The sequence below is a fragment of the Mytilus galloprovincialis genome, chromosome 9 (assembly GCF_965363235.1).
Source record: "Mytilus galloprovincialis chromosome 9, xbMytGall1.hap1.1, whole genome shotgun sequence".
Classification (NCBI taxonomy): Eukaryota; Metazoa; Mollusca; class Bivalvia; order Mytilida; family Mytilidae; genus Mytilus; species Mytilus galloprovincialis.
The window spans coordinates 83,297,080-83,359,763 of NC_134846.1; the positions used below are offsets into that span (position 1 = coordinate 83,297,080).

General features: G+C 32.4%; 2 protein-coding genes and 1 pseudogene across 5 annotated transcripts; 2 read left to right on the forward strand and 1 right to left on the reverse strand.

Moving 5' to 3' along the window:
- The first annotated feature begins 225 nt into the window (after positions 1–225).
- Positions 226–9,498, forward strand: LOC143046861 (L-threonine ammonia-lyase-like; annotated as a pseudogene).
- A 3,135-nt stretch (positions 9,499–12,633) lies between these two features.
- Positions 12,634–46,842, reverse strand: LOC143046165 (L-threonine ammonia-lyase-like). 3 transcript variants are annotated; one of them, XM_076219193.1, is made up of 4 exons: positions 46,507–46,842; positions 14,739–14,858; positions 14,031–14,379; positions 12,634–13,459 (listed from the first exon to the last, which is right to left on the reverse strand). In XM_076219193.1, the coding sequence occupies exons 1-4, from the start codon at positions 46,573–46,575 to the stop codon at positions 12,960–12,962; spliced, it is 1,038 nt and encodes a 345-aa protein (XP_076075308.1). In that variant the 5' UTR covers positions 46,576–46,842; the 3' UTR covers positions 12,634–12,959. The 3 variants fall into 3 exon arrangements, with proteins under 3 accessions (XP_076075308.1, XP_076075311.1, XP_076075309.1); XM_076219196.1 differs by lacking the exon at positions 46,507–46,842 and adding an exon at positions 18,142–18,212; XM_076219194.1 differs by lacking the exon at positions 46,507–46,842 and adding an exon at positions 17,957–18,112.
- LOC143046169 (uncharacterized) lies at positions 42,306–54,753 on the forward strand. Of its 2 annotated transcripts, none has more exons than XM_076219210.1 (4): positions 42,306–42,434; positions 50,791–51,408; positions 53,305–53,413; positions 54,681–54,753. In XM_076219210.1, exons 2-4 carry the CDS (start codon positions 50,791–50,793, stop codon positions 54,737–54,739), a joined length of 786 nt encoding a protein of 261 aa, XP_076075325.1. In that variant the 5' UTR covers positions 42,306–42,434; the 3' UTR covers positions 54,740–54,753. The 2 variants fall into 2 exon arrangements, with proteins under 2 accessions (XP_076075325.1, XP_076075323.1); XM_076219208.1 differs by lacking the exon at positions 42,306–42,434 and adding an exon at positions 45,601–45,693.
- The last annotated feature ends 7,931 nt before the right edge of the window (positions 54,754–62,684 follow it).

The following is a 62,684-nucleotide window of genomic DNA, read 5'->3' on the forward strand; positions in this document are numbered from 1 at the left end:
ATCTTTAGTACTGGACACGATAAAACTCTACTCAAGCCATTTTTTTTATTTGAAACAAAGACAAATTATGCTCATTTTTTGAAAAAGTACAAATTTAACAAAGACTAATATGGAAAGATCAATGAAAGAACACCTATAGATACAATTCCTTGTTCATTTATGTTGCTTATTGAATGTTGTACATTTGATGTTTCTATTTCCTTTTTCAACACAGTTTTTCCCACTATGAATAATGTTGTTAGACCTGTCCGGTTGTCTGACATACAGGAAGCCAGTGAGTACATGAAAGGAAACTTCAACCAACACCGTTAGTCGGACTTTGGGAACATAAAAGTGTAAGTTTTGTACTGCCCTGATAAGGACCCCAAATCAGAAAGCTCCCCTCCCATAACACTGGTTTCAGTATTGAATACAACAGGTGGCAAGAAACCGATATATATACATGATACAATAACATATTTGGTACTACTATAAAATTTAAAATTAATGCCAGCAAACCTATTCTAGAAGTCGTTTTTTAACTTAAATATTAATGTTGGTGTCTGCTTGTGTATAATTCCTCATTGTGATTTTTCGTTGAAGAACAACAAATACATTTTTGCGTCCTTGCTTCCCCCCCCCCCCCATGTGTTATGGAAGGATTTTGAAAATACACTAATGCACAAGTATCTTTTCTTTTTTAATACTATATAGTAGCATCATTTATTATCAGATCTTTTTAAAGTTAGAAAATTTACAACCATGTGGTTCATTTCAACTACGAGGTGCATTAAATGCTACTAGAAAGATACCAATAAAAACTTTAGAACTTGGTGTTTACACTGCTAGTACTGGTAATTTTGCTCAAAGTTTGACTTGGATTACAAATAATATGGATATGCGATGGACTGTTCTAGAACCAAGTCACAGTCCAATGAACCAATTATTATCAATTAAGGAACTTGGAGTAATGATAACAAAAGTAGGGCTCTATGAATGGTGGGAGTCAATTGAGACGCATAGCTGTGAAGGAATGCAGGGAACATTTGTGCATGCTGTCTGTGAACCAGATGTTGTAGCAGGTATAAAAATTTGATGTTTAATCTTCGCTAATATCTGGCGCTGCTTACCCTTCCGGAGTCCCTGAGATCACCCCTAGTTTTTGGTTGGGTTCGTGTTGCTTATTCTTTAGTTTTCTATGTTGTGTCATGTGTATTATTGTTTGTCTGTTTGTCTTTTTCATTTTTAGCCATGGCGTTGTCAGTTTATTTTCGATTTATGAGTTTGACTGTCGCTCTGGTATCTTTCGTCCCTATTTTACATTAATACAATATAGTTTTTCGGTGGTCATGCCTTATGTTCGACTTCTTGCACATAACACCCGAAAAATCATGTATATTAATAATGCGATGTTACAACTCAACTTTCATGATTGACAAGGAAGGCGATATATGCAATTTTACATACACAAGATATAAAGATTCAAAAAAGAAAAAAGAAACCAATATAAAAAAAAAAGTTTTTACTTAAAGAATAAATGTACACGTGTGCTCTAAAAACAACACCAGGATGTTGTATCGTCAGTTCATGCAGTTTCCGAAGTTACAGTGGAACTAAATATGATGATGTCCGTTATACATTTAAAACCGGTTGTTCAATGGAATTACGGTGACTTATAGTTGTTATATTTCTGTGTCATTTTGGTCTCTTGTGAAGAGTTGTCTCATTGGCAATCATATCACATCTACTTTTTTATATAAATATTCCACAAAACATCAGTAAATGCTTCGTATAAAAAGATATACTAATACCATCTTATAACTGTCCATGTTTTCTGTGCTGGTCTAAAACAGACCAATTGGCAAATTATTTCATGTTGCTTGTTAATTTTGGTTATATTTAGTTAATGAAATGAACTTCTACAAAATACTCTCGGATAAAAAAGGTTAAAAAAGCCAAAGAACGTATGAAGTTTAAGAACCTTAAGAATGGTTTCAATAGTTCTAGCTGTTTGTAAACTGTATTATTGGAACTTGAAAGTGTCTCCACTTTAAAAAAAAAAAAAACGTTTTTCTATGTTAAGTGTCACCAGGAAGGCTTAAATCCCAGTAGTCTGCACTTGTGTGTTGACTTGAGTTATCATTGATATGTTCATAATTATAAATTAACTGTTAACACAGCTTTGAATTTTTGAAAAACTAAGGCTTCTCTACCTCAGGAATAGATTACCTGAGCTGTATTTGGCAAAACTTTTAGAAATTTTTGGTCCTCAATGCTCTTCAACTTCGTACTTTATTTGGCCTTTTATAAGATGTTTGAATCTAGAGTCACTGATGAGTCTTTTGTATCGGATATGTTCCTTACGTCGTAACTACAGTCCCCTTCTCTTCATAAATGTGACCTACCGAATTAGACTATTTACCGGATTTGTTATCACATAAGCAACACGACGGGTGCCACATGTGGAGCAGTTTCTGCTTACCCTTCGGAGCACCTGAGATCACCCCTAGTTTTTGGTGGGGTTCATGTTGTTTATTCTTTAGTTTTCTATGTTGTGTTATGAGTACTATTGTTTGTCTGTTTGTCCTTTTCATTTTTAGCCGTGGCGTTGTCAGTTTATTGTCGATTTATGAGTTTGACTGTCCCTCTGGTATCTTTCGACCCTCTTTTGTAGACGAAACGCACGTCTGACGTAAATATTAAAAGTTGACATTGGTAAATATTTTTATGAGGTATACTCGATCAGTGGTGTCAGTCAGATATGGATTACTAGTACAAAATATATAGATGTACTAAGTACTCAAAAATCTTTTATATTTTTTTTTTTTTTTTGCAGCTATATCAAAATGTTTGGTGTTTCTTAAGACCATCCATTTCCTGTCATTTTTCCTTGAATTTCAAAGAAGATTAGTGCTCACAAGGAAAGTTTACAAGTGGTGTATTGAAGTCATCTTTTCACAAATTTTACGGACACCATAACGAGGTTGGGGACCGTTATGAAATGTATGTTTCACAAATGACGAAAGATAAGTTCTAATTGTCGTGACCACAATCCTCAAATGGAACAAAACCGCATTCGCTCTGACTTAAACATGAGCAACATAACGGGTACAACATGTAAAGCAGGACCTGCATACATTTGAATGGCATGAAAACACCTCAAGTCTCTAAAAGTTACTATTTACCTATATGTTTGTGGTTACACTATTTAACTTATTTGTCTTTTTTGTGTTTATTTATTATATCGCGTCACGTGACCATTTTTATCGTTTGATGTCATCTTGGTTGATTAGGTAGTGTATGGTCCGATAAAAAAAAAACCAACACGAATGCTGGTTCTTTATAACGTTTTGATGCATTATATATTGAAGTCTTTGGAATTTCTGTAATTCGGGTCAATATCATTGCATGTTATAAATTAAACATAAGACGGCCAACACTACGAATATTTAGAATGTTATAGAGTACGTTTCGGATGTGTTGCATTTTGTCGGGTTATGTAATATATTTCGGTTGTTTCCTGTAATTAGTTAATACTTCAGTTTTATCATGTTCATCTTTTGTATAGTCATTTTATAAAATTTACTGTTTGCAAAAGTATAAATTATTCTAAATAATAGGGATGTTCTGGTACCTAACAGAAAACCCTGGCCGTTTTCGGCACAACTTCTTTGAACTTTTGGTCCTCGATGCTGTTCAACTTTGAACTTGTTTTGGTTTTCAAACTTTTGTATCTGAGCGTCACTAGTAAGTCTTGTCTGGACAAAATGCACTTCTGGCGTATTAAAATTTTTTAAACTTGTTGCCTTTTGTTAGCTATTATTCGTGTGTTTCTTTGTCAATTGTGTTCTCCTATTTATTCATATTGTAGTCCTGTAATGTTGCGTGACATTTTAATGTTACATTTCACATGGCCATAAAAGAGGGAGGTTTGACATGCCACAAAACCAGGTTCAACCTACCATTTTTTCCATTAAAAATGTCCTGTACCAAGTTAGGAATATGGTCATTGTTATATTATAGTTCGTTTCTGTGTGTGTTACATTTAAACGTTGTGTTTCCGTTGTGTCGTTTGTTTTCTCTTATTTTTGAGTGTTAATTCACATCACTATAAGACGTGTCACGGTACTTATCTATCCCAAATTCATGTATTTGGTTTTGATGTTATATTTGTTATTCTCATAGGATTTTGTCTCATGCTTAGTCCGTGTCTGTGTGTGTGTGTGTGTGTTACATTTTAATGTTGTGTCGTTGTTCTCCTCTTATATTTAAAGCTCAGTTTTCAGTTAATTTTCCCTCAGTTTTAGTTTGTTACCCCGATTTTTTTCCCCATGGATTTATGAAATTTGAACAGCGGTATACTACTGTTGCCTTTTTTTCCCCTCAACTTGGTGTTAACTTAATGAATTTGTCAGTTAATGATCCTTTACCGGCAGACAATATTCTGGTTGAATTATCACGGTCTATTATTGAAGTACGTTCCCTTACTTAAAAAAAAAATTGACTTTCAAAAGTTTTTACGTCTACATTCTAAAAGAACAGTCGTGATATGCTTTCTGTTATTATATACATTGTTGCTACATCTTATTTTAACAATTTCAAACAAAGTTTAGCAAAATTAATCCGTTATTGAAGAGTTTTTGTAAAAATTGAACACTACGAATATTTAGCATGTAATAGAGTACGTGTCAATTCATTTTCATCATTTATTTGTACGCAAAATGTAAATAATCAACATTCATATGATTTTTCAAACCTTTATTAAACAACAATATCAAGTTCATTTATCAGAGAAGCTTTATTTGGACTTGTGCATTGAAACTAAATATACACTACAAAATCGAAGATACAGGTTTTCCTACGGCAATTCGACTTGTACAAAAAGATTGAAAAAAGTAAAATCACAAAAATACTCAACTCAGAGGAAAATCAATTCGGAAAGTCCATAATCACATGGCAAAATCAAATAACAAAACGCATCAAAAACGAATCGACAAGAACTGTCATATTCCTGACTTGGTACAGGCATTTTCAAATGTAGAAAATGGTGGATTGAACCTGGTTTTATAGCTAGCTAAACATCTCACTTGTATGACAGTCGTATCACATTCCATTATATTGTCACCGATGCTTGAACAAAACAAACAGACACAATAGTTAAAAATGTCAAAAATAGGGGTACAGCAGTCAACATTGTGTTATCATATTAATCACTATAAAAACAACAAATGTAACGAAGAAGCACACATCAAATTAACATCCTCATTTTGATTATATTATACGATTTTATTTGTCTATGTAAAATGCACCCATCAAGCAAGGAGGGTTTTGAGTACTAGTGTAAAATTGCGCGTTTGAAATTCACACAGGTAGACATGAAATAATTTTGTCGTTCAAAAGTATGACGGGATGCATAAATACAGTCACGCAAAATAGATATAACAAAAACTGACTAAACAGTATAAAGTAATAATAAATAAAATAATAGTGTGGTTCAAAGTATGACGGGATACATAAGTACAGAGTCACGTCAAATGTATCACAAAAAAGTGGGTTAACAGTAAAAGTACTATTAATAAATAAAATAATTTTGTCATTCAAAGTATGACAAGATACATCCGATACTATTATTTTTATCTATAAATGATATTTCGTATCACAACGATTTTTCATTGCTAAAATTTGTTCAATTCGATATAATTTGTTTGTTCATGTTTCCATTTCGTGTTGGTCATCGTGTTTTTTTAAGGTATTTCTTATTTTCATATGTGTATTTGACATGTTTTTTTTTCTTTTTATATATTTCATAAATTAAGAACCAAATCTGTAATTATATGGAACATGTTTGAATTAGAATGTTCTTTAAAAGCTTTTCATCTTTTATATAAGCTTTGGATTTCAAATATTCTGGCCACGAGCATCACTGAAGAGACATGTATTGTCGAAATGCGCATCTGGTGCAGGAAAATTGGTACCTTTAATGTTATTACGATAAGGTCCTAGCTATTCAAAAAGGCCAAACATGTGTTTTAATTTTGAAAAGTGTATCGTTTGCCAGAGAAGAAGTACTGAATCAGTCACTTATTTTACTGTTAAGAGTAAACGTTGCTTCCTTAGTTCAGTTGAAATACGTAATGATGGAATCTGCCAGCCATTTGTTGAAGAGTATGGGTCGTTTGTTGAAATTCCTGATCTGGTGAAGCAATTAGATTCTGAAGTATCTTATGCACTTTCCCTACCTTCCTTTTGCCCATCACTCACATCTTACATCAGTCTGAGAGAAGGTATTGATGGTAACAAAAAAGTAAAACATTCGGTGACCTTGCAGCTGACTATTATAAAAATATGACCCAATGCTTTTCTCTAGCGAACACAATAGCAGTCGTTTTTTACCGCTACGACATAAAAATTCACTAAAGTCGTCTGCTGAAAAGGAACGCTACACAAAGACTACAGCTTTCACCAAAGTGTATCAGATTATTGAAGGGAGATGGATTCCTGACTGATAGAAGTTCCTTTCTGTTAAAGAAAACCAACAGGGTCTCCCTAATTTCCTTGGTAGTTTTTTTTTGTTCAAAACTAAGACTCCTCTACGATTTCACCTTATAGTGAGCTTTACTTAGCCGGAACGTTTGTAAATCCCGAAATTTTCAAACTTATTTCAGGCAATAATGTTAATGACTGTCGTAACTTGTTTAGCACTCAACAAGGTCAAATACTTGTATGATAATTAATGCCTTATACTTTGACAAGAAGTTTAGAGAAATGGGAAAGAGCGGCAGAACAATCATACGGGCCTCTGATACAGGTGTGATTGTTCTGTGTGTTCACTTCTACAAACAGGTGACAAATACAAGCGAGATGTGGGTGCAGATGGGGAACATTAGCAGTTTATAGAATGGGCGAGAATTTTTACCCATTCACCAACTATGTTCTTGCTTTTCCCTTACAATTTGTAAACAGCTGCCTGCTGTACACACTCTTACGGGATGCGACACAACTTCGTCTCTGTTTGGAGTAGGTAAGAAAACAGTCTACAAGACTTTGAAAGACACGCACGACTATTTTAGTTGCTGAGCTTCGGAAGTTCTGACAAAGATGAAGCCCTTCTTTGTGCAATAAAGTTAGTTTCAAAGATGTGTGATCTGAAGAATCTATTTTTATCATTCCATCATGATATGAACAAAATACGCGTCAAGCTTGCCACCAGTAAAGCTGTATGTTTATTCAGGTAACCTCCCTGTGAAGCAGCAATTTGGACCGCATCACACATTGCTAAACCACCTTTTCCATCACCTTCAGAATACGGTTAAAAAATTTAATAACTCATAACACCCCGTGTATTTTGAAGGGCATATGTCAGCAGAATTCTTGCAGGATCTTGTGTGTTCATGTAAGGGAAAATTTCTAAGTCATGTGTTTGTTCACAACAAAACCTAACGTGTACGGAGCTTTGCTCCTGTCAAGGGTCAGAATTATGTAGAAATTCCTTGATAGATGGACCAGAGGATACTCCTAGATGAAATCTGTTTTGTGGATCATTTTGAATTCATAATTGTAACTGTTTTCAAGGTAATAAGTGGTTTTTGGTTGTAATGAATTACATGTATGAGTTTTTGCAATAAAATTAACGGTACCAATTTTCTTGCACCAGATGCGCATTTCGACAATACATGTCTCTTCAGTGATGCTCGTGGCCAAAATATTTGAAATCCAAAGCTTATATAAAAGATGAAGAGCTATAATCCAAAAGGTCCAAAAAGTATAGCCAAATCCGTGAAAGGAATAAGAGCTTTGCATGAGGGAGATACATTCCTTATTTTATAATCATTTCTATCATTTTGTAACAGCAAATTTTAATAACACAAAAAATCCGTATTTTCATGCCAGTACCGAAGTACTTTTGCAAAATAAACGTTCGGGATAGTAGTCTTTAATTGAAAACAACATTTATCATTAATTGCAGAGGTTGAATGTCATTCAGCAAGGTAACTACTGTAACTTTAACGGTATTTGTAATGATCTTGTATAAGAGAATAAGTGTTTGAAAAACGCCAATTTTCAGAATTAATTGATCACTATTAGTAATATGTTCCTTTTTTCTAGATAATTCATTGTCTATTGATTTTAAAAAAAATGTCTGTATCTGAAATTTAACACAAAATACTGCCTATATCTTTCTATTTTTATTTTGACAGGAAAAGAAAGAAAACAGTATGTTGATCTTTGACCTTAATTTATGCAAAACTGTTACCACATTTCTTTTTGACGACACCTATATTCCAAAAGTACTCATTTTGTCGAATCCAATAATATATAAGACAGCCGTATAGTATGTTTGACGATTAAATTAAAAAAAAATTGGTCTGGTCACCGTACTATAATACATGTACTAATATTGATGATTTTAATGCTAGTTATATAATAATGAATGTTTTATATACTGAAGGTAAAATGATGATTCACATGTATTTTGAATCTATTAAAAGAAAACGTCGATTATATATTGCATTCGATGTCTTTTTGTGTTTTTTTATTATGTCGCGACACATGACTATTTGTAGTCGTTGGATGTCATCTTGGTTGATTAGGTGACGTCTAGTCCGATAAAAAAAAAAACCAACACGAATGATGTTTTATAACATTTTGATGCACTGTCTATTGATTTCTTTGGAAGCATTGTAATTCAGGTCAATATTATTGCATGTTATAAATCAAACGAAACAGTTTTACTCAACTTAGTGTTTATGAATTTGTCAGTTAATGTTCCTTTTAAAGCATAATTTAGTCTGGTGAGAATATGCTTGAGTTAGCCTATTGCTATTATGCATGATTTAAGCCTCCTTAGTGCTAGTTAGATACTAATGAATGTTTTTTATATTGAAGGTGTTGGGACAATATGTTTGGAGATAGTGGATTGTATACCTGATATCAGTAACAATATAGTTCCGTATGGAGGAGGAGGGTTGATTTGTGGCATAGCTATAGCTGCTAAAGCATACATTTTGTACAATCCAAACATTAAAGTTTACGCATGTGAGGTAGAGACAGCATGTCCATTAAAAGCAGCATTACAAGCAGGGAAACCAGTCGAATTCCCGTATCAGGCCAGTTTTGTAGATGGTATTGGAGTAAAATCCATTCTTCCTGAATGTGGCCTCTGGTTAAAACTCTAGTGACAGACTCGATTGTTGTTAGTCTACAGGAAGTGGCTGATGCAGTAAAGCTTTTGAGTGAAAGAAACCATATAAGATCAGAGGGAGCAGGTGCTGCTACCGTAGCTGCTGCGATGAAAGGTGTTGTAGGAGAGGGACAAACAAATTTATTTCAGCATGTATAATATCAGGTGGAAATATAGATACAGATAGATATATACAGTGTTTACAGGGCAAGGTCCCAGCGTAATAGGATACCGTGGAAGTAAAAAATGATATAAGGTCATTAATTGATTACGAAATAATCATTCGAAACAGATATTCGTTTTTTTTTTTTACTAATACGTAAGGAGGCATATAGTTTTTTGGCAAGTGATAGTGATCCGGCGGCGGCGTTAATTAATTTACTTCTTAAAAATTGTATATTCTAGAAGACCTCGATACCTTGTCATACAAGTGAGAGGTTAAGCTAGCTGTAAAACCAGGTTCAATTAGAAAATGTCGGTACCAAGTTATGAATATGACAGTTGTTATCCCTTCGTTTGATGTGTTTGTGCTTTGGATTGTGCCATTTGATTAGGTACTTTTCGTTTTGAATTTTCCTCGGAGTTCAGTATTTTTGTAATTTTACTTTTTAATTGTAAAATGTGTATACCCATTCCAAATTTATTTCTTCATGTTTTATGTCTCAAATAGCAAGTAGGGGGAATGAAATTATACATTGTACAGAAATTTAGGTCATGAATATAAGTATCAACAGAATGTAGTATTGTAAATGTTCATAGCTGTATATCCATAAAAAATTGTGTATTAATGTATTGATAAGAAAATCAATTATCATATTGCAGTGTTGAATAAAGGCAACAGTAATATACCAGTGTTCAAAAGTCATAAATAGATAGAGAGAAAAGAAATCGGGGTTACAAACTTTAACCGAGGGAAACACATAAACTATTAGAGGAAAACAACGAAACAACAGAAACACTTAAGTGCAACAAAAAAAAAAACGACAATGTAACACACACAGAAACGAACTATATGATAACAACTGTCATTTTCCTGACTTGGTACAGGACATCTAAACAAAAGTGGTGGGTTGAACCTGGTCTTCTCGCTAGCCAAATCTCGCACTTTTATACTGAAAGGACAATATTGCATGACAAGACTACAGTACAAATAAATGCAAGAACATTCACGACAGAGAAATGTGCAGATAAATAATACAATAATACATTTCGACATGCTATATAGATATGATATACAAAATGATGTTCAAGATTAGGTTTGAAATTACCTCATTTGATGTATAATATAACAATCACAAGACTATTCAACTGCAAAACAAACAAATCGTGTATTTTTAGTTGCTTTAAACTAAAATCTTACAAATGATCTGGGTGATTAATTGTCTTTACTTTTACATACGATTAGAGAAATTAAAAACATTAATTTTCAACTACAAACGATAAGGAATTTAACAATATCCGATCAGAATTACAAATACAAAATCATAACCAAATACATGTTGTAATGTTGGATAACAAATACCATGACACGTCTTATAGCAATGCGAATTCACACTCAACAAAACAGTCATATTCGGGAATAGATCATGTTCGGTAATTAAAAGACCAGACGACGTAAACTGTAAACAATATTCTAAGACGTAGAAAAAATGTCCTTGGCTAGTTTAGACAAAGACATATGGTATCGATCAACCAATTCGTGATGGTGTCATTTTGAATCTTTCCTCCTCGTAACTTTTTTGGAGCAGTTTCTGCGTAAGGAGACGCTCCTGTATATGAAGTTTGTATAATGTGAACATGCTCGAGCATAATGTATCAATTTGAGATATGTAAACACCATACGATGGGGCAGAGGGTAATGTTATTGCTGAGAAATGGAAAATTGATAATTGGGATGTTGAAATCGTCCCGTTTGTCATAGATTTTAGTGTGAAGTCGTCCATCTGTGTCAATATTGAGGAAAAAATCAAGGTATGAAGCAGTCCTTCTAGTATCAGTAGTATCCTTAATTTCAAGTTCACTGGGATACATGAGATACAAGTTTTTGCTTAAATATGGGTTATCATTAATATATATGAAAATAAAATTAAATAATTTCGCAAAGTGCTTTTTCTTTTTGTCTTTTAGAAGGTTCTGAATGAATTCTGCTTCATACAAATACAAAAACAAATCGGCCAGAAGAACATTTTACAATAAACTAACTGAAGGATTTGTAATTTAAATTTGAAATGTGCTACCCCGTTTGCAATAGGTACAGTCAATACTGCTTAATTATATGCAACAGTAGTTTCATCATTTTCTACATTTGTAAGTGCCTGTACCAAGGCAGGAATATGACAGTTCGTTTGATGAATATTATCCTTTGATTTTGCAATTTGGTTAGGGACTTTCCGTTTTGTGATTTTACTTTTTTCTACATAGCAGTTTAATGCGGTTCGAGTATTATTAATCAGTTTAGAAGAAACAGATCAGGGTAATATACAAAACCTGAAGGAGCGAAGGTCAACTATTATGTGATCGCGACAGAAAATATTATGGAGTGTTTTACTCTATTTTATGAGTCTGGCGTACTAATCTATAAGTGAGTATTTTTTTCAATCGTGTTCGCTCATAATGCGTTTTTGTCATGCTCAATCCCATGAAGTATATATAGTGTGAACTTGAACGACTACAACGTATCAACGCCATACGATGGGGGAGTGTTTTGTGGTATGCTTACAAATGGATTGGTGACAGTTGGAATATTTGAATACCGATGGTCTTCGGTGTATTTGTTAAACTTTTATGTTGAAGTAAAAAATGAATAAGGGGTGTTTTTTTTTTATCTTAACGGTTTTACTAAGTTTACTTATAAATTGTTATAAATTATTGTAGTGTTCTAACGAGTAAGTATCATTTTTTTTTTAAATAGCGTCAATGGAATCTGTTAAAAAAGCAAATCCGGTCCCCACTTTTAATCGTAGATTTAGAACTTTATAAATTTTATACGTTTGAAGCGCTTTTCTGGATTTACCTTCACCAGAAACTATCAACCAACGATACAAATACATACTGGACTAAAACAAAGGTAAACGTCAATATACATTGAAACAGAAGGCAGATAACAACTGCTATATTTCTGATTTCAGGACATTTTATAGAAAAATAATCTGATTAAAACATAGTTTTTATTGTGTTTGATCTTGGTTTCTTGATTTTGATATGGTTAAGCGCTATAAAACCAGGTTCAATCCACCATTTTCTACATTTGAGAATGCCTGTACCAAGTCAGGGATATGAAAGTTCTTGTTCATTCGTTTTTGATGTGTTTTGTCATTTGATTTTGCCATGTGATTATGGACTTTCCGATTAGATTTTCCTCTCAGTTCAGTATTTTTGTTATTTTTCTTTTAACCGAATTTGGATATGCATGATTGGCTTTAGAAGCACATTTTACATTGTCCAGGGTCTTTCGGATATCCAAAGCACAGCAATGTTACATAAATGTTTAATTCTTGATTAAAAAAATATCAATGATATATATAATTTAAAAAAATATCATTTAAATAGTTTCATCACAGACATATACTTACTTAATTAATACAATAATTTACATAAAATTAAGGTAAAATTAAAAAAAAATCAAGACCATAAAAATAAAGTAAATTGACTGAAGATATATGAGTTTATAGGAAATAAAGAACTATATGCCTTCTAACGTATTAGTAAGACCGGATATGATATCTGTTTTGAATGATTATGTTATAATTAATAATACACATTTTTGTCTTTTATCCTTCTTTACTTCAGCAGTATGTTATTACGCTGGAACCCTGCCCTGTAAACATTGTATATATTTATCTGTATCTATATTTCCACCTGATATTATACATGCTGTTTTACCCTCTCCCACAACACCTTTCATGGCTGCAGCTACAGTAGCAGCGCCTGCTCCTTCTGCCCTTATATGATTTCTCTCACTCAAAAGCTTAACGGCATCAGCCACTTCTTGTAGGCTAACAACAATCGAATCTGTCACTAGACTTTTAACCAGAGGCCACATTTCAGGCAGAACGGATTTTCCTCCCATTCCATCTACAAAACTGGCCTGATAAGGGAATTCGACTGGTTCCCCAGCTTGTAGTGATGCTTTCAATGGACAAGCTGTCTCCACCTCACATGCATATACTTTGATGTTTGGATTGTGTGCTTTAGCAGCTATAGCTATGCCACAAATCAGACCTCCTCCTCCATAGGGAACTATAATGTTACTGATATCAGGTATACAATCCACTATCTCCAAACCTATTGTCCCATTACCTGAAATATATAACAAATATTTATATTAACATTATACATCCGATGATACAAAGAAGTAAAACAATAACTGTATTAAAAGCAGTTAGAAAGAATTGTAGATATTCAATGATGGAAGTGCCATGTTATACTTCCTATTCAAGGTTAAACCAAATAGGGGTTTTATTTTACTTTTAAAAAACCATAAATTCCTCATTGGACGAATAATCTCCTTTGAAATAATGTATATTTTTTTATTATTGATTTACGAACAGGAAAGTGTTTCATTGTAAACACATTATGTTTAAATGCACGAATAACTTTAATGGTGTTGATTTTTATTACACCAGATGAGCATTTCGACAATATTTTTAACTCTACAGTGATGCTCGAAGTCAAAAATGTTTTGAAAGTCCAATAATTTTGACATGACATATTATATAATGTGTGAATCATACAGGTCTTCTCCCTGAAATAGTGATCAATAGTTCCCCACCGTCGCAGCCGGATTGTAACCTCTATTTCTCGAATTATGCGACTTTCGTCCTCAACGATTTAAGAAGATACATACTAAGTGTATAATAAAGCTATATACCTGCTACGACATCTGGTTCACAGACAGGATGAACAAATGTTCCCTGCATTCCTTCATAGCTATGTGTCTCGATTGCCTCCCACCATTTATCAAATTGCACTTTAGTTATAATTCCTCCCAGTTTCTCTACTGCTGATACTTTAGTCAATGGAGCATGACTTGGTACCAACACATTGCAAGTTAAATCCATGTTCTTTGCATTCCAAGCCAAACCTTGAGCAAAGTTACCAGCACTAGCAGTACATATTCCGAGTTCCAATTTTTCGATTGGTATCTTTCTTATGGCATTTAATGCGCCTCGTAGTTTGAAGGAACCAATAGGATGCAAGTTTTCCATTTTTAAAAAGATCTGGAAATAAAATAAAATAATGGAAAGGACATCATGCCACACAATTTCCTTATACATAGTCTTTTTTAGTATTTGCTATTGAACAAGAGTCTCTTTAGACGTTTGTTGATGTGTTTGAGCATTTGATCTTGCCATTGTGCAATAAAATATTTCTTGCTATTGTGCAATAAAATATTTCTTGCTATGTGCAATACTGAGCAATTGAAAATTTCTTGCTATTGCCCAATACTGTGCTATAGTGCAATGTGCTATGCAATATCTTGCCATTTGATTTGCGACTCTCCTTTTTGATTTTTCCTCGGAGCTCAGTATGTTTGTGATTTTACTTTTTAGAGATGAATGTACAGTTAACCACTCACATTTTTGTGTTCCCATAATTGGACTAGCGGTGTTGGTTGTAATTTTCCTTTCATGTACTCCTTGGCCTCCTGTATATCAGACAATTGGACTGACCCAACAACAGATGGCATTATGAAAAACTGCAATAATACGGAAAATAATCATATAAACAGTAATTCTAACAAATTAAGTGAAAAAAGGGCTATAATATGAATAAAAGTTCACAAAAGGATATTCCGAATGAACGTCAATCAATGAATAGACTTCCAGCCAACAATATAAAAAAGGATCAAAGACATTTAGACACTATGTATATAAATTACTGTCAATTATTAAAACATTACAAAATCCATGTACCAGGTGTCATTCCAGTTAGTGTGAGAAACTGAAGACTACCTTTGGTAATCGAATACGGTTAAATGTTTATTAAAGTTTTCAGTATTTCTCCTTTATAAGCATATAAGCAATTCTTCCAACATACCATGTTATCTTCTTAATTACACCTTATGTAAGAATCCTGGGTTTTGATGGGTTGATAGCCATTGTATTTTTCACTGATTTACTGTAATCAAATGAATATCGTTCATTTTTTAACGCCCGCGGCCGGGGTATGACATTACGGCTTGTGAAATTTTACATTCTCTCGACTGGTATTTTTCGCAAATACCAGCCTTAACATGATATATCTGTTCAATATTATAGCAATACTATTAACGTTAAATTAAGTTCAGTTTTTTATTCTAATTTTTAGATATTTTTAGGACCAAGTTTCGCGATGACTGGTAATGGTACATTTATTGAGTTAATTAAACAAAGTATATGACTATATGAGTGGATGTTGTCCTTGAAAACACTGATGATATATCCATGACACTTACATGTTCCTAGATTTTTATAAAGGACATTAACTTAAATATTAAAAAAGCAATTTATAAATCTAGTATCTCAACCTAAATAAATTAACATTTTAAGTAGGTATGTAACCTTACCAAATATGGTTTAGAGAATAAGTAGCTCATGTGTTCCTGTCACATTGACCGCATTTAATGAAAAGAAATCTTTCAAATGATAAAAAAAAAAAAGATATTAAAGATGCATTCTGTCTTGGTGTAAAACATGGTAAAGTCTAGCCTAAAACCACATAAGAGAAGCCACCAGACAATATATGTTACACCAGACGCGCGCTTCGTCTATACACAAGAATCATCAGTGGCGCTATAATTGAAACAATTGGTTGGCCAAATCAACTACGAAGTTTAAAAGCAACAAAAAGCGAAAACCGTTCGAATAATTAGATATCTTATTAACAGTTAGTTTACAGAAAATGAACACATCAATGATATTCCACATAGACACAAAAGTACTGACTACGGGGCTAATGATCTCCAAAAGCATGCCATCGACCATAACTTGGACGGTTGTTTTTTTCTGTTTTTGTTTTCGCCCGAGTTAACTCTTAAAGTCTTACTATATCATATTTTAGCATGGTTTCATATTTCAATAGTACATTTAGTAGGAAAACTGTAAACAGAACTTCCTGTTTAATTTGATATATTCGATGTGTTGCAACTTTTAAAAAGACATGTTTATTTCAATCGGAAAGTACTTGCGGTCACTAAACTCAAACTTAAACCTCTTTCAAGACATAATTAAAACTAAAACAACACATTTGTTACCCAGTCTAAAATATAAATCATCCCCATTTACAGACCTTAATTTGTTGTTCTAAATGTGACACTATAAATTATCAAAATGGTTCAGGTTCTATCTAAGCAACAAATAAAAAGCAGTATACATGTCTGTTCCTTCTGATCCTGTGAACTGTCGCATCACTGGCGGATGATGCAACATAACTATTTTTTTCATTTCGAATTTATCTTTTTAATTTGTCTTCATAAACGTCCTCGTTCAGGTGGATCAATGTCATAGATTTATAAACAATGTGCGTATCGACTGTAAAAAGCATGTTTCATTTGTTCACTGCAAATCTCTCAGTATGTATTGAGAGTCACGCCATGGTCATTCAGCAGCAGTAGCAATGACCGTTTACGGTGAGTTCTTGTTCCATAAATGTTGCCATGTTTCATTTAATAACAATGATCAACAATATCCGCGCGAATTTTTTTTTTTTTTTTTTTTGTCATTTGACAATCGAAAAATGTTAACCAAATTTAGAATAAGCAATCTTGTCTTTTAATAGAAACTGGCCGTGATATGCAAAAAAAATAATAATACCAACAAACGAAAGAAAATGTAAAATAATATGTAATGTCTTAAATGACGTATTCCATATTTTTATACTTGTAAACTGATTTAATAAAAAATAAAAGAGAAATCTTTCTTAAATATTATACCGAAAAATATGTTAATTTTAACTTAACCAGAGACATATTATACATTACACAGGCGCGGATCCAGAGGGCAGGTTCCGGGGGTTGGAACCCCCCTTTTTTTTTGGACGATCAATGCATTTGAATGGGGACATATAATTGGAACCCCTCCCTCCCCCTTTGTCCTGGGTTAGGAACCCCCCCTTTTAAAATGGCTGGATCCGCCCCTGTTACAAAACTTAACTAATAAACTCGTGATTATACTAAATCCATCAAAACCAAATGATATAAACACAGGTTTTTTTTCAAAGAGTCATCATGAGAACTGAGCATGGAGACCAATAACTGGTTTTAACATGCATATTATATTTGTTGAGTTTTTCTTATGTTTGTTTTGTCTATGTATTTGCTATAACTTATTTACTAAAATTGTTTTTTGTTTGTTTAGCAAATAATGTATATATATAAATTATTAATAACTTTATCAATCGTTCATTTTGTGTGTAATCAGTATTGTTTGCTTTTATAAATTTTGATGCTGTTTCTATTGTGTATGTTTGATATGTTTGTATATCTATTCTACGAGGTGCCGTTTTACTATTTATTACTTAGTTTCTGATTTAAAAAAATGATTTTCTGATTATGTTTATTGTGTTAATACATGTTGGTCACACACTAAAATTTATACGACAATAATATATTTGGTTTGATTTGCCGGTATTGTATTACCCAATTCTTTAATTCCCAAATACTTTTGCACCCCATTATTCTCTGTGACTACTTTATTCAATAATGTTTCCTTATTTCTTATTTTATGGCCAATATTCTCAATTCTGTAGGAACCAATCGAACGAATGTGAAGTAATATATTATCTTGTATTGAATGAACGAAGGGAATTAACTCTTACCTGTTCCAAAATAAATTTTCTATAAAATCGTAGATTATCTCCCATCAATTACCAAAGATGAACGTGTGGAGTTCTGGCACCTTTGCTAGGTATGATATATGTTATTTATCGTGAAAACTTTTCATTAAGTATCGAAAATCTAATTACATATCTAAACAAACTAATCACTAACACATTGTTCCTACCTCAATGAGCCGTGTGTAGAAATTCACAAAGATAAACCTATTAGCCTATGCTACAGATATAAACACCGTGCTTGCATCGGAATATGACCGACAATTTCCCGTGTATTATATTTCCACAAATAAATTGTCTGTTTTCCAACCAAAAGAGTAACGTGTAAATAATATAACTTAACAACAAAACAATTATAATAATATTGAGATTGAGATGAGACAAAGTTTTTTTTAGAGGGGTGAGGGTAGGGGAGGGGACAGAATTGAATAAAAATTAAAATAAATATTTGCAACACAAAATAGAGGAAACCTTTGTGTACAAAAAAGTTCACATAAAAAAATAACATGCATATCAACTGTTACAACATGAAAATTAATAGTCAATCTGCAAAGTAATACTATAAAAAGATATATGTTGTTACCAATTATGTAAATCAATTGTATCTGATTTTATGCCCTTTATGGGCCCTGTAATTTGGGAAATAAAAATATTCTATTCTATTCTATTCTATTCTATATGTTAAAGACCAAACAGCCTATTGTTTATGCGCATCAACTAACGCAACTTGGTAGTGACATAAAAGCTCTATGACGTTGTTTCTAGCAATAAAAAAACGTCAAATTATAACGTTCTTTTTCGGGTTTTTCACGAATTCCAACATGGTGTACGCTTAAAAATACGTTTCCCAAGAAAAGAGGAATTAAACATCGAGCTGATATCTTGTGGAAATTTAACACAAATGGACACAGAAGATACTCCACTATATTTAACCTTCGTTCTAATAAAAACAATAAAATATAAATTTTGATCTCGATTTTTTTGCGCCGATCTGCATTTCATTTTTTTTTTTTTATTCTTTCACATGCGTAGATTTTGTCTTATATTTCCGTTGATCTGCAATTCATTTTTTTTTATTCTTTCAATTGTGTAGATTTTGTCTTTCATTTGCGCCGATTGTGTACAGGGTACCGGGGTTATTAGATAAGTGGAAGTTTTTTTTATGTCCAATATATGTTTTCTGGTCTGTGCGTCCATTTGTTCGTCCATCTGTCCCGCTTCAGGATAAAGTTTTTGGTCAAGGTAGTTTTTTTTATGAAGTCGATGTCATATCAACTTAAAACTAAGTACACATGTTCCCTATGATTTCATCCTTTTTAATTTTAATGTCAATTTTTCAAAATTTTCAAAAATTGCAGTATTCAAAGGGTCAGGCCGATAAAAAATTATTCCTAGAAGTTTTGACATGCTGGCGACGTTTACATGTAACTGATGTCTGGATGATTATCGTAAAATAATGTCAGATCTTGCAATTAATTTAAAATTTATTTATACTGCTTATTTGACAAAATCTTATAATTATGACAAAGGGTCATTGTCGTTTGTCATTTGTTTCATTTCAAATTGTCTTCAGAAGTAATGGTAAACATTTCGCCTGATCTCACTGAAGATTACAGCTAATTTCCTAATGGTAGTAGATCAACACTTTAGTTAGTTGCTTGCTTTGTTTGTATATTTTGTGATAATGTCTAATTGAATTAAAATATCATATAAGGTTTACATACCTATATATGAAGATAATATTAATTATAAAGCTTGAATAAACATTGATACAAACAAAGTTTCACCCTACATGCATTAGGAAATTATCTGTAAGTCAAAACATATAAAATAGTTTTAAAATTTAAATTAATATGACAAAAACGATTGCGCCAAGGATAATATCCAACATAAAATCCCTCCCTTTCATTTTGCTAAAACTATGAACGGAAAGATTGAAAACAAATTTCGATTTTCAATGCCGGCAACAATTTTGACTTCTTTTTTTTTATTTCCAAAATTAGCAGTTTAGATTTATAATATTTTATCCCATTGGAGAAATCTTACTTTGTAGTTTTCAACAGAAAATTATTTCTAAATTAATTTTTGAATTAAAACTTTTTGTAATTTATATTACTGTCTGGTTTATTCAAAACACGTGAGGTAGTAATAACAGGGATTGTATTTCATGATAGATGTATAACGTTTTAGAATCAAAAACTTTAATTCATATATTATACCTATAATTTTAATTTCCTTATATCTTAAATATTCAGAAATAATGAGTTCACAAACTAGATGGAATAATTTTGTACGTTCGTCTTAGTCGGGAAATATAACGGTATAAAGAAGTCCATCCATGGTTTTGTATGTCCGTTTGTCAACAATAGTAAATGAGTTCGTTACGGCAAACTTCTGAAATTGACACGAAAAAAAAAACCACACACATATAGTCTGATATAGTCAAATACTCTGTAGTTAGCGAGTGCCATCTTTCATTTCTTATTCTTTCTCATTTTTTCAATAATTTTGCGAATGAGGGACAGAGGACAAAAACAAACTTTTCTGAACAAAGAGGCGAGAAAAGTTATTTCAAACAACTTTCCATTCCGACGGATGGGGTTTCTGAAGGTTATTATTGTGTGGCAACAACATCATAAGATCTGATACTGACACGTGCATTTAATCTTTTGTATTACAGGATAATAAAGTAGGTGAATAAAGTTGTTAGTCTTGGAAATTTAAATGTGGGTTTCAAACGTCCAATTTGCAATTGTTTTCAAATAGTGCGCCAGCAAGGAAAGTTTGTACTATGACGTCAGATGCAATGTTCTGAAGAAAGACAACTCTTTTCTTCAAAACGAACGAGAAAAAAAACATGAAAATTACTCATAACTTTTTTGAAAAGTCGGTGACATACACTTTTTATACGACCGCAAAAATTTTAATTTTTTGGTCGTATATTGCTATCACGTTGGCGTCGTCGTCCGAATACTTTTAGTTTTCGCACTCTAACTTTAGTAAAAGTGAATAGAAATCAATGAAATTTTAACACAAGGTTTGTGACCACAAAAGGAAGGTTGGGATTGATTTTGGGAGTTTTGGTCCCAATATTTCAGGAATTAGGGGCCAAAAAGGGCCCAAATAAGCATTTTCTTGGTTTTCGCACTATAACTTTAGTTTAAGTGAATAGAAATCTATGAAATTTTGACACAAGGTTTATGACCACAAAAGGACGGTTGGGATTGATTTTGCGAGTTTTGGTTCTAACAGTTTAGGAATTAAGGGCCAAAAAAGGGCCCAAATAAGCATTATTCTTGGTTTTCGCACAATAACTTTAGTATAAGTAAATAGAAATCAATGAAATTTAAACACAAGGTTTATGACCACAAAAGGAAGGTTGGGATTGATTTTTGGAGTTGAGGTCACAACAGTTTATGAATTAGGGGCCAAAAAGGGGCCCAAATAAGCATTATTTTTGGTTTTTGCACCATAACTTTAGTATAAGTAAATAGAAATCTATGAAATTTAAACACAAGGTTTATGACCATAAAAGGAAGGTTGGGTTTGATTTTGGGAGTTTTGGTCCCAACAGTTTAGGAATAAGGGGCCCAAAGGGTCCAAAATTGAACTTTGTGTGATTTCATCAAAAATTGAATAATTGGGGTTCTTTGATATGCCGAATCTAACTATGTATGTATATTCTTAATTTTTGGTCCCGTTTTCAAATTGGTCTACATTAAGGTTCAAAGGGTCCAAAATTAAACTTAGTTTGATTTTAACAAAAATTGAATCTTTGGGGTTCTTTGATATGCTGAATTTAAAAATGTACTTAGATTTTTAATTATTGGCCTAGTTTTCAAGTTGGTCCAAATGGGGGTCCAAAATTAAACTTTGTTTGATTTCATCAAAAATTGAATAAATGGGTTCTTTGATATGCCAAATCTAACTGTGTATGTAGATTCTTAATTTTTGGTCCAGTTTTCAAATTGGTCTACATTAAGGTCCAAAGGGTCCAAAATTAAACTAAGTTTGATTTTAACAAAAATTAAATTCTTGGGCTTATTTGATATGCTTTATCTAAACATGTTCTTTGATTTTTGATTATGGGCCCAGTTTTCAAGTTGGTCCAAATCAGGATTCCATATCAAGTATTGTGCAATAGCAAGAAATTTTCAATTGCACAGTATTGCACAATAGCAAGAAATATCTAATTGCACAATATTGTGCAATAGCAATTAATTTTCAATTGGAGTTATCTTTCTTTGTATAGAATAGTAGTTGATAATATATGGTGGAAATTTGCCAGACTTTTTTTCCTTATCTTATCTAAAATGTTTTTAGATAATGTATGTTGGACATTTGCCAGACATGACTATGATGTCATTTTCTATTTTTATTTGCCAATAACTTTATGTAAATAACTTCATTGGAAATTTGCCAATATTAAATGTTGCTGATGAAGTTTTTTTTATTGTTTCATACAATAAACAATGTATATTCACTTTTACTACCAACCAATCTTTACCATTCAGTGATAACAAGCACTTTATTTTACATTTTAATATTTTATGATGTATTTAAAAGAGTAGTTATTGTTGCAAACTCCATTAGAAATTTGAATTGATATCAGTTTTGGAAAAAGGGAAACGGGGATGTGAAAAAAAAATGGGGGGGGGGTTAAATTTTTCTCATTTCAGATTTCATAAATAAAAAGAAAATTTCTTCAAACTTAATATTTAACAGCATAGTGAATTGCTCAAAGGCAAAAAAAATTTTTTAAGTTCATTAGACCACATTCATTCTGTGTCAGAAACCTATGCTGTGTCAACTATTTAATTTTAGATTTAAATAAGTTTGAAGAAGAAATCTTTATGTGATTTGACATTGGTTTTGTGTAAAAAAACCCATGTAATGTCAAAAATTTGATCACAATCCAAATTCAGAGCTGTATCACGCTTGAATGTTTTGTCCATACTTGCCCCAACTGTTCAGGGTTCGACCTCTGCGGTCGTATAAAGCTGCGCCCTGCCCTGCGGAGCACCTGGTTTTGGCTTTATTTTGAAGAGTACACATGGCACTTTCCTTCTTGAAATTATTATGTAGAAATCACTGGTAGATATTTTTTAATACTGGAAACGTTTTTCATTTTTACGTTTTATTTTTGGCGGGAATGAAATAAATCATATTTTTAAAGATCAAAACAATATGAGTATTAAACTTTTGAACCTGTATTTGATAGATACAAATCTACTGTTTAACATGAAACAAGAATTATGCTTGTAGGTTTGATATAAAGGATTTTTTGGAGAGTTTATATAACAAGCAAATATTATGTTAATATTCGGGAAAACACGAAACTGGTGTTGCTATAGTGACAAAACTAAGTCGGTGACCCCCAATTTTTTTCATCATATTTTGTTCCTCAAATCATGAAATAACTTCACACAAAATTTTAAGGAAAAATCACTGGTAGAAATAAATAGGCTGTTTGGTCTCTAAGACTCAGATCGACGTCTGGTCTAATCGACATCCGTGCCTCAAATCGACGTCCAAAGCTGACGTCACATTCTCAAATCGACATCCAATTGTTTGATTCTCTAATCGACGTCCAATGAGCCATCATATATTCCCAAAACGAGGTCCAATTAATTGTAGTCTTCTCTAATCCATGTCCTATATCATTTAGTAATACAATAATAAATTGCTGCACTAACACTTATACATGTACTTGCATATTGATAAACGGCATGTGAGTATACGTAAATAAAAACCCAACGACAAAGAAAACAAAACGATATATATATATATCTAGGGCAACACTCAGTCTTCAATGTTCAGTGGACAAAATAAATAGACAATAGACATTATTATACCTTACATATATATTTTAAACAATTCTACTGGGTAAAACATTATCACGTGACATGGAATAATTCAGGTGTTTTTCAGTCAATTGCAAGGAAGGACGAATAATTCTAAAAATTTCCACCGGCGGTGAATAACCCTATTATTCACCGCCGAATAACCTTTTTAGTGTCTAGATTTGCACTCTAGTTACCTCCCATGAAATGACGTCACAGACGTAAATAAACAAGATGACAGCGTTCACGTTACATTGACAGCCCACCGAGAGACGAGGAAATAAGGCATTCGACATGGATAGAGTGCCAGCAGCTGATGATATCTCTTATCAAGTAACAGTCCTTTTCAGGGCCATCAATATTTTACAAAAAGATTCTACCTTTGTTGTACATTCTATAAATTCTAGAACACTAATATATTTTCAAACGTCAGCTTGTCTTTGTTATGTAAAGTTAAAAGAATATAGAACGTGTTCGAAAGGCCTTTCCACTGTAAGTTCGGTATAATAAAACAATTGTGGCCCCTTAGAATCGATGAATATCCAAAATTGTCAACCCTTAAAAGTTATTTCACTTCGGGCTGCGCCCTCATTGAAATAACCTTCTCGTGTTGACAATTTTAGATATTCAACTTTTCAACAGGGCATAATTGTATAATATTTATTAGCACAAGCACATTTACATTAAATGGTTATGGCATACAAAAGGCAATATAGGAAAGGTGTACTGACGTAAGAAGTCTCTAAACACATTAACTCCAAATGGAGCTTTCGTTAGTACAAGCCATATTAACTATGTGTATCAGTGAGAGAAATATAAAAGCATGAAAATATAGTATATATACCAATACACATAATTAACAGCGCCTGGTGATGTTTCATAGCCTGACCGGTTTCGGTCCAAAAAGGACCTTCATCAGAGGCAGAATGGTGGATTAATGTTTGCACCCTATTTATATAGATATGGTAACCTGTGGTTGAGTTAACTGGCGGTTGAGTTAACCGGCGGTTGAGATTTAACTGGCGGTTGAGTTAACCAGCGGTTGAGATTTAACCGGCGGTCCAGAGTTAACCGGCGGATCAAAGTTATCCAGTGGATAAATATGTATCTGGTTGATGTCTAAACAGGTTAAATTATCCTTTCAGTGAAAAATCCTCGTGGGGTTTCCATGTTTACAGTTATCTATATTTAGCTAATGTACACGTTACAGTAAACTTTTTGACATGTTACGGTAAACATTTATTTTGACATTATACGGTAATGTGACCTAATGATATAACCATACTTGGGCTTTAGCATTGGGTAAAGGGTGTTTTAATAATTTAAGAAGTACATGGTAATCATTTAGTCTTGATCTTTGGCTTATGATACACCTAAATATCAAGTCTTGGAATAGTATTTCATGGTAGTTTTGTGATCTTGATATTTGGCTTATGATACACCTAAATATCAAGTCTTGAAATTGTACTTCCTAGTAGTCATGCAGTCTTGATCCCAGGCTTATGGCATACAAAATTAAGACAATAAACTGACAATAGTAATAGTTAAATTGATTATAATTATATAAGAGTGACTGTGGTATTCGCAGCAAAGAAAAAAAAGACTATAAATATCGACAGTTAACACATTATTAATCACATGTTAATGTTCCTGAACATTATAAAAAGAACACAAACAAAAATTAGGTTGCATATTAAAAGAAATACAAGTTATGCAGATGTTCTCAATAAAAAACAATCATTAATATACTTTATGGTGATTTTTATAATTGGCCTAGCCAAGATCAGATGTGCATTTCATATTGGGTCTATGTTATAGGCTTGTATAGACAAGAAGATAAACTTTGCATAAGTAATACATCTTTGAACTGAAGAAGAGAATGTAGGGTTTCACAATGAATATCAAATATTATGTATAGGTGTTACCGTTTTGAAAAAAAACCACTAAAATACACGCTTAAAATGGGCAAAATTTCACGTTATGTTGTTTCATTTATTGCGAACCCAATTGAACCTTTCCATAGATTCACCTGATAACTACCTGTCCATTTAAACTTTTGGCAGTTGTATTGTCCCATTGAACAAATACAACAGGTATTGTTCTCTGTATAGTTTATTCACTCAGACCTTTAAATTTCTTCTAAGAGAAATCTATCACTCATTGATTAATCTACCAGAGTAAAAAGTTTATCTGCTAAATTGATGGAAATTACATGTTTCACATAAAAAAAAAAAAATGCCTGTGATTTGATGTTTATTAAAATAAATTAAATATTTTTTTCAATCTGTTCAAAATAAATAATAATTTAATCATAAAAAGTTTGTTTTTAAAAAAAAAAAGTTTTGTTCGTATGAAAATTTGCATCTTTTAGTTTTTGTTTAGTTATAGAATACTTTTAAGAAGGCCTTAATATATAATCATCAACATTTTTAGGTTTTTTTTATCAATTTTTTTTTTTGAAATAGGAATAATGTTGATTTTTTTCAGAAATCAACTTTTATTAATGTTTGAATCAGTGTTTACATTCAACAGATTGAAAATATAATACATTCAAACTCATTTACAGTTTTTTATAAATGGTAAACATGTTATTTCCATCTAATTTAGCAGTTAATTTTTTACTCAGGTAGATTAATCAAAGAGTGATAGATTTCTCTTAGAAGAAATTTAAAGGTCTGAGTGAATAAACTATACAGAAAACAATACCTGTTGTATTTGTTAGATGGGACAATAGAACTGCCAAAAGTTTAAATGGACAGGTAACTATCAGGTGAATCTATGGAAAGGTTCAATTGGGTTCGCAATAAAATTTCGCTGTTTTTATCAATTGATAGTTAATAAGTGAACTTAATTTGAACTACATTATTGGTTCACTGTTATAGACAATTTATTCATCTTTCTTTTACTGGTTGTTGGAACAAAAAATCTTCAGTGGTTACAAAGTTATGATAAAAAGTTGAATACTATGCGCTTGTTATGAAATTTTGTACTTTTGTTTTTAGCTTGCTCAGTGTAGTTATAAAAGAGAAAAATAAATCAAATTTATGCTATTATGTGTTTTGTTTTCTCTTCTAGTATATACATTATCAAAAACTACCTCATTTATCAAAATTGCAGTACCCTAGCTGGAGATATATGCCATCAAAGTTGTATATACAAATAAAGTGAAAAAATGTCTTGTCCGTAGACATGCATTCCCTAATAAACTGGAAGCATAATTACATTAATGTTGCATTGCTAAGTTCCTGTTCTTTTGTAGATATGAAAACACTACTAACATTTTTTTCTACCATCTATTAATAGAGGAAAAAATTCAAAAATTTGTCAGAATGTCTTGTCCATAGACACATGTCTCGTACGTAGACATGTCTTTTTATCAATATTGCTTGGCTTTATGGGTCTTAATAAGTCCTATGTGTTGTTTAAACCTAGAAATATCTTATTTTTAATAAATAAATGGTAATTTAAGTGTTCTAAATTTTTGTAAAATTACTTTACAGGAGTGGATTTTAAAAAGTGTCAGATTATCAGTCATAAAAAGCATACCTTATTTTACTTCAATATTGTTTATTCCAGTTGCTGCATACCTTAAAAGATTAACTAAATCAAATGAAAAAAATTATTTCTCTCTCTCTAACTTTATCTTTTGCATTTCAGTATTAACAGCAGATGAGGAAGTGTCTACGGACAAGACACTTGTACATAACAAGTCTTAAATTCAATTATTTGTCTGCTATGGAACTTAAATCTTATTTATAGGTGATGAAAGTTATCTATTCAAATTAAAACTCAGTATTTTCAACATAAATATCATGAATATAGTCACAATTAATTCTAACAGATTTTTTTTTTAACTGAAATTGTCTTGTCCGTAGACATTACCACTATATATTTGTATCCAATTTCCTTGAGTTCAGCCTAATTTGATAGGCAAAATGTATGTTATTTTTTTCAAGAGAATACATTCAACTATGTCAAAGCTGAGTTTTAATAATTGTTTGATTGTTTTAAACAGTCAGATATATGGACTTCAGTTAAAAGAATGTGTCTTCATTTTGGCGTAATCAATAAATTATTGAGATATGTAAAGAATTATGGGTACATTTTTATATTTTCCAAAATAACACAGCTTAAAATTTAATTAGTAACTTTTAAACTTAACTTTAACAATCATCTTTGAAAGCATTTAATTGAATATCAATAAAATGTCTTGTCCGTAGACATTATCAAAATGTATTTGTTTCCATTTTCCTTGAAATTAAGTATCATTTGATAGATAAACCTGATAAAATGTATGGTTTTTTTTTCAAGAGAACACTTTCAGCTATATCAAAATTAGGTTTTAATAATGCATTTCATTAAATATGGATACAATGTTTTGTCCGTAGACATTGTATTGCTAAGTTTGATTGTTTATTGTAAGAATATGCATCAAGTTATTTTAATGTTCTATACACCAAAAGAAAGGGTTTTTTTGGAAGTTTTGTTATTTATAGATAAGTTTAGATACAGTTTTATCAGATAAGATTAATGATCAAAGAAAGCTACTGTTGTTTGAAATAACTGTGAGTTAAACATGTTCTCGTCATTTTTTTTTCAATTAAAATGTTTGATATTCAATAATTCTAAACATATTTTGTTGTCTATGTCATTGACCAAAAATCTGACACTGGTGACCATGTCTTGAAGGCAACCATTAAAGAAAATTATACAGTTTTTAAACACCATTTATTTAATAAAAATATTAAATATTTTTTCCAAAACTGCATGTAATTATATAAATGCTTCCAGTGTTAGCCTAACGATGGCAATTTTTCATAATTTAAACCATTTTTGAACCAAAATATCAAAAGAGTTTTTCCCTGAGGTGATACTCATTTTTGACTTCATGTGAAACACAAAATGCACATCTGATTGTGGCTAGGCCGAATGACTAGTAGACTGCTATTTAAAAGTACAGTCAAATGCTTCAGTGTTATAGCGGACTGCACTTTAATAAAATTGAAATTCAGATTTTTATTAATATTTTGTATATAGGTATCCCTCAATGATGTATAATAGCATGGACAGATTGAGAAGAAATGGTATTCATCCTCAATTTCTTGTCTGTTACAGGATAAGCAAATGCGTTTACTTCTTTCAATGTTGGTATATATAAAGCCCTCTTTCAATTGCTAGGGAATGGGCACTTAGTTTAAATTTACTGAAAACTGATCGGTCAGTTTTGAATTTACATATATCAATATATGGGGGCCTTTTTCTAATTCTTTTAGTATGACACAAGAAATTTAATTTTTCACATTTATCGATAGAACAATTCATAATTTGATAAGCCTGGTCAAAGATTCTTATGGGATAGTATTTATGTGATATTTTAAATTAGTAGTATCAAAAGTGAAATGACCAAAACCTAATTTATTTATCCAGTCTTTTACAATGTTAACCCATTTACTTGTTTTCTCTACATTATTATATATTTTATGGACTAAAGTGTTAGGCGAGTTCATACTGTGGTTTAGAAATTTTATAGCTGAATTTTAAAGTACAAAGGAACAACTAAAGTATCAAATAATTTTTCAAGCATACTGCAGGAATTATCTCAAGAGACTGTTTTTATTTATTTTAAACCAAGCCTTTCTTCCTTTTTCCATAAGAATTTTTTTTGAATGACTTAAACTTCCTGAACAATTTATAGTTATTCCAAGGTAAGATTTAACAGTCTCAAGATGTTCGTTTTCTACTTTAAAATAATTACAATGAGATTTTCCATTAGAATTGAATATTATAATTTTTGATTTTTGTTTGTTTACATCAAGTTTCCATAGGGAACAAAATTTAGTTAACTCATTAAGTGCATTTTGTAGCCCTTCTTGGATTTCGGACAATAGAATAATGTCTTCTGCATATAATAATGATGTTAGTTTAACATCTATAATAATTGGTTGAGTGTTTGCATGATCAAGGTCATTTACAAGGCCATTTATATAAATATTAAACAAAGTGGGGCTAAGTACATTCCCTTGTTTTACTCCGCAATTTGATATAAATTCATGGCTAATACCATTTTGAAATTTAATTCTGCATTTGTTTTCATTATACATTGATTGGATGAGTCATTGACATTAAAAAGCTTGCCTGGAAGTCTGTTTTGGAGTAGGATGTATAATAAACCCTCCCTCCAGACAGTATCAAAGGCTTTTTAGCAGATCTATAAATGATGCAAAAACTTTCTTTTTTTTTTTAGTCTTATATTTGTCTGCAATTGACTTTAATGAGAAGATATGATCTGCTGTTCTAGCTTTTTCTTTGAAGCCAATCTGATTTTCACTTATTAAATTATTGGTGTTAATAAACTTCATAAGTCTAGTGTGTATAATTTTATTGAATAATTTTCCCAAATTAGAAGTCAGTGAGATACCTCTATAATTAGAGGGGTCAGATTTGTTCCCCTTTTTATGAATTAAAGCAATCAGACTTTTGTTCCATAATTTTGGGAAGCTGCCTTTCATAAATACTAGGTTGAAAAGTTTTGATGGGGGTTCTAATAATACTGGCATACCGCATTTAATCATTTCATTAGAATTAAGTCCTCAGCTGATGATTTACCATTTTTAAGTGTTATAGCTGCATTTAAAATTTCAACTGGCTGAATTTGTTTATTAAATTTGTTGTCAGAGTTGCATGTATTTAGTGTCTTTTTTAAGGCTGTTAATTTTTCAATAATTATGTCATGGAACTTATTGTTTTGGATATTAGAAGTACTGTTAATTTTTTTTAAAGTAGTTTGTAAATAATTCTTGATCAAAAGGATTTTCCTCTTTTATTTCTGATAGAGAATTTAATTTGCACTCGTGGGGAAAATCCAATTACCGCGCCGACGGAAGTCGGATTATTACTTGATTTTATTCTCCGTTCGATTGTAAAAATCGTTTTTCGTAATTTTTATCATAATATTAATCAAAATATCCATGAAATTAAATTTAACTTTCCTTCCAAATAACCTTTTCTCGACCAAAAAGGTCACATGTTCGCATAAACTGGTCCGCCGTTCCATCTATAGCTTTGCACCGAAGGAACGGGTTGGTGCCATTGTCACATTGGCATTAATTGGACGAGTTTTACAAATTCAACGATTCGCTAATAAAATTGACCAATTATAGTGATAGGAAATTGACCTCAAATGTTAATACCGTGTGATGCCACAAATAAATAAGTATCTGTTAATTAACCCCATGGTGGTAGCGCAGATAAATGACCAACGAGCGTGTTAACATGTTCTTGACAAACTGAGCCGGTATTTTTTATTCCCTTAAGAACTCAGTAGGGTTATAAATGTGCTAATTTCTTGTTTTATTTCCTATCAGTATAACACATAATAAACATAGCACATGCTGCACTAGTCTCGTCGGATTATCAAATCCCGTGGTCAGAATTCTGACCACGGGGATTTAGGCCATACCTGTTGTCAGTGTAGCGATAAGTGAACACAACAGGGGTCCAGTTTAATGTTCGCATCACATGTTTTGTACAAAATGGCGGCGGCTTATTTTGTTTGTTGACGCTACCGATCTTTCATTGTATTGAAGTATATATAAGGTATCAAATTCAGTCAGAATAGGTATTCTTTAACTGTGATATACAAGCTTCCTGAAAACCTATATATTTATTGGTTAAACGTAGCTTTACGGGGGGGAAATGAGTTAAAAGACAAAAAATATTATCACGTGATTTTCAATGCCTAAAAGCATTGTTCGGCCTGGCTACGGGGATGCCTCAACACATTGTTCGGCCTGGCTACGGGGATGCATCATAGCATTGTTCGCCTTGAAAGGGTTTTAATTAATTAAGAAAATTCCAAAATGTCTTTGGGTCTTTTTTCATATTTAGTGAAATTTGGTCACAAAGAAGTAATGGCTACTATTTTGAGAGTAACGGGGTATCATAATTTGGACTCTGTAAGATATTTTCATCAAATTCTTTGTTTTACACCTGGAGTGAAACATATACAAAATAAATTGGCATTATGTGTTTATGCTTGGTGTTACACCACTGTTCCAGGTTACTGGAGGGTTAAGTGCTCACAAAGATGTTAAACTTAGCCAAATAGTTTAAGTGCCTGTAGTCGAGTGGTTATCATTGGTTTATGTCTGGATTATTTGTTTTTCGGATTTTTTATAAATTAGTTTTTAGTTCTAATTGTTTTAAGCCCCAGTCCCACTAGACCACGATCGCACCACGCTCACCGCGATCTAAAATAAATTTAGATCGTGGTGAGGTCGCGGTATGAACGGCATGAAAATGTTAATTTTCGTTGCTTTCACGATGCTACTACGTCCTACTTACGCTTCTACAACGATCCCGCTACGATTAAACCACGTTCTCACCGCGCTTATTCTGCGACCTCACTACGCTTATAAAGATCTTTCCAAGCTCTTCACGCTCTCACTACGACCATACCACGAGTTATCCGATTGCAACACGATTTTACTGCGATTATAGCACGTTCTTACCACGATTATACTACGTTCATACCGCGATCTTACTACGTTATCAGCAATACCGTCAATATCGTGTTTCATATCAATATAGTTCCATTCCTTCTATTTCTGATTAAAACGGAGATTTCTCGGAAACAATACAGTCATGCCACCAAAATCTACTAGAACACGTGGGCGTGGTGGTAGGGGTTGATGTCGAGGCAGAGGGAGCAAAGTATGAACGCCATACTAAACTCCAAGAAACTAAAATTAAAAATAGTACAAGACTCCTGACTTGGGACAGGCGCAACATTAGTGGGGTTAAACATGTTTGTGAGATCTCAACCCTCCCTTTATACCTCTAGCCAATGAAGAAAAGTAAACGCATAACAATACGCACATTAAAATTCAGTTCATGAGATGTCCGAGTCTGATGTCAGAAGATGTGACTAAAGAAAATATTAAACAAAATGACAATAATACATAAATAACAACAGACTACTAGCAGTTAACTGACATGCCAGCTCCAGACTCCAATTAAACTGATACTATACACATAAGTAGTATAATACTTGTCATCAAGAGATGACCAATCAAACCTAAATTACAACCTATTGCTGGTCCATAAAGCTCAAATGACGATATTTTAGTGAACGATAGCAGAGATGACACAGATGTGTCAATATATATAGGAAGATGTGGTATGAGTGCCAATGAGACAACTCTCCATCAACGTAATAATATATAAAAGTAAACCATGATAGGCCAAGGTACGGCCTTCAATACGGAGCCTTGGCTCACACCGAACAGCACGCTATAAAGGGCCCAAACAATACTAATGTTAAACCATTTAAACGGGAAAAACCAACGGTCTAATCTATATAAAAACGAGAAGCATGGTTGAGCCGTTAGAGCAAATGGATAAATACATTCAGACAAACAAAATCTAGGGAGTTTTTTTTATATATTTTATGTGAAAATGACAATAGAAATGATGGTCGTAGTGTAAACGTAGTAAGGTCGTGAGAAGAGCGTGATAAGGACGGCAAGGGCGTGCTAGAATCGTACTATGGTCGTGAACAGCGTGGTAAAGTCGTAGTGGAAGCGTAGTTGGGTCGCGGTGAGAACGTGATGGTCGTAGTAAGGTCGTCATAACGTCGCTGTGAGATCGTAGCGCAATCTCTCCGAATAGAATCACGCTCTCGCTACGATTGTACAGCGACCTTTGCGATCTTAGTGCGCTCTCACTACGCTTCTACTACGACCTGACTTCGCCACGACCGCACCACGATTGTTTTGAACATGTTCAAAGTTGTCCACGCTCTTCACGATCTTGAAGACCTCACCACGACCGTGGTACGACCTTACTGCGACCTACACGATCGTACCGACGTTACGCACGGTATTGCGTCGCAAGACGTAACATGTATAATTGACAAATTTGACGCCATAAACTAACTTTCACATGCGGAGTACCTACTCGGTCGACTTTTATCAAATAAATACCATAAGCTGAAGAAATGTTTCAAAATTTATCATGTATAAGGCAATTAATAACGTAAGGATCGTTTTTATTTTCTGATCTGCGATTAGATGAAAACAAATGCAAATTTTTCCAATTTTATTTTGGATAGAAAACATAGCAACCTTTTAAAAAAATCTTGCTTCCGGAGGGACACATGAGAAGATAAATTTAGCCTGAACATTTTTTTGACAAATTGACATAAAAATTTATGGTATTTATTTCATTAAAATCGGTCATATAATGATTTAGCAATATTTCTTTTTATAATGATTTTAGTTGAAATGATTTTTTTTTTGTTGAACTCACTTTTGTCCAATATCTGTATGTGTCTGTGCGAGTTTTCCGACTATTTCTCTATCTTTTAAGCACTGATGGTTTCATTTTACAAATACGTATTTATATAGTTGTTTAAAATTTATAAGACCATTGTAACTCGGATTCTAATCTGTTTCTATTCTATAAAGGTGTTTTAGATTTGCGTGAAAACGTTTGTCCATAAGAAATTATCCCTCGGCCCATCCCCCCTTTTTCCGTGTGTCTATAAAGGGTTTATTCCATATGTGTGTATGTTTTTCTAATCTGAGTGCTATTTTGATTCAGAAGACCATTTTGGAATGAACATTTCCCGGCATCATTTTAACTGCCTAAACAGTTCGTAACTAGTGTGTATTTGTATAAAAGACGCCACTGTGCAGAAACGTCAAAATGACACCATTGGACATAATGGCTAGACTTAGGGAATGCTTTCCGAAAAAAAATGTAAGGTCATAATGTTTGTGAAAACACCCGACTCATTTAGCCATTTGTATGAACTTATAGTTTGTATCTTATAAATATGTTAGTTTTGTATTATAAATGCACATTTAGTATTTATACAACATGTTTCACCTAAGGAATGGACAAAAATAACGTTTGGACATTGTGGCTAGACATTCGATTTTTAAACATTCTGCTTCAAAAAAAAGTTTTTTTTTACATTTGAAACTTTGAAAATGTTTATCTTTTTCTGAACTTTCTATTGAGTATAGTTTTAATATGATTTGATTATTTTATAGGGATAATAATAAAACTGAAATTTTGATAAACTTTCCTCAAAACTCATTAAGACAGGTTCCTCTGCTGAATATTTCGTTGAAGGCTTGCTTCAAATTTGAGCCAATACCAAAAAACGAGTATGATGTTATAATATAAATCTAGTAGGAAGCTGATATACTAAATTTCGCAGATTTTATGTGCAAAATTACAACGGAACATAGAGAAATTCATTTTATTTAATCTGAAATGTTACGCCGGACATGCAATTTTTAACGCAAAAGTAAGATTTGCGAGTTCAATAAAATAAATGTATGGTGCAAAAATTTATAGAATTAACTTAAAATAAGAAAAACATGTCCGGGCCTTTCTGTAGCTATATGGATGTTGGTGATTTTATTTCTTTATAGGCAAATGGTTGCTGTTCTAAAATCATATAATAACGTAATTTTAATCCGAACGCATTACCGTGCGTAACGTGAAGTTCACGATCATCAATATTTTCATTTTTTTCTATGGAACGCCACGACTGCCTTATGTTAATAATCAGCATTATACGCAGTGTTCACAGCATTATACGAAGTGATCACAGCATTATACGCAGTGCTCACAACATTATATGAAGTGATCACAGCATTATATGCAGTGCTCACAGCATTATATGCAGTGTTCACAACATTATATGAAGTGCTCACAACATTATATTAAGTGCTCACAACATTATATTAAGTGATCACAACATTATATTAAGTGCTCACAACATTATATTAAGTGTTCACAACATTATACGTTTTTTGTTGTATGATGAGATTGATGTATGATGAGATTTATGAATGATGAGATCATTCGGTAAACTTCGTTTTTTAGCGGAAATTACCGAATCCATAATTGATGCCCAGCAAACAAATTTGAACAGTTATTATTATATATGTGATCATTAAGTATACAATATTTAAAACGGATTGAAATAAGTAAATTAAGAAGTATGATCAATTTAACCCAAATTTATTCCACACCAGGGCATTTTCAACTTATTTTGAGGATCAGTTTCACCATATTCACAACTTAATATGTATATATATATTTACTAGAATATTTACTAGAACACATCCGTGATATCGCGGGTCTGTGACTGAATTAAAGAATATAACTATGCGTAAGCCTTATTTTAGTATTGGTATTGTCATCTGATAAAGTCATGCCGATTATAAGATGAAGTTTTCTCTGCTTTTAATATCTTTCTCTTTGAACCCGTCGACCTGGAACTTGTCAATTTAATATTGGTATTATTGATTTTGTTTGGAAAACAAAAGTCCCTGAAAAGGAGTTTTTTTTAATCAACAGTTTTGTCCTTTATGAGTTATGAATAAAATTGAATCTTTGATTCGCTGTTTTACGTCTAACAAATTGAAAACTGTACATGCTGTACCTATACGCCTTATTTTAAGTCCAGATTTTTATTATTTGTATTGTCATCTTAGAAAGTCATACTGATTAAAGTACTACAACCGGGAACAATGTGACAATGATTGAATTAAGTAGTGTCAACCCTGTGATTACGACCCGTGTATATAGCAAAATCTTAAATACAGTTTCGTGGTACTCCTGTCAGATGCGGAACGTGCAGATAATGTAATAGTTAACAGGTGCTTGTGGAAAGGGTACCGTATAACGTCACAATTGAATATACCGCCATATTATATCTTCGCCGCAGATAACGATGGCGGAACCCATAGATTTGAACACCATTGAAGATAAAGATATTTCCCTGGCAACAATTTGCGGGTGGTATAAAGGAAGATGTGACATATTATCCCGAAGATGGACCAAATGCGCTGTACTGGCCGAGTCCCGCGATGAATTATGGCGCCGCTATTTTAAGTAACGCATATTTTAGAAAAAAGGATTTTTAGAGCCCTTTATAGTTTGCTGTTCAGTGTGAGCAAAGGCTCCGTGTTGAAGGCCGTACCTTGACCTTTACTGGTTTACTTATAAATTGTAACTTGGATGGACAGTTGTCTCATTGGCACTCATACCATATCTTCCTATATCTAGTTTGTAGTATAGTTTACTGTCTACGGCTGGCAAAGTTTCTATGATATATAAAATTACCGGATACAAATATGATTTAAATCGTCAGCAAATAAAAAAAAAGATGTATTAACGATATCGGTGAAATAAATATTATTTGAAAATTCAAACTGTTTATTTTTCTTGGCCGTTACTTTTTTTATTTTATTTTTTATAATTAGCGGCCTCCTGGTTTGTTATTATTCTGACTTTGTTTTATTAGTTTGTTTAATGAATTCGTTAAACAGGTACCATGCACAGATTAAAGAATGTTTATTTTTTACAGAGCACATCATTTTAATCTTGAAGTCTTTTATCATTTATGATTTTTTTTTGGTTGACCATTATGGAATGTTTATTTCACAAATATTTATAGACATGCTCCCGTTGTCGTATTTTTTTCACTTGCTTACGACAAGTCATTGGTAAACAATGTGCTGCATTGTTTTCCATTTGCACAAAACTTGCCATAGATTTGGAAACAACATAAATCCGCCATAGGTTAGGAAATTACAAAACTTGCCATAGATTTGGGATGGCATGACGTCACATTTACCATAGATTAGGAATCTGCCATAGATTTGGAACCCACCATAGATTTGAGTCCTACATATATACTCTCAGATCAGTACTTATATTGTCTTTTTATTGTTGGGATATACAAGTACCCGCCCACATGCACGTTCACTCTATTTTCTTGTTAGATCATATGTATTTATATTTGTACCCATCTAATGAGTTAATATAAAAAAGAAGATGTGGTATGATTGCCAATGAGACAACTATCCACAAAATACCAAAATGACACAAACATAAACAACTATAGATCACCGTACGGCCTTCAACAATGAGCAAAGCCCATACCGCATAGTCAGCTATAAAAGGCCCCGATACGACCATGTAAAACAATTCAAACGAGAAAACTAACAAGCCTATTACAACTGATTTTCATAGTTCGTTCTTATGTTGTTCTGTTACGCCACTGTCCCAGCTTAGAGGGAGGATACCAACATCCCGCTAACATGTTAAAACTCGCCACATTTTGCATATATGTGGCCGTCCCAAGTCAGGAGGAGCCTTTATTTCAGTGGTTGTCGTTTGTTAATTAATGTGTTATATACATGTTAGTTTTTCGATCGTTTGTTTGTACAAAAATTAGGAATATTTTTCGTTTATCATTTCGGGGCCTTCTATAGCTGACTATCCGGTATGGGCTTTCCTCATTGTTGAAGGTCGTACTGTGGCCGTTTAGCTGTTTAAAATTTCTGTGATGTCATTTTGTCTCTTGTGTAAAGTTGTTTCATTGACAAGCATACCACTTTTATACATATATATATATATGTACCGTGCAAACTGACGAACAAACGTAGTAAACGTTTTATTCATCCCCACAAACTCAATTTTCATAAGAGATGATAACTTTAAATGAAAATGTTAAACAGGGTCTTGAAAGGGTAAATTTTTCTATGAAAGTTTAAATTTCTATATAAGACTGCTGATCATATTTAGAAGACAATCTTAGTACTTGCCGTGCTAAAAAGCTTGTCATGAAAAAAATGGAATAATTGATGTAAAGTTATGTTTAACACCTACAGTGAAATGTTTTAAACTGCATTTTCCATATCTGTTAGATACTTATTCATGTAAAAATGCCAAATTCTGAAAATCGATGCCAAAAATGACTCTATCATGACATATATAAGCTAGCGTAATATGGCACTTATGTGTTATAGAAAGCTGACTGTTTTATTTAAAAGGTAATTAAGCTTTTTAAAACTGAGTACGGACTATAAAGTGGCACCTTGCTAAATTTCTTCAGTAGGAAATGAACTCGAGAATATATCATACAAATTTTCCTTCGATATTTCATTAAATAAACTTTTTATTATTTAACTTACATTTTGCCATTCGTATTTCTTACGACGAACAGAACTACTTCAATCATTCACCTCTCAATTTCATCTTTTCCTTACTTATTTCAATCAGTTTTAAATATTGTATGCTACCTTATGATAACATGATTTTAATAACTTTTTAAATTTGTTTGCTGGGCATTACCGTAATTTACCAATAATGAATTCGGTAATCTCCGCTAAAAAACGAAGTTTACCGAATGATCTCATCATTCATAAATCTCATCATACATCAATCTCATCATACAACAGAAAACGTATAATGTTGTGAACACTTAATATAATGTTGTGAGCACTTAATATAATGTTGTGATCACTTAATATAATGTTGTGAGCACTTAATATAATGTTGTGAGCACTTCATATAATGTTGTGAACACTGCATATAATGCTGTGAGCACTGCATATAATGCTGTGATCACTTCATATAATGTTGTGAGCACTGCGTATAATGCTGTGATCACTTCGTATAATGCTGTGAACACTGCGTATAATGCTGATTATTAACATAAGGCAGTCGTGGCGTTCCATATTTTTCACAGATCGTAGTGCGATCGTGGCCTAGTGGGACTAGGGTATAACATAAGGACGTACGGTTGTCTATAGATATAGGAAGATGTAGTATGAGAGTCAACGAGACAACTCTCCATCCAGGTCACAGTTTATAAAAGAAAACCATTATAGGTCAAAATACAGTCTTAAAATGGAGCCTTGGCTCACACCAAACAGCGAGCTATAAAGATAAAGGGCTGTATAATTGCTTGCATCCACTTTTTTTAACTCTGCATTGTGTATAGTTGCCCGATTAGCAATCACACCATATCTCATTGTTTTTTTAAAACGCTCTTGAATTACATAAAAATTGATAATATTACAACCCGGAAACATTGGTAATACATTTAAAAAAAATAAAATAATATATTTTATTTTATTTGTCAAATGTACTATGTTTAGGTTGTAAAAATATTTACTTAGAACTGTCTTTAATACTACTCTCACGGACAATCTAAGTTTGAGTTCTGTTTTGTTTCCGTATAATACGGCATGTTGGCCCAAAATGTCTCAGCGTTTGGATCTTTCCATAGGTTTATTAAAACGGACGTCGATTAGAAGAGTCAAAACTTGGACGTCGATACAATTGGCCTTCGATTTGTAATCTTATTTTATTGTAACGTCAGCTTTGGAGTTCAATTTGAGAAACCGACGTCGATTAAAGACCGGACGTCGATCTTAGTCTTACATATATAAAAAAAGAAGATATGGTATGATTGCCAATGAGACAACTCACCACAAGAGACCAAAATGACACAGAACAACTATAGGTCACTATATATGCATGGTTTATATCATAAAATTGTTAACCAAAAAAATTTGCATGGAAAATTAAAAATTAATATTTTATTGGATAGTATGAAAGATAATAGATGGCAAATGGATGCGTCTACATGTAAGTCAATGAGGCAGCAAGATGCAACCCATGGACACAAAAAGACATCTACAAAAAAGTTATCTAGATATACATGATAATTTTTGGTCAAGGTTATTTTTGATGAAGTTGAAGTCCAATCGAATCGAAACTTTGTACACATGTTCCTTTTGATTTGATCTTTCTAATTTTATTGCCAAATAAGAGATCCATTTTCACAGTCCATTGAACATGAAAAATGATGGGGCATCCATGTACTATGGACACATTAGCACAGATTTTGTATCAATATACAAGTCAAGCTTTAAATGGAAAAAGTACTGGGGCAATAGGAGGTCAATTAACATGTTAACAACACATCGATTTTAGCAACAACAGTTAACAACATATTAAAAAATGCTGATAACAGTTAACACATAGGGTTGAAATTAAAACAGTCTTCAGTTTAAATTTATCTCAGATAAAAGTTAACAACACCTTGAAAAAGGCCAAAACAGGTTAACATAAAAAGGTATTGCCCCCTTCATACCGGGTATATGTAACATTTTAAGAAGCAAGATCAGAGTTGCCTTATATTGATTCTTATTCCTGCATATATACAAAACCTTACATTTATGCAAAATGCAAGGAAGACCTATAATTTCCCAGAGAAAAAGAAACAGAACTGAGAATGGAAACAGGGAATGTGTTAAAGAGAAAACCAACAGACCAAAGAGCAGAAAACAGATCAAGGCCATCTATTGGTCTTTAACACAGCCAAGAAAAACCTGCACCTGGAGGAGTGCTTCAGCTGGCTCCTAAACAATAAGGTGTACAAGTTCAGCTTAAATGGACGTCACACTATAAAGCTTTGAATTATATAAATAAACCAAAAATTTTAAAAAGTTACCAAGTGGTTTATACATTATTTTACAGCTTATTTCGATCATTTAATTCAATATCATTTAAAACAATTATATTTTTTTTTACAGGAGTGCGGTCCTCACGAAACAATGGAGAAATGTTGTGATCAAAAGATGTATGAGTTCACCTTGTATAAAAAGAAACAGTGGGAAAGTTTTGTTTACAAACAAATTAAACAGATTGACATACTTCCCTAGTCGCTGTTATCCATCTTCAGAATACCCAGAGACATTTGATCCTTTCAAGAAAAAAAAGCCAGAGTTTGATCCAAATATTGCAAAGAGGAAATATAAAACCATTTATTTCTTTAAACCAATTAAAGTGGCAAAAATTTTGTCAATGTTAAAGATATACCAGACTGGATTTACATTTGCCTTGGTTCCATACTCATTATTTATGTTTCATTCTCAACTAGCTGATTTTAATGTTATTGCTGCATGTGTTGGACTTTCAATATCTGCCACAGTTTCTTTGTATTATATCAGTATGTATATACAAAACATCACAGGTATTATTGGTGTAAATGAGGATATGACAAAAGTAATGATTTCACATCTGAATTTCTGGGGCAAACGTGAGGATCAAATTTTCAAACGAGAGGAGATTGTTCCTTTCTCAGACAGTGGAGAAGATGTGAAAAGTGACATTTATAAATTAATAACATTTTTTTCAAATGATCAGAAGTTTTATCTTTTTGTGAATAGAGGCGAAGTTGTAGATAGAGAAAAGTTTGAAGACATTTTTGGAAACTTGATATAAATAAATGTATCACTTTTATGTTCAATATTTTAGTGACAAATAATTCAGAATAAAAGATGACATAATTTTAAGTTTATATTTAGATATTTAGGTAGAAAGGTGAAGATGTATCAATGATCTGTGATTATATCATGAACATGATTTAAGGACTTGTTGATATCGGAAGAAAAATAAATGTCTTTTAAAATATTTAAGAGAATGTCTTATAAGCATGTATTTTTCAGCATTCTGATTAAAGATTATTATTCAATGATAAAAAAAGAGAAGGACTTAAACCTAATTTTATTCTTTTTATGATTTTAAAAAATCTTTAGAACAATTAGCTTTATAAGTAATCTGACAAAAAAAATGAGTTATTAAATATGACTGATGATAAGGCCATGTAGGTCATTGCCATCATTTTGCGTCTGTTGTTTATTTCTGTCGTCTCCATACTTTTCAAAGAACTTTTTCTCTGAAACTACAGAACCACTTTTAACAAAACTTGGGATGAGTGATCTGTCGCGATCCTTAGGGTATGTATCTTGTATAAAATTTGTGTTTAATTCTGGTCAATAAACAAGCATGTACACCAGACTTAAAAAAGAACAAGAGTTAAAATGTATTCATGGTCTTTTATCTTGAAAACTGTCACAACTAAAAGGTAGAGAAAATATGAAAAATCAAAATTGTTCAGAATGCCAAGATCTTCCTCCTCACAATTTTCACCAAAATTATTTGTGTGGGAGTTATTTCCCTTAAATGACAGTTTTTAGTTAATTTTCATGTTTTAGCCTATTATTTTAAAACTTTATATAAAAAAAAGAAAATGTGGTGTGAATGCCAATGTGACAACTCTCCACAAAGAGACCAAATAACACAGAAACTAATAACTATAGGTCATTGTACAACCTTCAACAATGAGCAAATCCAATACTGCATAGTCAGCTATAAGAGGCCCCAAAATGAATATTTGTTGGACTTGGGTAAAAACTGATAAGGTCAAAAATTATAAGCAATACAAAAAGTGCCAAATAATAGAAACCATTGGATGACTTCTTAACATATTTTGGACTATTTTTTGTGTCCGTCATGACTTTTTCAAAGAACTTCTCTGCTGAACATGCTGGCTGAAAGAACTGAACCAATTCCAACAAAATTAGGGGGGGATGATCCTTAGATATATAATTTGTGGTATCTGCTATAAAATTTGTGTTTTTTTTTGCCTGTCTGTCAACAAACATCTATTTTAACAATCAATTAAACATAGAACATTAGGGTAAAATCCATTTTCTTAAATCTTCAAACCATAAGAGAACAAGCAAATATAAAAGGACAAAATTTATCAGAGATCAACCTACATCATCATGTACTTACTGTTTCTACCAAAAATAACATCTGACAACTTAATTAGATGAGTAGAAACTATAACATGTAAAGGCAAAAGTGATCATCAAAACAAGATCTTCAAAAGTGTCAATATTATTTATATGATTAGATCACTCATCAGCAAGGAGTTATTGTCTTTAAATAACGATTGTTGACAGATTTAAGTGTTTTTGCCTAATATCTTTAAAATTATAATGGATAAATGGAAACTGTAAGCAACAAAAAAAAGGTATTGTGATTATTTTTTTCACATATAACAGTAAAAATTTGGTTCAATTTGTAGTAATTATTTCTGCATTGGAACAAGTTTCAGTTATAAAAATATTGCATCCATTGAAACATGAGACATTTGTGCAAAATTACATATATCTTTCAATTTGAAAATGTACAGCAAAAAAGAAGCAGCCAATCGAACATTACCATCAAGGAAAGGAAAGTTAACCAGAAGAGAAAAAAAGTAGAACAGTTTGTCATAAAATTTGTAATGATCATTGCCATGTGAAATGCCAACATCATGGTCTAAAAAGGACAGTGGTCACTCAGTATTGAATTAAGTAAGAGCATGGAAATGAAATGAAAATGCATTTCCATAGAAAGAGTGAGTTGAGGTGGACAACCTAAACATCAATGAAACATTTGTCACTGGACATAAAGTAAACAACCTGTCAATTAATCTAGCAATCAAATTTAAAATATCTGGAATGACTACAGAGAAAATGTCTTCTAGATATCTTCATGTTTTATATATCTAGCAATGCGTGCATTATTAGTCTTTTGGGTAAAGATTGCATGGAAATGAAAGGCACTGACTTGATATCTAAATCTAAAAAGTTGATCATTCACTGACTTTGAGATAGAAAAAAATATAGTGCATTGATTATAACAATCTATACATCCAATCCAAAAACATTTCCAGATATTCAAGTCATAAGCTGATGTTATACTCGTCAAGATAATATTGCAAGGCGCACGAATCTAATAGCTGTACATGTTCTTAAATATCAAGGATGTGAATTTTAACCAGATTTTCGAAGTAAAATTAATTTGTTGATTTGGGGATATACGGCAGGCAGTGGCTGCCAAACAGTGTCCTTTCATTTCATTTCATAAAAACCCTAAGAAGATTTTTGTCATGCCCCCTCTATGAAAGTAGAGGGACATTATGTTTTCTGGTCTGTGTGTCTGTTTGTTTGTCCGTCCGTCTGTCCCGCTTCAGGTTAAAGTTTTTGGTCAAGGTAGTTTTTGATGAAGTTGAAGTCCAATCAATTTGAAACTTAGTACATTTGTTCCCTTTGATATGATTTTTCAATTTTATTGCCAAATTAGATTTTTGACTCCACTGAACATTATAAGAAAATGATACTGCGAGTTTCAGGTTAAAGTTTTTGGTCAAGGTAGTTTTTGATGAAAGTCCAATCCACTTAAAACTTAGTACACATGTTCCCTATGATATAATCTTTCAAATTTGAATATCAAATTAGATTTTTTTACCCCAATTTCACGGTCCACTAAACATAGACATTGATAGTGCGAGACGTGGAGCATCCGTCTACTATGGACAAATTCTTGTGTAAATTTAAATATGTTGTTTCTTGTGACAAAATAAAGGTAAAGTTCAATTTTAGCTTTTCTCATTGATAAGTTATAGCCCTTTCCCAAGAATTAAACTTTGATAAATTAATCAATATCTGTACAAAAGGAAATTACTCAATTTTTAAAAGATTTTTTAGACAAATAGTATTAGTTAATGATAAAGGACATTTTGGATTTTTGTTTTCTTTTCTTTGATAAATTGTTTGAAGACTTTTGTGGTAGGCTTGTTTGTTATTCTGTATAAAATAGTTTATATGAATGCTTTATATAGAACTATAATAATATATTTAGATAGGATATATTTCATTACATTACATTGTGTAGATCTTTATTAGTTTGTGACAAATGAAAGAAAAAGAATTTGGCACTTTTAATTATATTTGAATATAAATTGAAAAAAGATATATACACTGACTGTGTAACATCATATCTTATAATCTTATTTTAGAGAAGTTTTTCCAGTCTTCAGTTAGAATACTGTGTTAAACCACAATTATGTTCAAAGGGAAATAACTCAAACTTATTCCATGAACCAGTAATGATATGATCAAAATTTCTATTTTTTAAAGTCAAGTCAGTGTGTTATGAAGGTAAATGAAACAATTGTTATTTGTTATTTTATTTTTGTTGTGTGTGATCTTTATTGGTGTTCTCCATTAATATTCAATACACGAAAATAAATCGTATCCGTAATGGTATTCCGTATTCGGTTAAAAATTAGTATATTTTCATTCTGGTACCCGAACTGGTTTCAGCAAACCATAAACAAAACATCTACACGTGCAAAGATTGCTGATATTACCCTGTGTAAAGGTACATATTGTTACTATACCTGATTAGTAATTTATGTAAGCATAAGGAAAAGTGGTATATTGCCAATGATGCAACTGTCTATCAAGATTAAAGGTAAAGGATTTCACCATAGGCATAGTGGCTTTATTTATGACGGTCCACAGATTATCATTTTACCACTTTTACTCATGTGTAAATTATAGAAGCACTTGTTTCTGTCCATGGAAAGGTCCAGAGGCGGATTTAGGGGGGGGGGGGCAGGGGGCCCGGGCCCTCTATTTTCAGAAATATTTTGGTTGGTTATATAGGGAATCACTGAAGCGTGACGGAATCGGGCCCCCTTTTATGAAAATTTCTAGATCCGCAACTGAGGTCGACTAATTCTATCCATGTGTAATCTATTACATATGGATAGTCAACCTTATATATTCTTTGGTTATCTTAATCTTACAAAATTGCTCTTTTTCTTGCGACCACCAGAAGTGTTGAGTATTGGTCAAGTTTGACAGATCAATGTAGAATGTAGATGTAGATACAGCACAGCATATTCGCAACACACTTACATCATACATGTTTTTTTCCTGAATATGCATTTAATTTGACACTGGTGAGTGGTCATGAAATGGACATCAATTCAGTGATTGATTATATCATGTATATGCAACAAACTCTTAAGGTTCATCATAAGGAATTGAAAAATATGGCCTTGTTTACACCTCCAAAATTACTATGAGTACAGACAAACTGGTACATCCAGGAAAGTTTTAATGCATGGCAGGAACTAGATATATAAAAGTTATATGAAGTCTACGTTTCAGAAAATTAAAAACTTACCTGGATTTTGATGTTCATTTTTTTCCAGTCTGCAGAAGATAGCAAAATAAACAAACACCTGAGTTTCATTTGATACGGTCCACTCAGTTACACAGTTTAAACCTGTTAAATAACCTATTGTTTACAGGTGTCTATTGTCCATCTATTGTCCATTTAAATCAATACTACTCACAACATTGATTATATGAGGGGAGCTTCTCAATCGTTTTCACTACTTAGTTAATTTTTGCACCTTCTGCAGGAACGAAAAAAAATGGATAGCAAAATCTAGAAAAGTTTATAATTTTCTGAAACATAAAATGCATTTAAAATTTATATATCTAGTTCCTGCCATCCCTTAAAACTGTTGCAGGTGTATAGATTAGTCTGTACTCAGAGTAAAATTTGGGGTGTAAATACGGCCATTTTAGCCAAAAGGTTATGATGAACCTTAACAGAATGCAACAAAAAGTTAGCTAAAAATTTGACAGGTCTATTGTTATTTATAACCAAACGTACAGAAAATGGCTATAACATCTGGTATGGGCGTGTAATAAAACCATTTATCATATATTTATAGAAATTGATGTACAAAATGTACCCCATAATAAAATTAACTTTTACATATATTTATTCGCTTAATTTGAAGAATTGCTTTAACAGTGTGATATGACTTTTGTTATCAACTGCTTCCGGTTTTTATCAACTGCTTCTGTTTCATATCAACTGCTTCCGTTTTTTTATCACATGGTTTTCTGTAACGTTATCGCCTGAAATTTCGACGTCATAGGCAAATTCCCGAAAATACACTGTGTGTAAAACATAACAAAGTTGGATAAAATAATATTAAGAATGAAGAAAATATATAATTAAAAACTGAAAAACAATATTAAAACACTGAAATGCATTGATTTGAAGTTTATAAAATAGTTTTAGTCTATGTCTTCTGCTGAAATACGGTATATGAAAAAAAGAACATAACATGACATTTTTCATATCAGACCCCTTATCAGCTCATGGTCAAAATCGATGATAGTCCATTTGAAGGGGACAATAAATGGATGACCTGTGTTAAGAGAGAGCCATATCTCTTGCTCATCAAAGACACCCTTGTAGATTTTCGAAAAAGAGCAGGCTAATGCCACTACAAGGCAGCACTTGCACCCGCAAAGTGGAAAGGGATTGATATAAGTTGCAAAACTTGTTTCCCTATCCACTATAAATATATATGTTTAAACTAGATATATTTTATGAATGGCACAATTTTGGTAGGTGTACATATGAAAATAAAAGATTTGGCATAACTGCAAATGAGACATCTCTCCACAATGGACAAAATGATATAAAAGTTTACAACCATAGGTCACAGTAGGACCTTCAATAATGAACAAAACCCATATCACATACTAGACCCATAGTCAGCTACATGTACATGCATAAAATGCCCTGAAATGACAAATGTCTGTATGATAGAATTTATCTGACCTTGACCTCATTTCAATAGATCTTTGAAAAGATTAATTTATGTTATACAGTACAAAAAATGTTCTTGTAGTAAAACCAATATCTTCAATAATTCCATCACATAATCAATGATCAGGAAATCAGGCGACATTTCAGTGTGTGTACTCTAATTCTGAGAAGATTAGAAAATTTAATAAAAAAATCTAAAAACTTTACTGTTCATTTCATATGTAAGACTGTTGGTTGTATTGATCAGAGGCGGATTTAGGAAAAAAATTTGGTTGCTTATATAGGGAATCACTGAAGCGGGATGAAATCAGGCCCCCTCTTCGGCAGCCAGTGGGCCCCCACTTATGAAAATTTCTGGATCCGCCACTGTTGATTATTTAGAATCTTCATACATGTAGCTGCTGGGACTAGAATGCAGTGGTAATTGACTCTTTCAGTTTGTCTTTTTCTTCATACATGTAGCTGCTGGGACTAGAATGAGTGGTAATTGACTCTTTCAGTTTGTCTTTTTCTTCATACATGTAGCTGCTGGGACTAGAATGTAGTGGTAATTGACTCTTTCAGTTTGTCTTTTTTATGCAAGAGTGGCATCCCTTTGTTCTGCTCCAATTCAATCAATTCTAGGAGAATGGATGAGTTCACTGTCATTCTTGAACAAGCTCACTATTTCACTTTTACATGTTGTTCAGGGTAATCCACACCAGGCTAAGTGAGCAAGATTTTGGATCTTGGATTCCTGACTTCATTCAAAGAAGTTTCAAGTATACATACAAGTTTTTTACTCTCAAATTTCAATTGTTTTATATCACGCAAACACATTTTGTGGTCGTATATAGTTGGTATCACGTTGTCGTCAGCGTCGTCCGAAGACAGTTGTCACCACAAAACTTCACACCACAAAGGAGTGGTTTGGATGGCTTGGGGGTGGGGGTATGGCTCAAACTGTCAAGGAATTAGGGACAAAAAAGGAGGAAAAACAAGGGTTTTTGGTTGATAGTCAAGACAGTTTTAAAGTAGTGTAAGGGAGGTAACTCAAATATATTGAGGTAATCCAAACATATTACCTCCCTTCCTCTGCTTAAAAATTACGTATAAAGAATTTTGGTTTTGTCTTGAGGTGATTAGCTGTCAATTAACTTAAAGAAGTTACTATTAAAATTATGCTGATTAAGGAAATTCATATTAATTTTCTATATTAAGACTTTTATGATGTATTTAAATGGGTACCCGGTAATTATCGATGCATCTCCAATGGAAATTTGAATTGAAATTATGGCCATATCTTGAGGGAAAGATTTTTTTTTGGAAAAAGGCAGGGGGGCAATTTTTTTCTCATTTTAGATTTAAGAAATTAAAAAGAAAATTTCTTCATATATTGAGGGGGGTGGGGGATACAATGTTTGGTTATTTTGGGGGTTGGGGGCAATTAGCAATAGCATAGTGTATTGCATGAAAGCAAAAAATTGTTTGTAAACACAAATCATATAACCAATACTTATTTCTTTGACTACAGTTATTCTGTGATAATTCTTATATGATTTGCATATATCTATAAATACTTGAACTGGATTGGACAGTTAAGATTTTTCTCTTGGTTTACACTTCAATAAATCATGTTTCCAAAACTACTTTCGCAGTCTATTCATGCACGATTCATATGCTTGGAGGGATCCCAGGATTTTCAGCAAATTGAGAAATTAAAAAACAAATGCCTGACAGTTATTTCTATTCTAATGCATGTAAAATAATAGAATAAAATAAATAAATGCATTAAAAGCCTCGAAAATGTGTAAAATTAAAATTTAAATAAAATTCCATGAAATTTCATGAATGACTGGCGAATTTACGTCATGGCAAAACACGACGTCATACGAATGAAAACTTTCAAGGGAATGATTTTTTCATTACTTGTACACTTCAAATTCGAATAGTATCTCATTAAAATGAAGTTTTGGAGGTAGGTGCAATTTATTTTTATATCCATGTGCATTTATCGAACATTTATGGATTTTAGAAAGTCAATACGGTGGCCATTTCCTTAGGTACGACCTGTCGATTGTGCATTTGATGGTAATTATAGTAACCTTTACACACAAAAACAGTTAATTTTAAATAGTGAATTTTTGGGTTAAGAATTATAAGGATTAAACACATTTTTCAGTGGCGGATCCAGAAATTTTCATATATGGGGCCCCACTGACTGACCTAAGAGGGGGCCCGCTCCAGTCACGCTTCAATGATTCCCTATATAAGCAACCAATTTTTTTCCCAAAAAGGGGGGCCCGGGCCTCCCCCTTAATCCGCCTCTGTTTTTTCTAGAGGTTATTGATGTGTAAACCAGGTCTCTTACTCACAAACATTTCTTTATTCAGTTTGTGAGTTAATTGCCCCTATTTACACATCAATAACCTCTAGAAAAAATGTGTTTAATCCTATATAAGAAACCTATTATGTGTCAAATAATAAATTACTATCCAAATTCAGGCCTGTATCAAGCGTGAATATTGAGTCCATTTTTCCTAGGTTGGACCTCTGCGGTTGTATCCAGCTGCGCTCTGCAAAGCAATTTATTGATTATTACCAATAGTTTTATTGTTTGGTAGAGGTCCTTGAAAATTGCTCTCATATGACCTTTATTATTATTTATAAATAATCTGTGTTTTATACCATGTAGCATTTATCATGCCTATGGCCTTTCCAATGCTTTTTTTCTGATTCACATAAATTTTGCGGAAATAAAGTGTTGTTAATGATTGAAAGGAGCAGGTCTTTTCCAAACCTTTTTACAATTTCTCTGCAAGATAAGTATTTTTATAATGTTTTTATATTTAGATGGGTAGGAAACTTGGAAAAAGAAAACAGACAGATGATGAAGTTGATGTAAACATTAAAAGGGAAAAGACAAGTGTACATGACAGTCAAAAAGATGAATGTAGTCTTGAGAAAGGACATTCAATGAAAACAAATGAAGACGCACTTGCTAATAATTGTAGAAAAGACAGTGTTAAATCCAAAAAGAAAAAAAAGAAACTTGTTAAAGAAACAGAAGAAATGAATAAAGATATGAAAGAGGATAGTCCTCATACAGATGCAAAAGACAATGATCTAAATGCTGAAACTGTGGCTGCAACAACAGAACCAAAAACCAAAGAAAATAAAAATACAGAAAATGACAAAAATGACAATTCACTTGATGCTACAAATAAAGATGTGGAAGACATTATGAAAGAGGTGTCAGTAAATAAGAAAAAGAAGAAAAAAGAAAAAAATAAGAAAACGAAGCCATGTGTGACAGCTGATAGTGAAAAGACTGAAACAGAAGACAACAAAAAATCATCTAAAGAACTTGCTATTGCATATCTTAAACTATGGAAAAAGAATAGAGAGGAATGGAAATTCCAGAAAGTTCGACAAGTCTGGTTACTTAGTAATATGCTTGATTCAGAAATGGTAAGTTTAGTAACTTTGTAATATAATGCTTAATTGATTCATACAAGATAAGTCTTGTTACATAGTTATATGCTTAACCTGGCATATTCTGTATGTACAGTATGTGTCTGTCCCAAATCAGGAGCCTATAGTTCAGTGGTTGTTGTTTGTTGCTGTGTTACATTTTTTTCATTCATTTTTTGTACATTAATTGGTCTGTTAGTTTTCTCGTTTGAACTGTTTTACAATTTTCATGTATTTGATTTCTATGCCTTTTATAGCTGACTATGTGCACATGGTATTCACTTTGGTCATTGCTGAAGGTGGTACAGTGACCTATAGGCTTTAGATGTTAATTACTGTGTCATTTGGTCTCTTGTGAAGAGTTGTCTCATTGGCAATCATACCACATCGTCTTTTGTTAGATTGATTCAGAAATGATGTCTGGTTTTAATACTTATAATTTAGCCATATGTTTTTTACATTAAGTAAACTTAAGTTTTCCTTGACTGAATGTTATGAAAGTTATACACAAAGCTTATTTCCACAAAACACAGATTAAGTTCAAATTTGGGAGGTGTGACTTTTACTGTTCCTTAGTTATGGCCCTTTATAAATGAAATGTTGCTGATTTTTTCATTTCCATTCTAAAACTATAGTTTGCCTAAATCAAATGTTATGAAACTTATTACAATAAAACACAGATCATATTTTACAGTTCTCTAGTAACAATGTATATCCCTTTATGACGGTTCCTGTAAGCAGGGGCATCATCAGTGTCCCCTGGACACATTCTCCTGCAATTGACTTTGTATTTTTGAGTTGCTTTCTCATTGGTGTAAACCTTACATCTCTTTTGTCATATGACAACTCTATTCAATATACAGAATTTTGACTTCATGTAGATAATCTGTCTGACTTATTTAGTCTTTTAACCAAATTTTCACTCTCTAATGGTCAGGTTAAGATTTCAGAATATAAAAAGTTGTAACACAATTAAATTATTTGGATGTCAACAATGTTTTATTACATGCAGACTTATAGACAAATATTTCATAATTTTATTCAAAATAAAAACATGGAATGATGTAAAAGTCTTAACAAAAGAAGTGGGTGATAATAGCATTCTTTCTTCTCCAGGGATAAGAAAAAGATTGCATACCATCAAAATTCTGTACACTTTAACAGATGCAATCAATAAGATCACTGGCCAGTGAAACCATTGTAAACTTTTGAACTTTTGATTATTTAAATATTTGTACTGCTCATAATAAATTATTATTTTATTACGTATGTTACAACTTCAATTCATTGTAAATTTATTATACATGTATGCATGGTATGGATTAACTGTAAAAGAACAGTTTAACATTATTTGGTTTTTTTGGAGGGGAAGGGTTTTGTTGAGATAATAGTATTTATTTGTACATATTTTTAACTACATAAATGTACAAAAAACCAAATGTGTGTATATCATCAGGCATTAATCTCATTTTCATGCTCCAGTTTTCTGATTAAGAACATGAAGATGACATTGGAATAGGGATGTATTTATATCAATATTAAGACAGTAACCCAAATGGTTCAAAAGTCTTCATCAATAAACAAGGGTACATGTATGCACAATATTTGAAACTCTGAAGAGACCAAAGTCAAAGTTACATGTCTAAAATATTTAATATTTGGCTTTTTACAATGTATATATGTGTGTTTAACATATAATGTACTTGTATCAATGGCTTTTAATACATTAATTTCATATCATGCCACTGTGGTCAGGTTTCCAGGATACTGGGGCTGATTTGATCATATCATTTAATAAGATACATGTACAATATAGAATAAACATTTTCAACTACAATTTTACCAGGCATCTCGAGCTCATCACCAGTATTAAGTGACTTGTTTTCACTGTAGGTAAAAGATAAACACTTTGAAACTTTACTACTGTATCTGGACGGTTTAAAAGGAAAAGCTCGGGAAACAACATCTACAGCAGCTCAGAACATAATTGAATCAGAATCAAGTAAGACTTTAAAATATACAAACTGAATGCTTATTAAACTGCCACTTATCACTCAATTGAGGATTTAGGAGTGGGTGCTATATTGCTTTGTTCAATGAATATCTCTACTTGCCAGAATGACTTTATCTTTAGTCAGCAGTTTAAATGTTATGAGCTGTAACATTCGAGTATTCACCATATCTGTCTGATTACTGTGATAAGTATTTCCTGTTTGCTGATACCCTGAATTGTTTAGTATGTTGAATGAACTTTGAAAATTTAGTTGAACATTTCTCCAATGCTACTGAACATAATGACTTAATATTTGGTCAGCAGCCCAACAGTGTTTTAAAGTGGTAATGTATGGGTGTTTTTTGGATTTGTCAGACTTCTATTTTCTATTTTCTGACACTTTGAATTGCAGGTTGGGGTATGCTGTCAGAACACTACAACACATTGATTTTCTACTTCTTCTACAGATATGAATACTAGGATTGTCAGTTTTCCTACGGTTCTCTCCCCACACTCTGCCTTCCTCCACCAACAAAAACTAACTGCCACGATATATATAGCACAGTATTATTAGTGTTGAAATTGGCTTTGAACACCATTCAATCAATCAATTTAGATATGAAGCAATTTATATTCTCGGTTACCAATGAAGTGAAACAGTAAAACATTTAATCTGAATATCCATTATTTGTGTGATAATGAAATTAATGAATTGGTTCTTTTAGAAAAATTATAAATATGATTATCAGATTGGGTTCTTAACTAAGCTATTTATTATGGGTAGCCTCCAGATGTTTGTTTAATCTTTTTTTTATCCCAATTATGAATATTTACTCCCAAGTGCTGTTTATTCATATCCAATTTAAATGTCAGATGATAGTAATTTGACCTCCATAGTATTGTTAAAATTTTATTTTCATATTATTCTAAATGTAAATGATCTTTTCCTTTTATTTATATCATGTTTTTCAAATTCTTATTTTTCTCCAATCTTAAACCTAAAATAAACTTTGATAATTCAAGTTTATAATGGATATGTTACAACTTATTACATATATATTCTAAGTAGTATTTGCAATAGGAGCTGATGTGCATGTTTTGTTATGGGAAGAGAAAAAAGAATGTAAACAAATACTTTTGTAAAGGTTTATTTATAAAGTTTTAATGGAATAAATGACTGTTTAAGTGTATTTTTATCCTCAGATTATTTTACTGTAAACAGTGTGTATCAAGTCTGTATCTACAGTAAACTAACAATATAATATTTGTATTTCAGATAGTGGTGTTAAAGTTGATAGAGCTCGACAGATTGTCCAGCAGTTATCTACAGAATAAATATACAAACTTGATGGTCTTCATTTTCATTTTTCTTCCACAAATCTGAGTTATCTAAGTCTCAATATAAATAGAAGATGGACATAAAGTTTGATTATTTGAGATTGAAGCAGATATGTTGAATTCATGAAAATTTAGAAATACCAACATTCTTTTTTTTTCTTCTTACCAGTGGTATATAGTCTCCCAAAAATTATTAGCCAAATTAATAAAACCGTCCACAAAAATATAGCACAATAAAGGATTACCATGGTTTATCTGCTTCTTTCACAACTGCACAAGACGGATGGTTTCCGGATAATAACTTTAGTATAAGTAAATAGAAATCTTTAAAATTTTAACACAATGTTTGTAACCACAAAAGGAAAGTTGGGATTGATTTTTAGGGTTACGGTCTCAACAGTTTAGAAATGAGGGGCCCAAAGGGGCCCAAAACAAGCATTTATCTAGTTTCAGGACAATAAGTTGTGAATAAGTATTTCAAATGCTCTGATATTGTACCACAATGTTCATACCATAAGGTAGAAGGTTAAGAGTTATAGGGCAAACAGTTTAGGAATTAAGGGCCAAAAAGGGGCCAAAAACAAGCATTTTTGTAGTTTCAGGACAATAACTTATGTATAACTGTATGCATCTCTCTGACATTGTACCACAAGGTTCCATATAACGAAAGGAAGGCTTTGATTCAGTGTGGGGTTAATATACCGGAACATTTAGGAATGAGGGGCCAACAAAAGGGCCAAAAAGAAGTATTTTTCTAGTTTACAGACAATAACTTGGGTTTAAGTGTATGGATCTCTCTGAAATTATACTGCAAGGTTTCTTACTACAAAGGATAGGCTGGAATTGATATCTGGGGTTCTTGCTTCAAGGGAGGAGGCGGGGTTTCAATAAGGGAGTGGCCAAAAAAGGACCCAAAATAAGCATTTTTGTAGTTTTCAGTCAATAACTTGTTTTTAAGTGTACAAATCTGTCTGAAATTATACCACAAGTTTCCATACTACACAGAGATGGTAATTGGGGGTTATGGCTTAAATCATTAAGCAAAGGGGGGGGGAACAAAATTTTTTTTGGTTTCTGGACAATTCAGACAATTTAAAAGCAGTGTAAGGGAGGTAATGCAATTAAAATTTAAAGAATACTGTTGTATATGTGTTTGAATACTTGATTACCTCCCTTACACTGCTTGTTTTCAAAAGTTTCAAGAAGAAATCTTCAATTGAACAGTATTGTGCAATAGATTTGTTAGATCTTTGACCACATTTATTTTGTGACAAAAACCTATATTATGTCAAAAATTTGATCACAATGCAAATTCAGACAGTATCAAGCTTGAATATTGTGACCAAATTTGACCTCAACTGTTCAGGGTTCAACCACTGCGGTCATATAAAGCTGCGCCCTGCAGAGCACCTGGTTTGATTTTGACTTATTATTTTGAATGACTCCTGTCATGTTACATAAAACTGAACCTCAGATTAAATAAGGTGTGCTTATCATTATTACTGACCATATAATGAAGCTTAAAGACCTTAATTTGTCCATCTATCTATCAATCTCTCTGTCTATCCATCCTTGGTCAAAAACATATGCTTTCCAGATGAAATCTTGAGTTTCCCTTGCTCACTGATGGAAGAGTAAAAACTTAATGAATTCTAGGTCAGTAGGGCTAAATTTCAAAGTCACCGTTTCTAAGATTATATATTTTTTAAACAAATAGTTTTGCCTTGCTATGACTAAGTCCAAGAAGTGATACTTGAATATGCTGTTTGCAGAGTGACATCAGCAGAGTAAACAATGTATTAGTTTGTAATTAGGTAAGTTTATGGAGAAACAACAAAACACATATCAAGTGTGAATTTTGGTGGGTCAATTTTACGGTTCTAGAGTTGTGCCCCTTTTCAAATATATTAATTGCAGAATTTTTGTTTCCCTTCTCAAGCTTAAGATTGTCACAACAAAATGTTATGTAATATACCCATTAAGCTTATTACCACAAAATTCAGATCAAGTAGTATATGGGTTTATTCTTTTATAACATTAAATGCAAGTAAAGCATCATCTGTGGCCTGTAGACACATCCCCCTTTTAATTTTTAATAGGGGGACTCAATAAAGACAAAAGAGAAACCATTTAGAAAAAAGATAAACATTCTATTGGGCATGAGCCTCTGGTTGCCATCTGGTGGGTAAACTGGGGTAAAAGGTGCTCCTGGCAAATTTATTTAAAGAAGTTGCTTCAAAATATATTTTTTGTATGATAGAGCTTTGGTAATCATATTTCTTATTTACGTTTTATTGTCTGGTACATTAATCAGGCCATTGGTTTTGCTGATTGTTGAGGCTTTATCATGACCTATAGTTGCTTAAATCTAGGTCATTTGGTGTCTGGCAATCATTCTAGTAAGGAAGAGTTTGACAGGCATTGAGTGATAGATATGATAGGAAAGCTTAACACAATTAACCAATCATACACTATCTGTTACATCTCCTTATATTAAGGGTTAGTATAAATAATAATAGTATAAACTACAACTGCAACTTTTTTCCTGTTTTAGTTTCTTTTTCTCAATGCTTCCCTGTTTACAAAAGGGTGAGTCTTCTAAGAAATGTCCTAGAAATAACTTTAAAGCGTGAAAAGGCTATCATCAATGTTCACATTTAGGTGGAAATATTTATTTAATCTCAATTCTCCAATAACCTGGTAATCTTAGTTTAGTTTTAGCAAGATAAATGTGTATACTCTTTATAAATCAAAATTGTATTACCAATTTGCAATTTGGTTTTGTATGCTTCAGAGGTTTGCACATTGTATAGAGGCTTTGCTATTATTTAAGACCTTATTTTGACCTTCAGGAGTCTTGCTTTTTATATGACAGCAAAAATTTTTTGGTCGTATATTGGTATCACGTTGGCGTCGTCGTCTGCATTGTCGTCGTCGTCATCGTTGTCCGAATACTTTTCGTTTTCACACTCTAACTTTAGTAACAGTGAATAGAAATCTATGAAACACAAGGTTTATGACCACAAAAGGAAGGTTGGGATTGATTTTGGGAGTTTTGGTCCCAACATTTTAGGAATTAGTGGCCAAAAAGGGCCCAAATAAGCATTTTCTTTGTTTTCGCACTATAACTTTAGTTAAAGTATATAGAAATCTATGAAATTTTGACACAAGGTTTATGACCATAAAAGGAAGGTTGGGATTGATTTGGGGAGTTTTGGTCCCAACAGTATAGGAATAAGGGGCCCAAAGGGTCCAAAATTAAACTTAGTTTGATTTTAACTAAAATTGAATCCTTGGGGTTCTTTGATATGCTGAATCTAAAAATGTACTTAGATTTTTGATTATTGGCCCAGTTTTCAAGTTGGTCCAAATCGGGGTCCCAAAATTAAACTTTGTTTGATTTCATCAAAAATTGAATAATTGGGGTTCTTTGATATGCTGGATCTAAAAATGTACTTAGATTTTTGATTATTGGCCCAGTTTTCAAGTTGGTCCAAATCGGGGTCCAAAATTAAACTTTGTTTGATTTCATCAAAAATTGAATAATTGGGGTTCTTTGATATGCCAAATCTAACTATGTAGATTCTTTATTTTTGGCCTCGTTTTCAAATTGGTCTACATTAAGGTCCAAAGGGTCCAAAATTAAACTTAAGTTTGATTTTAACAAAAATTGAATTCTTGGGCTTCTTTGATATGCTGAATCTAAACATGTATACTTAGATTTTTGATTATGGGCCCAGTTTTCAAGTGGGTCCACAATTAAACTTTGTTTGATTTCATCAAAAATTGAATAATTGGAGTTTTTGATATGCCAAATCTAACTGTGGATGTAGATTCTTAATTTTTGGTCCCGTTTTCAAATTGGTCTACATTAAAGTCCAAAGGGTCCAAAATTAAACTAAGTTTGATTTTAACAGAAAATGAATTCTTGGGCTTCTTTGATATGCTGAATTTAAACATGTACTTAGATTTTTGATTATGGGCCCAGTTTTCAAGTTGGTCCAAATCAGGATCCAAAGTTATTATATTAAGTATTGTGCAATAGCAAGAAATTTTCAATTGCACAGTATTCAGCAATAGCAAGAAATCTTCAATTGCACAGTATTGTGCAATAGCAAGAAATTTTCAATTGCACAGTATTGTGCAATAGCAAGAAATCTTCAATTGCACAGTATTGTGCAATAGCAAATATTTTCAATTGCACAGTATTGTGCAATAGCAAGAAATATCTAATGGCACAATATTGTGCAATAGCAAGAAATTTTCAATTGGAGTAATCTTTCTTTGTCCAGAATAGTAGTTGAATCAACTTAAATCATTGTTTTATACAATATACAATATATTCACTTTTACTACCAACTGATAAATTAAAACAACCTTAACCATTCAGTGATAACAAGCACTTTTTTTACATTTTAATATTTTATGATGTATTTAAATGAGTAGTTAATGTTGCAAACTCCATTAGAAATTTGAATTGAGATCAGTTTTGGAAAAAGGGAAAGGGGGATGTGAAAATTTTTTTTTTCTCATTTCAGATTTCATAAATAAAAAGAAAATTTCTTCAAACATTTTTTTGAGAGGATTAATATTCAACAGCATAGTGAATTGCACAAAGGCAAAACAAAAATTTTAAGTTCATTAGACCACATTCATTCTGTGTCAGAAACCTATGCTGTGTCAACTATTTAATCACAATCCAAATTTAGAGCTGAATCCAGCTTGAATGTTGTGTCCATACTTGCCCCAACCTTTCAGGGTTCAACCTTTGCGGTCGTATAAAGCTGTGCCCTGCGGAGCATCTGGTTTCATTGTTGATTTGCTGTATCATTTATCTCCTTTTATTAGCTCACCTGGCCCTAAAGGCCAAGTGAGCTTATCTCATCACTTGGCGTCCGTCGTTCTTAACTTTTACAAAAATCTTCTCCTCTGAAACTACTGGGCCAAATTCAACCAAACTTGGCCACAATCATCATTGGAGTATCTAGTTTTAAAAATGTGTCTGGTAACTCGGCCAACCAACCAAGATGCCACCATGGCTAAAAATAGAACATAGGGGTAAAATGCAGTTTTTGGCTTATAACTCAAAAACCAAAGTATTTAGAGCAAATCTGACAGAAGTGAAATTGTTGATCAGGTCAAAATCTATCTGCCCTGGAATTTTCAGATGAATCGTATAACCGGTTGTTAGGTTGCTGCCCCTGAATTGGTAATTTTAAGGAAATTTTGCTATTTTTTGTTATTATCTTGAATATTATTATAGATAGAGATAAACTGTAAACAGCAATAAGGTACAGCAAAGTAAGACCTAAAAAGAAGTCAACATGACAAAATGACCCCCTAAGGAGTTATTGCCCTTCATAGTAAATTTTAACAATTTTCATAAAATTTGTAGATTTTCACTAACAATTTCCACTGAAACTACTGGTCCAAGTTCATTATAGATTGAGATAATTGTAAGCAGCAAGAATGTTTAGTAAAGTTAGATCTACAAACACATCACCATCACCAAAACACAATTTTGTCATGAATTAAAGTTTTTAAAACATTTATTAGAATCAAAAACTATCCTGGATTTTTACCAAACTTGGACAAAAGCTTTTTACAATCAAAAGATAGTATCTATAGGAACATTTCATTAACGTTTTCCCATTTTTGTTGAGCCTTCGACTAACAGCAAAAGTAGGCAAGAGACTGGATTCCGCTGAACCCTTGAATTTTTTTTCAGTTTCAATTAATATAAATGGAGGGTCATTTTATTTGTATTCTCTTATTTTCATTTATTTTATCTATTTAGATAAAATTAATAGCTACAGGTCTTTGTACAGCCTTCAACAATGACCGAAACCCATACTGCATGGTCAGTTGAAAAATGCCTCAAATGAAAAATGTAAAATAATTGAACGAAAAAAGTAATTTGTCCTTATTTATGAAAACTAGAGGCTCTCAAGAGCCTGTACCGCTCACCTGACTCTACTTGGGTTTTTGAAATCATATAAAAAAGATAAAATTTGGCTACAAAGTAACAGCACTTGGCCACCACCTCATTAGGAAAGGAACATTTATGCTATGTTTCATTTCATTCAATTCAGTGGTTCTCTAGAAGAAGACTTTTGTATGAATTTCCCTTAGGGTCCTATGTTAAACAAAGTCACCCCACTGGTGGCCATATTGGATGACAGATCGGCTACAAAGAAACAACACTTGGTCAGCACCTCATAAGGAACATTCATGCCATGTTTGGTTTCATTTCATTCAGTGGTTCTCTAAGAGTAAACTTAACACAATTAACCAATCATACACTATCTGTTACATCTCCTTATATAAAGGATTAGTATAAATAATAATAGTATAAACTACAACTGTGACTTTTTTCCTGTTTTAGTTTCTTTTTCTCAATGCTTCCCTGTTTACAAAAGGGTGAGTCTTCTAAGAAATGTCCTATAAATAACTTTATAGCGTGAAAAGGCTATCATCAATGTTCACATTTAGGTGGAAATATTTATTTAATCTCGATTCTCCTATAACCTGGTAATCTTAGTTTAGTTTTATCAATATTCTTAGAAAGCAAGATAAATATGTATACTCTTCATAAATCAAAATTGTATTACCAGTTTGCAATTTGGTTTTGTATGCTTCAGAGGTTTGCACATTGTATAGAGTCTTTGCTATTATTTAAGACCTTATTTTGACCTTCAGGAGTCTTGTTTTTTTTTATTGTTGATTTGCTGTATTATTCATCTCCTTTTATTGTTGAGCCTTTGACTTTTGTTGAAAAAGTGGCACATAGCAATCCTACATTCTGTTGGTGGCGGCATCCACAAATATTCACTCTGTTGTTAAAGTTTTTGAAATTTTATTAACTTTTTTAAACTATCCTGGATTTCTAACAAGCTTGGACAGAAGCTTGTTTATGATCAAAAGCTAGTACATGTATCTAGAAGAAACAAATTTTTTTTAACAAAATGTTATAAATTTCATTCCTGTTTTTCTATATTTTACTTATTAATGGACATAACATACAGTCTGCAGTTAAAGTGTTTTTAAAACATTTATTAGAATCATAAACTATCCTGGATTTTTACCAAACTTGGACAAAAGCTTTTTACAATCAAAAGATATTATCTATAGGAACATTTTATTAACGTTTTCCCATTTTTGTTGAGCCTTCGACTAACAGCAAAAGTAGGCAAGAGAATGGATTCCGCTGAACCCTTGAATTTTTTTTCAGTTTCAATTAATATAAATGGAGGGTCATTTTATTTGTATTCTCTTATTTTCATTTATTTTATCTATTTAGATAAAATTAATAGCTACAGGTCTTTGTACAGCCTTCAACAATGACCGAAACCCATACTGCATGGTCAGTTGAAAAATGCCTCAAATGAAAAATGTAAAATAATTGAACGAAAAAAGTAATGTCCTTATTTATGAAAACTAGAGGCTCTCAAGAGCCTGTATCGCTCACCTGACTCTACTTGGGTTTTTGAAATCATAAAAAAGATTAAATTGGCTACAAAGTAACAACACTTGGCCACCACCTCATTAGGAAAGGAATATTTATGCTATGTTTGATTCCATTCCATTCAGTGGTTCTCTAAAAGAAGTCATTTGTATGAATTTCCCATAGGGTCCTATGTTAAACTAAGTCCCCTGCTGGCGGCCATCTTGGATGATGGATAGGCTACAAAGAAACAACACTTGGTCAGCACCTCATAAGGAACATTCTTGCCATGTTTGGTTTTATTCCATTCAGTGGTTCTCTTAAGAGAAGTCATTTGTATGCATTTCCCATAAGGTCCTATGTTAAACTAAGTCCCCCACTGGCGGCCATCTTGGATGATGGATCAGCTACAAAGTAACAATACTTGGTCAGCACCTCATAAGGAACATTCATGCCATGTTTGGTTTCATTCCATTCAGTGGTTCTCTAGAAGAAGTT

What these genes read in the sequence shown, in the direction of transcription:
- LOC143046165 (XM_076219193.1), bottom strand. Translation starts at nt 46,575, where the DNA reads ATGAAACTCAGGTGTTTGTTTATTTTGCTATCTTCTGCAGACTGGAAA. An exon ending in AAATGAACATCAAAATCCAG is followed by an intron (nt 14,859 to 46,506) that starts GTAAGTTTTTAA and finishes GTATTATTGCAG; the next exon opens with TTTTTCATAATGCCATCTGT. An exon ending in AATTATGGGAACACAAAAAT is followed by an intron (nt 14,380 to 14,738) that starts GTGAGTGGTTAA and finishes TTTTATTTCCAG; the next exon opens with ATCTTTTTAAAAATGGAAAA.
- LOC143046169 (XM_076219210.1), top strand. Translation starts at nt 50,791, where the DNA reads ATGGGTAGGAAACTTGGAAAAAGAAAACAGACAGATGATGAAGTTGAT. An exon ending in ATATGCTTGATTCAGAAATG is followed by an intron (nt 51,409 to 53,304) that starts GTAAGTTTAGTA and finishes TTTTCACTGTAG; the next exon opens with GTAAAAGATAAACACTTTGA. An exon ending in CATAATTGAATCAGAATCAA is followed by an intron (nt 53,414 to 54,680) that starts GTAAGACTTTAA and finishes TTTGTATTTCAG; the next exon opens with ATAGTGGTGTTAAAGTTGAT.